Here is a 72,089-nt window from a genome sequence, read left to right on the forward strand (position 1 = left end):
TCGTTCTTTAACTCACTTAGCCACCTCAGTTCAGACCCAGTAAGTAAGTAATATGTTTATTGTGCAGTTAATTAAAACCATTACAAAAGTTGGCCATCTCTTATAAACAACAAAACATCGACTTAAAAGGCTGATAGCCACAGTTAAAAACACACATTAAGATTGCAGAAAAGATCCCCTCCCCCGGCCTTAGTGACCCATAGTCCTGTTTCTTCATTTTTTGTTCATAGATTAGCAGCAGTTCATGAGATAGAATGACCCCCCTTGTCAGAGTCTTGCCTACAAAGTGAGGGCAGGCTAATAGGTGCAAGTTTAAAGTGCATAGTGCCGCATCAACATGCATTGATTTGTGCAAAAATATCCTATGGTTAGCCTATTGATGCTTTTCCTTGAGGCTTACATGTGCAAAAATGCTTAAAATTATGGCTTAAAACGCTGTTACGGTTGTTGCGCAAAGGGTTAACAGGACATCTCCAACTCAGTTCCAGTGCAACTTCTTTGATGATCCGGCGGTATCTGTTTTAATCAGAGATCAGCTGCAGTTAAAATTTTTACCAGGCAGCAGCTTAGTTGAGTGTCTTCACCAGAGAAGCTTACAAGCACCGCTTGTCTGCACAACTGTATTTGTTTTTTGTTAAAGATAGGACTGAGTAGTAACCGGCGCTCCCGCATCAGCTCACGGCAAATGGTTATGATATGGACTATGTCCTCCTCTCCTTCCCCGCAAAGACGGCACATTGCTGGCTTCGGAGGGCGCAACCAAGGGGGCAGATGGTGTGCAGACGGTAATAAACCTAACCGGAATTTCAAAAACTTCTCTTTGGTGGTTTTGGAGAAGGTAGAGAGGAGGTAAGCTTGAGGAGTCGCTTTACTGTAGGATTGTATAGTGAGCCAGCCATGTGAGCGTTCTGTCAAGGCCGCTTTGTCTTGTAAGATAGATTCTTATTTGACAATGTTATTGACAATGTTTTTGAAGCTTGCCATGGTCAATTCAGACCCAGCTACATGCAAATCCTTCTTGACCCTGTGCCTCATGGGAACAATCCAGCCCGAGCTGCCAAGCCAGGTCTTTCCTGAACCGGAAACAAGCATCCTGGGTACGGTTTCGGGGTCACACCCCTCACAGCCAGGCTAGCTTGAATCTAATGGCAAAGTGTGCAAGGGACCCACGTCTGGGCATACCCTGCCAACTTAGGGCGAACCAAGCAAACACAAAGAGATGATGGACAGAGCGCTGAACAACATATCGTACAGCATATTCTACATTTTACCTTTCTAGCGGGACATAGTCTATCATCCGTTGTGTTTGAACACTTCTCTGCCTTCAAATCCAAGAGAATGTAGCAGTAAGAATTTCTTTCTTTCTTTCTGGATGAAAACAAGATGCACCAATAGCCCCTAAATTCATTTCAAAGGCGTCAAACCACTCCCTCCACACTTTGGGGGGAGTTTCAGGGATTTCAAGTAATGGTGGTAGTGGATTTACTTACATCAGATTGGTCGCACACTGCTACACCTACCAGTCGTGTTCCCCCAATGAAAATGGTCCCTGAAGGTCAGCGTCGGCGGATACACCTATGCTCAAGAGTGCGTGCAAGTATGCGTGGCGTGTGCCATCCCTGGACACGAGTTTCGAGGTAGTTGCCTCTCGTCAGCAGGGAGTAGGAAAATGAGAGTGGGGTTGTTGTGTAAGCTGCTAAAAACATAATCAGGTCTAGTACCTCTCTTAGCGCGCAGGTGCGTCACCATGAGTCCGTCGACTCCACCGGCTCAAGGGAGCCTGAATATAAAGTTACATCAGATTGGTCGCACACTGCTACACCTACCAGTCGTGTTCCCCCAATGAAAATGGTCCCTGAAGGTCAGCGTCGGCGGATACACCTATGCTCAAGAGTGCGTGCAAGTATGCGTGGCGTGTGCCATCCCTGGACACGTGTTTCGAGGTAGTTGCCTCTCGTCAGCAGGGAGTAGGAAAATGAGAGTGGGGTTGTTGTGTAAGCTGCTAAAAACATAATCAGGTCTAGTACCTCTCTTAGCGCGCAGGTGCGTAACCATGAGTCCGTCGACTCCACCGGCTCAAGGGAGCCTGAATATAAAGTTACATCAGATTGGTCGCACACTGCTACACCTACCAGTCGTGTTCCCCCAATGAAAATGGTCCCTGAAGGTCAGCGTCGGCGGATACACCTATGCTCAAGAGTGCGTGCAAGTATGCGTGGCGTGTGCCATCCCTGGACACGTGTTTCGAGGTAGTTGCCTCTCGTCAGCAGGGAGTAGGAAAATGAGAGTGGGGTTGTTGTGTAAGCTGCTAAAAACATAATCAGGTCTAGTACCTCTCTTAGCGCGCAGGTGCGTAACCATGAGTCCGTCGACTCCACCGGCTCAAGGGAGCCTGAATATAAAGTTACATCAGATTGGTCGCACACTGCTACACCTACCAGTCGTGTTCCCCCAATGAAAATGGTCCCTGAAGGTCAGCGTCGGCGGATACACCTATGCTCAAGAGTGCGTGCAAGTATGCGTGTCGTGTGCCATCCCTGGACACGTGTTTCGAGGTAGTTGCCTCTCGTCAGCAGGGAGTAGGAAAATGAGAGTGGGGTTGTTGTGTAAGCTGCTAAAAACATAATCAGGTCTAGTACCTCTCTTAGCGCGCAGGTGCGTAACCATGAGTCCGTCGACTCCACCGGCTCAAGGGAGCCTGAATATAAAGTTACATCAGATTGGTCGCACACTGCTACACCTACCAGTCGTGTTCCCCCAATGAAAATGGTCCCTGAAGGTCAGCGTCGGCGGATACACCTATGCTCAAGAGTGCGTGCAAGTATGCGTGGCGTGTGCCATCCCTGGACACGTGTTTCGAGGTAGTTGCCTCTCGTCAGCAGGGAGTAGGAAAATGAGAGTGGGGTTGTTGTGTAAGCTGCTAAAAACATAATCAGGTCTAGTACCTCTCTTAGCGCGCAGGTGCGTAACCATGAGTCCGTCGACTCCACCGGCTCAAGGGAGCCTGAATATAAAGTTACATCAGATTGGTCGCACACTGCTACACCTACCAGTCGTGCTCCCCCAATGAAAATGGTCCCTGAAGGTCAGCGTCGGCGGATACACCTATGCTCAAGAGTGCGTGCAAGTATGCGTGGCGTGTGCCATCCCTGGACACGTGTTTCGAGGTAGTTGCCTCTCGTCAGCAGGGAGTAGGAAAATGAGAGTGGGGTTGTTGTGTAAGCTGCTAAAAACATAATCAGGTCTAGTACCTCTCTTAGCGCGCAGGTGCGTAACCATGAGTCCGTTGACTCCACCGGCTCAAGGGAGCCTGAATATAAAGTTACATCAGATTGGTCGCACACTGCTACACCTACCAGTCGTGTTCCCCCAATGAAAATGGTCCCTGAAGGTCAGCGTCGGCGGATACACCTATGCTCAAGAGTGCGTGCAAGTATGCGTGGCGTGTGCCATCCCTGGACACGTGTTTCGAGGTAGTTGCCTCTCGTCAGCAGGGAGTAGGAAAATGAGAGTGGGGTTGTTGTGTAAGCTGCTAAAAACATAATCAGGTCTAGTACCTCTCTTAGCGCGCAGGTGCGTAACCATGAGTCCGTCGACTCCACCGGCTCAAGGGAGCCTGAATATAAAGTTACATCAGATTGGTCGCACACTGCTACACCTACCAGTCGTGTTCCCCCAATGAAAATGGTCCCTGAAGGTCAGCGTCGGCGGATACACCTATGCTCAAGAGTGCGTGCAAGTATGCGTGGCGTGTGCCATCCCTGGACACGTGTTTCGAGGTAGTTGCCTCTCGTCAGCAGGGAGTAGGAAAATGAGAGTGGGGTTGTTGTGTAAGCTGCTAAAAACATAATCAGGTCTAGTACCTCTCTTAGCGCGCAGGTGCGTCACCATGAGTCCGTCGACTCCACCGGCTCAAGGGAGCCTGAATATAAAGTTACATCAGATTGGTCGCACACTGCTACACCTACCAGTCGTGTTCCCCCAATGAAAATGGTCCCTGAAGGTCAGCGTCGGCGGATACACCTATGCTCAAGAGTGCGTGCAAGTATGCGTGGCGTGTGCCATCCCTGGACACGTGTTTCAAGGTAGTTGCCTCTCGTCAGCAGGGAGTAGGAAAATGAGAGTGGGGTTGTTGTGTAAGCTGCTAAAAACATAATCAGGTCTAGTACCTCTCTTAGCGCGCAGGTGCGTAACCATGAGTCCGTCGACTCCACCGGCTCAAGGGAGCCTGAATATAAAGATACATCAGATTGGTCGCACACTGCTACACCTACCAGTCGTGTTCCCCCAATGAAAATGGTCCCTGAAGGTCAGCGTCGGCGGATACACCTATGCTCAAGAGTGCGTGCAAGTATGCGTGGCGTGTGCCATCCCTGGACACGTGTTTCGAGGTAGTTGCCTCTCGTCAGCAGGGAGTAGGAAAATGAGAGTGGGGTTGTTGTGTAAGCTGCTAAAAACATAATCAGGTCTAGTACCTCTCTTAGCGCGCAGGTGCGTAACCATGAGTCCGTCGACTCCACCGGCTCAAGGGAGCCTGAATATAAAGTTACATCAGATTGGTCGCACACTGCTACACCTACCAGTCGTGTTCCCCCAATGAAAATGGTCCCTGAAGGTCAGCGTCGGCGGATACACCTATGCTCAAGAGTGCGTGCAAGTATGCGTGGCGTGTGCCATCCCTGGACACGTGTTTCGAGGTAGTTGCCTCTCGTCAGCAGGGAGTAGGAAAATGAGAGTGGGGTTGTTGTGTAAGCTGCTAAAAACATAATCAGGTCTAGTACCTCTCTTAGCGCGCAGGTGCGTAACCATGAGTCCGTCGACTCCACCGGCTCAAGGGAGCCTGAATATAAAGTTACATCAGATTGGTCGCACACTGCTACACCTACCAGTCGTGTTCCCCCAATGAAAATGGTCCCTGAAGGTCAGCGTCGGCGGATACACCTATGCTCAAGAGTGCGTGCAAGTATGCGTGGCGTGTGCCATCCCTGGACACGTGTTTCGAGGTAGTTGCCTCTCGTCAGCAGGGAGTAGGAAAATGAGAGTGGGGTTGTTGTGTAAGCTGCTAAAAACATAATCAGGTCTAGTACCTCTCTTAGCGCGCAGGTGCGTAACCATGAGTCCGTCGACTCCACCGGCTCAAGGGAGCCTGAATATAAAGTTACATCAGATTGGTCGCACACTGCTACACCTACCAGTCGTGTTCCCCCAATGAAAATGGTCCCTGAAGGTCAGCGTCGGCGGATACACCTATGCTCAAGAGTGCGTGCAAGTATGCGTGGCGTGTGCCATCCCTGGACACGTGTTTCGAGGTAGTTGCCTCTCGTCAGCAGGGAGTAGGAAAATGAGAGTGGGGTTGTTGTGTAAGCTGCTAAAAACATAATCAGGTCTAGTACCTCTCTTAGCGCGCAGGTGCGTAACCATGAGTCCGTTGACTCCACCGGCTCAAGGGAGCCTGAATATAAAGTTACATCAGATTGGTCGCACACTGCTACACCTACCAGTCGTGTTCCCCCAATGAAAATGGTCCCTGAAGGTCAGCGTCGGCGGATACACCTATGCTCAAGAGTGCGTGCAAGTATGCGTGGCGTGTGCCATCCCTGGACACGTGTTTCGAGGTAGTTGCCTCTCGTCAGCAGGGAGTAGGAAAATGAGAGTGGGGTTGTTGTGTAAGCTGCTAAAAACATAATCAGGTCTAGTACCTCTCTTAGCGCGCAGGTGCGTAACCATGAGTCCGTCGACTCCACCGGCTCAAGGGAGCCTGAATATAAAGTTACATCAGATTGGTCGCACACTGCTACACCTACCAGTCGTGTTCCCCCAATGAAAATGGTCCCTGAAGGTCAGCGTCGGCGGATACACCTATGCTCAAGAGTGCGTGCAAGTATGCGTGGCGTGTGCCATCCCTGGACACGTGTTTTGAGGTAGTTGCCTCTCGTCAGCAGGGAGTAGGAAAATGAGAGTGGGGTTGTTGTGTAAGCTGCTAAAAACATAATCAGGTCTAGTACCTCTCTTAGCGCGCAGGTGCGTAACCATGAGTCCGTCGACTCCACCGGCTCAAGGGAGCCTGAATATAAAGTTACATCAGATTGGTCGCACACTGCTACACCTACCAGTCGTGTTCCCCCAATGAAAATGGTCCCTGAAGGTCAGCGTCGGCGGATACACCTATGCTCAAGAGTGCGTGCAAGTATGCGTGGCGTGTGCCATCCCTGGACACGTGTTTCGAGGTAGTTGCCTCTCGTCAGCAGGGAGTAGGAAAATGAGAGTGGGGTTGTTGTGTAAGCTGCTAAAAACATAATCAGGTCTAGTACCTCTCTTAGCGCGCAGGTGCGTAACCATGAGTCCGTCGACTCCACCGGCTCAAGGGAGCCTGAATATAAAGTTACATCAGATTGGTCGCACACTGCTACACCTACCAGTCGTGTTCCCCCAATGAAAATGGTCCCTGAAGGTCAGCGTCGGCGGATACACCTATGCTCAAGAGTGCGTGCAAGTATGCGTGGCGTGTGCCATCCCTGGACACGTGTTTTGAGGTAGTTGCCTCTCGTCAGCAGGGAGTAGGAAAATGAGAGTGGGGTTGTTGTGTAAGCTGCTAAAAACATAATCAGGTCTAGTACCTCTCTTAGCGCGCAGGTGCGTAACCATGAGTCCGTCGCCTCCACCGGCTCAAGGGAGCCTGAATATAAAGTTACATCAGATTGGTCGCACACTGCTACACCTACCAGTCGTGTTCCCCCAATGAAAATGGTCCCTGAAGGTCAGCGTCGGCGGATACACCTATGCTCAAGAGTGCGTGCAAGTATGCGTGGCGTGTGCCATCCCTGGACACGTGTTTCGAGGTAGTTGCCTCTCGTCAGCAGGGAGTAGGAAAATGAGAGTGGGGTTGTTGTGTAAGCTGCTAAAAACATAATCAGGTCTAGTACCTCTCTTAGCGCGCAGGTGCGTAACCATGAGTCCGTCGACTCCACCGGCTCAAGGGAGCCTGAATATAAAGTTACATCAGATTGGTCGCACACTGCTACACCTACCAGTCGTGTTCCCCCAATGAAAATGGTCCCTGAAGGTCAGCGTCGGCGGATACACCTATGCTCAAGAGTGCGTGCAAGTATGCGTGGCGTGTGCCATCCCTGGACACGTGTTTCGAGGTAGTTGCCTCTCGTCAGCAGGGAGTAGGAAAATGAGAGTGGGGTTGTTGTGTAAGCTGCTAAAAACATAATCAGGTCTAGTACCTCTCTTAGCGCGCAGGTGCGTAACCATGAGTCCGTCGACTCCACCGGCTCAAGGGAGCCTAATTATAAAGTTACATCAGATTGGTCGCACACTGCTACACCTACCAGTCGTGTTCCCCCAATGAAAATGGTCCCTGAAGGTCAGCGTCGGCGGATACACCTATGCTCAAGAGTGCGTGCAAGTATGTGTGGCGTGTGCCATCCCTGGACACGTGTTTCGAGGTAGTTGCCTCTCGTCAGCAGGGAGTAGGAAAATGAGAGTGGGGTTGTTGTGTAAGCTGCTAAAAACATAATCAGGTCTATTACCTCTCTTAGCGCGCAGGTGCGTAACCATGAGTCCGTCGACTCCACCGGCTCAAGGGAGCCTGAATATAAAGTTACATCAGATTGGTCGCACACTGCTACACCTACCAGTCGTGTTCCCCCAATGAAAATGGTCCCTGAAGGTCAGCATCGGCGGATACACCTATGCTCAAGAGTGCGTGCAAGTATGCGTGGCGTGTGCCATCCCTGGACACGTGTTTCGAGGTAGTTGCCTCTCGTCAGCAGGGAGTAGGAAAATGAGAGTGGGGTTGATGCGTAAGCTGCTAAAAACATAATCAGGTCTAGTACCTCTCTTAGCGCGCAGGTGCGTAACCATGAGTCCGTCGACTCCACCGGCTCAAGGGAGCCTGAATATAAAGTTACATCAGATTGGTCGCACACTGCTACACCTACCAGTCGTGTTCCCCCAATGAAAATGGTCCCTGAAGGTCAGCGTTGGCGGATACACCTATGCTCAAGAGTGCGTGCAAGTATGCGTGGCGTGTGCCATCCCTGGACACGTGTTTCGAGGTAGTTGCCTCTCGTCAGCAGGGAGTAGGAAAATGAGAGTGGGGTTGTTGTGTAAGCTGCTAAAAACATAATCAGGTCTAGTACCTCTCTTAGCGCGCAGGTGCGTAACCATGAGTCCGTCGACTCCACCGGCTCAAGGGAGCCTGAATATAAAGTTACATCAGATTGGTCGCACACTGCTACACCTACCAGTCGTGTTCCCCCAATGAAAATGGTCCCTGAAGGTCAGCGTCGGCGGATACACCTATGCTCAAGAGTGCGTGCAAGTATGCGTGGCGTGTGCCATCCCTGGACACGTGTTTCGAGGTAGTTGCCTCTCGTCAGCAGGGAGTAGGAAAATGAGAGTGGGGTTGTTGTGTAAGCTGCTAAAAACATAATCAGGTCTAGTACCTCTCTTAGCGCGCAGGTGCGTAACCATGAGTCCGTCGACTCCACCGGCTCAAGGGAGCCTAATTATAAAGTTACATCAGATTGGTCGCACACTGCTACACCTACCAGTCGTGTTCCCCCAATGAAAATGGTCCCTGAAGGTCAGCGTCGGCGGATACACCTATGCTCAAGAGTGCGTGCAAGTATGTGTGGCGTGTGCCATCCCTGGACACGTGTTTCGAGGTAGTTGCCTCTCGTCAGCAGGGAGTAGGAAAATGAGAGTGGGGTTGTTGTGTAAGCTGCTAAAAACATAATCAGGTCTAGTACCTCTCTTAGCGCGCAGGTGCGTAACCATGAGTCCGTCGACTCCACCGGCTCAAGGGAGCCTGAATATAAAGTTACATCAGATTGGTCGCACACTGCTACACCTACCAGTCGTGTTCCCCCAATGAAAATGGTCCCTGAAGGTCAGCGTCGGCGGATACACCTATGCTCAAGAGTGCGTGCAAGTATGCGTGGCGTGTGCCATCCCTGGACACGTGTTTCGAGGTAGTTGCCTCTCGTCAGCAGGGAGTAGGAAAATGAGAGTGGGGTTGATGCGTAAGCTGCTAAAAACATAATCAGGTCTAGTACCTCTCTTAGCGCGCAGGTGCGTAACCATGAGTCCGTCGACTCCACCGGCTCAAGGGAGCCTGAATATAAAGTTACATCAGATTGGTCGCACACTGCTACACCTACCAGTCGTGTTCCCCCAATGAAAATGGTCCCTGAAGGTCAGCGTCGGCGGATACACCTATGCTCAAGAGTGCGTGCAAGTATGCGTGGCGTGTGCCATCCCTGGACACGTGTTTCGAGGTAGTTGCCTCTCGTCAGCAGGGAGTAGGAAAATGAGAGTGGGGTTGTTGTGTAAGCTGCTAAAAACATAATCAGGTCTAGTACCTCTCTTAGCGCGCAGGTGCGTAACCATGAGTCCGTCGACTCCACCGGCTCAAGGGAGCCTGAATATAAAGTTACATCAGATTGGTCGCACACTGCTACACCTACCAGTCGTGTTCCCCCAATGAAAATGGTCCCTGAAGGTCAGCGTCGGCGGATACACCTATGCTCAAGAGTGCGTGCAAGTATGCGTGGCGTGTGCCATCCCTGGACACGTGTTTCGAGGTAGTTGCCTCTCGTCAGCAGGGAGTAGGAAAATGAGAGTGGGGTTGTTGTGTAAGCTGCTAAAAACATAATCAGGTCTAGTACCTCTCTTAGCGCGCAGGTGCGTAACCATGAGTCCGTCGACTCCACCGGCTCAAGGGAGCCTGAATATAAAGTTACATCAGATTGGTCGCACACTGCTACACCTACCAGTCGTGTTCCCCCAATGAAAATGGTCCCTGAAGGTCAGCGTCGGCAGATACACCTATGCTCAAGAGTGCGTGCAAGTATGCGTGGCGTGTGCCATCCCTGGACACGTGTTTCGAGGTAGTTGCCTCTCGTCAGCAGGGAGTAGGAAAATGAGAGTGGGGTTGTTGTGTAAGCTGCTAAAAACATAATCAGGTCTAGTACCTCTCTTAGCGCGCAGGTGCGTAACCATGAGTCCGTCGACTCCACCGGCTCAAGGGAGCCTGAATATAAAGTTACATCAGATTGGTCGCACACTGCTACACCTACCAGTCGTGTTCCCCCAATGAAAATGGTCCCTGAAGGTCAGCGTCGGCGGATACACCTATGCTCAAGAGTGCGTGCAAGTATGCGTGGCGTGTGCCATCCCTGGACACGTGTTTCGAGGTAGTTGCCTCTCGTCAGCAGGGAGTAGGAAAATGAGAGTGGGGTTGTTGTGTAAGCTGCTAAAAACATAATCAGGTCTAGTACCTCTCTTAGCGCGCAGGTGCGTAACCATGAGTCCGTCGACTCCACCGGCTCAAGGGAGCCTGAATATAAAGTTACATCAGATTGGTCGCACACTGCTACACCTACCAGTCGTGTTCCCCCAATGAAAATGGTCCCTGAAGGTCAGCGTCGGCGGATACACCTATGCTCAAGAGTGCGTGCAAGTATGCGTGGCGTGTGCCATCCCTGGACACGTGTTTCGAGGTAGTTGCCTCTCGTCAGCAGGGAGTAGGAAAATGAGAGTGGGGTTGTTGTGTAAGCTGCTAAAAACATAATCAGGTCTAGTACCTCTCTTAGCGCGCAGGTGCGTAACCATGAGTCCGTCGACTCCACCGGCTCAAGGGAGCCTGAATATAAAGTTACATCAGATTGGTCGCACACTCCTACACCTACCAGTCGTGTTCCCCCAATGAAAATGGTCCCTGAAGGTCAGCGTCGGCGGATACACCTATGCTCAAGAGTGCGTGCAAGTATGTGTGGCGTGTGCCATCCCTGGACACGTGTTTCGAGGTAGTTGCCTCTCGTCAGCAGGGAGTAGGAAAATGAGAGTGGGGTTGTTGTGTAAGCTGCTAAAAACATAATCAGGTCTAGTACCTCTCTTAGCGCGCAGGTGCGTAACCATGAGTCCGTCGACTCCACCGGCTCAAGGGAGCCTGAATATAAAGTTACATCAGATTGGTCGCACACTGCTACACCTACCAGTCGTGTTCCCCCAATGAAAATGGTCCCTGAAGGTCAGCGTCGGCGGATACACCTATGCTCAAGAGTGCGTGCAAGTATGCGTGGCGTGTGCCATCCCTGGACACGTGTTTCGAGGTAGTTGCCTCTCGTCAGCAGGGAGTAGGAAAATGAGAGTGGGGTTGATGCGTAAGCTGCTAAAAACATAATCAGGTCTAGTACCTCTCTTAGCGCGCAGGTGCGTAACCATGAGTCCGTCGACTCCACCGGCTCAAGGGAGCCTGAATATAAAGTTACATCAGATTGGTCGCACACTGCTACACCTACCAGTCGTGTTCCCCCAATGAAAATGGTCCCTGAAGGTCAGCGTCGGCGGATACACCTATGCTCAAGAGTGCGTGCAAGTATGCGTGGCGTGTGCCATCCCTGGACACGTGTTTCGAGGTAGTTGCCTCTCGTCAGCAGGGAGTAGGAAAATGAGAGTGGGGTTGTTGTGTAAGCTGCTAAAAACATAATCAGGTCTAGTACCTCTCTTAGCGCGCAGGTGCGTAACCATGAGTCCGTCGACTCCACCGGCTCAAGGGAGCCTGAATATAAAGTTACATCAGATTGGTCGCACACTGCTACACCTACCAGTCGTGTTCCCCCAATGAAAATGGTCCCTGAAGGTCAGCGTCGGCGGATACACCTATGCTCAAGAGTGCGTGCAAGTATGCGTGGCGTGTGCCATCCCTGGACACGTGTTTCGAGGTAGTTGCCTCTCGTCAGCAGGGAGTAGGAAAATGAGAGTGGGGTTGTTGTGTAAGCTGCTAAAAACATAATCAGGTCTAGTACCTCTCTTAGCGCGCAGGTGCGTAACCATGAGTCCGTCGACTCCACCGGCTCAAGGGAGCCTGAATATAAAGTTACATCAGATTGGTCGCACACTGCTACACCTACCAGTCGTGTTCCCCCAATGAAAATGGTCCCTGAAGGTCAGCGTCGGCAGATACACCTATGCTCAAGAGTGCGTGCAAGTATGCGTGGCGTGTGCCATCCCTGGACACGTGTTTCGAGGTAGTTGCCTCTCGTCAGCAGGGAGTAGGAAAATGAGAGTGGGGTTGTTGTGTAAGCTGCTAAAAACATAATCAGGTCTAGTACCTCTCTTAGCGCGCAGGTGCGTAACCATGAGTCCGTCGACTCCACCGGCTCAAGGGAGCCTGAATATAAAGTTACATCAGATTGGTCGCACACTGCTACACCTACCAGTCGTGTTCCCCCAATGAAAATGGTCCCTGAAGGTCAGCGTCGGCGGATACACCTATGCTCAAGAGTGCGTGCAAGTATGCGTGGCGTGTGCCATCCCTGGACACGTGTTTCGAGGTAGTTGCCTCTCGTCAGCAGGGAGTAGGAAAATGAGAGTGGGGTTGTTGTGTAAGCTGCTAAAAACATAATCAGGTCTAGTACCTCTCTTAGCGCGCAGGTGCGTAACCATGAGTCCGTCGACTCCACCGGCTCAAGGGAGCCTGAATATAAAGTTACATCAGATTGGTCGCACACTGCTACACCTACCAGTCGTGTTCCCCCAATGAAAATGGTCCCTGAAGGTCAGCGTCGGCGGATACACCTATGCTCAAGAGTGCGTGCAAGTATGCGTGGCGTGTGCCATCCCTGGACACGTGTTTCGAGGTAGTTGCCTCTCGTCAGCAGGGAGTAGGAAAATGAGAGTGGGGTTGTTGTGTAAGCTGCTAAAAACATAATCAGGTCTAGTACCTCTCTTAGCGCGCAGGTGCGTAACCATGAGTCCGTCGACTCCACCGGCTCAAGGGAGCCTGAATATAAAGTTACATCAGATTGGTCGCACACTCCTACACCTACCAGTCGTGTTCCCCCAATGAAAATGGTCCCTGAAGGTCAGCGTCGGCGGATACACCTATGCTCAAGAGTGCGTGCAAGTATTGTCAGGTTGGAGCTCCTCAGGGTCCGGTTGATGTTAAGTATGTCCACCTCCCGATATCCCCGGACTCCAACCAAAGGTTACGGAGCCCAGAGGCGATCAGGCGAGGGAAGGAAAGGGTAAGGGTCAGCAGGGAAATGGTTCTGAAATGACAAAAGCAAATGAATACAAACCAAACACAATACAGTCTACTCTCAGTAGGTCTCACTAACGATAGGGGTTTACTATGTCCCACACCTTCAAAATAAACAACCAAGAAATCAGCCTAACCAGGCCATAACAACCACAGTGAGTTTTAACGCCCTATCCATGTCTCAATCTAAAGCACACTTCAGCTAGCGGAGTATAGGCAATACCGGCTTCCACGGTGAAAGCACCGACGCCAAGGAGTCCGGCGTTGTAGCGCTCCTTCACACAGTGACTATCAACACGCTAAGGTTCTACTCATCACACCTAGCGTTAATACCCACGTAAGTCCCAAAGTCTCGCTATTACTTATGGTAATCAGGTCTAGTACCTCTCTTAGCGCGCAGGTGCGTAACCATGAGTCCGTCGACTCCACCGGCTCAAGGGAGCCTGAATATAAAGTTACATCAGATTGGTCGCACACTGCTACACCTACCAGTCGTGTTCCCCCAATGAAAATGGTCCCTGAAGGTCAGCGTCGGCGGATACACCTATGCTCAAGAGTGCGTGCAAGTATGCATGGCGTGTGCCATCCCTGGACACGTAGTGGATTTACTGACTGCATGTTGTGAATGTGGATAACGAAGTGACCAACCTGTTCAGATTCTTAATGAACTAAAAATAGTACTACCTTACTGATCAAAGTGTACATAACCTTCAAAGTTTCTCCTTGAAATTGTTTTGGTGTGCCTGTCACTGCAAGCACAATTGAATGTGAGTTTGCTGGGTAACTTTGTCTCCAAGCAAATTATGTAAATTAGTAACTGACAACTCACTTGAGAGAAGGTGTTCTTCTCACCACAAGCAACAACGATTGTGAATATGCACGATCACTTTACTTCCAAAAATAGTGAATGACAAATTACCCAATCTCATAAAAGGGCTGCCATAGTGCCATGACCCTTATTCTTGAAGGAAGATAGAACTTGTTTTGCTGCTAATATGGCCAATGTGATCCCAAACAGAGAATGTGAAAATTGCTAAGCGAATGGGCTCTCGGGGTGGGCCAACCACCAGTAGTCATCCACCTCAGCTATGCCACCTCCTAATCTCTGAGCTGAGGAGGCGTGGCCTTGAAGTTGTGCAATTCCTCTGGGCCTATGATAGATAGGCTCGCAGAGGAGGAGCATGTCCACAAACTGCAACCAGGGAGCCTGTGCAGAGAGCATTGTCGGACGGCTGTACAGTGCTGTTGGATAGCTGCACAGAATTCTTCACTCTGTTGATGAGGGAAGAGGGCTCGTCTTCGGTTTACGATGCATGTGTGGACAGGGCAGTCAGGTTCCCTCGTCATAATCTTCGGTGGAGGAACTTGAAACTGTCGCACTTGAACGGCACAGAATTCTTCAAGAAGGTGAGTTTATTCAGGAGTTATATTCACACAGTCACAGCCAGACAGGATACACACCTCTGCCTTCAGCCCTCTGCTCAACCGCCGTCCAGTGGATTGTTACCCTTGGCAACAAAACCTTCATCTCTAAACACTCCATGAACATCACGGCTTAACAGGAGGTCTCTAAATCCTTACAGTGAGGGGTACATCAGGGGTGCCTTTTTTGTTCCCTCTTGTTTGTTCTGTACATTAATAATTTGAATTGTTCCTTGAAAACGGCTTGCATTGCTGTCCCTATGATTAATATTGTTCCTATCCCTGGGTTACTATATGCTGATGACGCTTTATTGACTGCCTATACCACTTGCATTTTGCGTTGCCTTGTAAGTCATTTTGAACAGTTCATGGCAATGAACTTTGCCAAATCACATACAATGATTTGAGGTCCTTAACTAACTAATATTTACACATTAAATACCTTCCCATAGCCAGGACTTAAATTTGCTTCCTCTGAGAGCTGGTTGACTAATATTCTAAATCGGCAACAGAAGCTTTGCCAGTGTATGTGTACTCTTTTTAATTTGCCATGCCCAGTGGAGGCAAACCTATCTTATCTATTCTAGAGATTTATAAAAGTCAAAGCCTTCCAGTGGCTTTATAGGTGCTGGAGTGTGGAGATATGCACATTTTTCAGCTCAACAGGCGGAGGAAAACTGTTTTTGTAGACACTTACTGTCAGTTCCTCCTTCCTGGTCTCACTTTATGAGTCATGAGGAGTTAGGGCTCTCCTATTTAGTAGATTTTGCAGAATGGATCTCAATCTCGCTTGGAATATCAATATGGCAGAATACAGAAGCTATCCTAAATCATTCTGATGGAGCAAGGATTCAACAAAAAACGTAACTTGCTCAGAGACATCCTCCATTAACTTTCACTAATGTTTAAAACTGTTGATGAGATGAAACTTATACACACCAGACACCGACACAGGGCAGAAAAGCCTTACGCATGCTTAATTAATGAGGAATAAAATGCAATGCGATTAAAACCCGCTTTAATTCGCAAAAACGCTTTGCGAATGTGCAACCGTGAATTACGTAGAGATCACGTGACTAACTCGCTTTGAGAGGGAAAAACCTCCCGCATGCGCAAGAAGAACTAACATGCAGTCCTGAGGTATCGCATTCCCGGCATCTGCTTGCTTGAACTTAAAAGAAAGCTGTTGTTATTAATGCTTTTGCCCAGAGAGATAACAAAAACATGGGATAGAGAAGAAGTGGGTGGTGAACAGTGAGAATTATATGTTTAACAAAATAACATCTGTTTATGATTCTTTTATTAATAGTGTGCATTCGGGCCTGGTAAGCCTATAACAGAAAAAGAAAATGTCGATGGAGAACAGAAATCGCGCATGCTCAGTGAATTCATAATGTGACCCGATGACCGAAAAAGCTGAATGACTGCCAGACACGAAGGACAGAATTCATGGGAAAAAGAAGACGTGTATCACTCGTCTATGTAACCTGTATTGAATGAATTATTACAATGGCAACAATATATGCATGGGAAGAGGAAAAACATAAATGAGCTAAAGGGGAAGGGTTTGCAAGACAATAAGTACCTTAATAAAAATGAATATGTCAGCATGGTGTGATGAAAACTCCCCTAGGCCCGTCCAATTATATTCCGTATTTCACCAATATTTGCAACTATTGAGAGTGGGACATGTAGAAATAAAGACTATAACTAGAGTGACTTTAAGTTAGAAACTAGTCGAGTATGCTGCATCGAGACAGAGCATCAAGATCATCATCAAGAGTGAGAGAGAGAGAGAGAGAGAGAGGCGAGATCAGACTGGGAAGATTCAGATCCAAATGACAGCCTGATTAGGTTCGAAGATTGCGGGAGAATATCGAGGAGGGAGATAGTGTAAGAGAGGGAATCGCCCTGGTGCATCGCTTTTATAGAGAAGTCTAGTAAGTATTGGTCCTGTCCTGATCCTCTCCTATAGTCTTTATCTCCTGATCCAAATTCAGGGGACCCCTGGGTGGTTTTCAGTCATTCTATTAGGTTTATATCAGTCTGTCTCAAAATTTGCATATTTCTTTGCAAATGTATTTTATTATATGCCTTTTGTCTCTACATCTATCCACTCTTTTTTGCATTTGATTTGTTGAATGAATTTATGTCAATGAATGTATTTGCTAAATACATTTTTTCTCTCCCATGTAAAGAATGATGGAGTTTGCACTGTGAATGTGTATTAATGAGCGTTCAAATTTATGACTGAACCCTTAGATAAAGCTTATGAATCTTACCCAGAGTCTGTGGTTATTTTACTGATATCTGTGAATTAGTTAAATAATTGTTAATATCACCATCAACTAACTCAACTAAGAGTCCATCGACCAGAGGAAAGAGTGTTGATTTGTGAAGATTAGTTAGGCATTGAGTTTATTTCAAACTGATTTGTGGTTACAGGGAATTAACTAATCAGAACTTTGGCGAATTATAAAACTTGACCCCCCAGCAGTTTGGCCAGGGAGTGTGAATGAAAACTTGGGTAAATGTGTATAGGCCCCATTGAAATACTTGGTTTTGTGAAATGTTCAACCTTGGCCTTCTGCTAGATCCGTTTTTCTGGTAGCAGAGTTATGGTTATTATTGATTAGTTTGGTGATTATTGGTTATTAATAATTAATTTTTAACTATATGTCTAACACTAAGAGTTTGTGTCGCGTTTTATGTTGTCTGGAAGTATAGGTACGGAGATACCTGTGAATCCCGGGAATGGAATTTAGAAGAGTGTGGTAAGGAAATCACACTGCAGAAGGTTACTCGTCTGTGGTCATAATACCTAAAAGCTACGGAGGGCTGTAGGTGTTATATTAGGGACTATATCATATAAGAGTAGAGTGTGAGTGATAGCGAAGTGTTCACCTGTGAAACTTTGGCCTTACCCAAAAGAGGAGTATCCCTAGAGGAGTAATAGGTCCTCCCCGAGCTTAAGTGAAGGGTAAACAGTGGTTTTTACTCGTAGTGAAAAGAAGTACTTTCTTTTTGAAGCAAGTGAAGAAAGCTATCTTTGGCTTAGCGGAGTACACAGAGTAGCTCTGTTTTTACGTTGTTACTAACAGAAATTTATAAAGAAAAAACATTGTCGTATTACCTTGTGAAGGGAGGGTCAGTAACAGGAGTCTTACTGACGTCACATAGAGCAGCGCTGGTATTGGTTCAGACAGTGGGTGTGTAACAAGTGCAGATTGTAAAGAGAGGGTCAGTAGTAGGAGTAATACTGACGTCACAAAGAGCCGTGCTGGCATTGATCAGACAAGTGGGTAAGTTGTATGCTCTGATTGGCCAGCAGACGAGAACCGCACTGGTATTGGTTGTGGAGAAAGAATACGTAGTGAGCCCTGTTTGGACTGTTGGTGTGAGTCGTGCTGGTATAGGACGAGTGTTAGCAAATAGGATATGTGAAAATACGGAAGAATTCTTAAGTTTTGCTTACTGAAATAGTTAGCCACAGGAGTCTGAAGAATGAAGTTGATTAATAAAATCCAAAATTTCTTTAAGAAGGACAAGTGTATAGTAACTAGGGAGGGAATTCTTATGCCACCTCCTAACACGCCTGCTTCCTTTATGATGATGGAACGAGGATATCATACGTGTGTTGGTTAGAATATACGAAAGATGATGGTGTTCTAGCTTTTCCAGAACACAGTACGTTTAATGTAAGGATTTTGCAGAATTTGAGAAATTGAATTAATACTTTAGAAGCAAACCCTAGGTTGACACAGTATGAGGCTTTGAAGGAATGGGAAGTTGAGGTATTTGAGCGAGAGAAATACATAGGAGGTAGAAGAATTAATAGAAGTTTTTTACCCAGATACCCATTTAATACTCGAGGGGATCAGATGAAAAGATGGAGAAGAACTGTAGTAACGGAGGGTTTGTATCCAGTGTTGATGGCTCAGGATCAAGTAGGAAAGAAGTGTAAAGAAAAAACGAAACACATAGGTATGACAGGAACAGGGTTTGATGAATCTGATGATGAGTTATTAGAGGACATTTTAGTTAAAATACCTCCACCTTATCTAGAAAATGCTAGAGATACAACTCCAAGTGCCCCAATGATGGGAACTTGATTAGTTTCAGAGGTTCTATATGATCCAACAGTCACCCGAGTATTACAAGAACAAGAAAGGAATGCATTGAATAAGACGAAAGAAGAAATAATTCAGAAAATAAATCAGTTAGGTTTGAATGCTGAAGCATTGATAGTACCAGTAACAATTGGTCCTGTTATTCCATTGTATGGTGATAAATGAGATACCCCGAAATTACAAACAGTGACAGTCCCACAGAATAGTGCTAGAAAAGAGGCTGTGATGTTAGAAGATCAAACTAGTGAGAGTGATTCGAATGTCTCGTTACTAGATCTCCTAATCTTGAGACAGTGACTGAAACCCCGAAGAGAATTTCACCAGTAAATACAAGGAGAAATTAACCGACTGTCCTTCCAGTAGCAGGAAATTCTAAAGGGTTTTCACCAGAAAACCTAGAGGAGTGGGCAAAAGGATTAGAAAAGAAACAAGCATTGGCATAGCCAATTGGTCTCGCCTTTGGGACCTTATAAGTGTTTAGCCATGCAACAGTTGATGTTGTTGCACCAAGGATATTGTGCTGGATAACTAAACACTTATAAGGTCAGAAAGACAAGACCCATTAGCTATGCTAATGATTGTTTTGAATATGCTCTTGAGATGGGATGGTATCTGTGAGCGATGCCTTAGTTAGCATCCTCTGAACCTTCCATGAGTGCACGTGGTCACTGTGGGTGGACTCTCTGTGTCCCCAACAGTGTAGCGCTGGTGACACATAGCAACAGGGATGGGGGGCGGGTAGGCAATAAAATACAGGTAAAAGCTGAGGGAGCGAGTGTTCTTATATGTGAGGATCAACTGTTCTGGCGAGTTTGAAAAACAAACCAAATGGTAGCATGTGTTTTATCTACATGTCCTATTAATGGTGACTGCCTGCCTTTACTTGCCTAGCAATGCATAAGGCCTCCTGAGTTCCAGCTTTTCACCAGCTTCACGATGATTGCCAGAAAGTGGGCTTGGGCCAGAGATCCGCACAAATAGCAGCAGCGCTGACAGCTACAGTACATTATGCAGTGGAAGGATTCTCTCAGAAGGTGAATGAAACCTCTGGAGATGACAGATCCATCCATTCCAATTATAGCAGCACCCTGTGGAGCTCTGGAGAGTGCTGCGCACGTGGACTCGGTAAATCCTTCCGCTACGTGACCCTTCTCTCACGCATTTCCTTCCCAGCACCCCACTTCAATGAAGCCAGATGCGACACTGGTGGATCTGTGCAAACACAATTCAAATCTAACCGTCTCCTGTTACCTATTTCAAAACAGCCTACAGCGAGAAATGCATATGTAAAATTAGAATAAAAACATTCTTAATAAAACATGACTTTGCAATTCGATCTTTTAAAATCTCAAGCTCTTGTCAGGGTGGACGCACAGCCTAGAAGGAGACCGTGCTAGCAGAAATATTGATTCTCGACACATGATTCCGGTAAAGCGCAGAGAATCCGAAAAGAAACATGATTTCAATTGCTTGTCCTTAAGTTAATACAAACACTTCTCAAGACAATCGGATACGGGGGAAGAGTGGCCCAATTAAATGTGCACGCTCCTCTGCAAAACCTGCATAGCTAACTCTGAAGTACTGCCGGTGTGAACACGCATCTGGTTTGTGCAGGAAAACGCGCAGAGATTCCATACCCTTCTTAGAAAAGTATAAACTGAACATACTCTTTTGATGTGTTTTTGCTGGATACATTAAACAAGCATTATATACACACAGTCATTCCTATATAAAAAATAATAGTAATTCACACCATGCAAAGGCGTTAGAGAAGCTTTTGTAAACATGCACAAATGCACAGCTCAAAGTCACAGTCATATTTTACACATAGTAGCACTACTACGGAGCTATATACCAAGTACAAAGGCGCACACAATCTACACAAACACACAGGCATGCACAAAGGCACAAGCACAACATTCGCACAGCACACACACGCCATCAAATGTGATACACACATCATTGTACACATTTATTGCACAAGCAAACACGTACGAGCGTTTACATACACAATGACTCATGCACAAGCTCACAAGTAACGTGCAGTGGGGTACACACAGAAAAACATGCTCCTCTATGCAAGCACACATATAGAATACAGGACCAAACTGACGAGAAGATGGACAGGCCCTCCGAGGTGCGAACCGAAGCCTTCAACCCGCCCTGTTTGTTTGCTTTTCTCGGCGGAGGCAGCTGGCCCAGAGCGGCAGCCGCTACCCAGGGATCAGGGTGGCGAGGGCGCTGCCAATGACAGAAGTCACCACCAATTGTCCCAGGGAGGTAAAAATGCCAGGAGACTCCATGTTTTTCCAGGCCCGGCTTTCTTATTTACCTTGCGATAACTGGCCGAAAAGTGGCTCGTACGTTGGAAATAACGCAGTGCCCTCTGTTGCGGGGCTGATAAGCCGACCTAGCGCGGCATCGCCGGGAGGCATGAATGGGCCTTCATCCTGCCGCTGAATGGGAGAGCCTGGCACGCTTCCTGCAGCCGCAAAGGGTGCAGTGGCGGGAGGGGCATGGGAAAGCATCTGCAGAGGACTGTACGGGTGCCGCAAGCTCTAATGTAAGGAATGAAACCGCCCAGCACAAGCGCGCGCGCACATGCCTTGTGCGGCAGCAGTGGGAGGGGAGAGAGGAGGGGGCCTGCGCGATTCCCTTGCGGGAGCAAGCAGCAAGGCGCAATAATTGATAACATATGGTGCCAGCTGCTCGCTCCCGCAAGTGAATCGCCAGACGTGCATGCGTTGCCATTGGAAGCAATACAACGCGTGCACGTTTTTGCCGGGAAAGTTGTGCCGATTGCTAAAGGTCTCTTTCCTATGCAATGCATGAGTGCTGCGTAGGCGAGACCTAAAAAACACACAATATAGATATAGCAAGTTGAGAGTGGATTTGGAAGAAATTATTATTGGTACCATAAGTTCAGACAGATTAGGTTTGTATGGAGATGAGGAATTGTTGTTTTTGTGTAAATGTATAACCTGGAGAGCAAAGAACCTTCATGAGAAGATAGTAGAAGTGGCTTCAGCATTTAGAATAGATGTAGAAAAGTAAAAAAAATTACAAAACCATATAGATCAGAATTTACTGAAAAGGATTTGGAGAGTTTAAATGAGTCAGGAAGGAGATTACAGATAAAAGAATTGATGTATATTTTGAAGAAATGGGGAGATGCAGACCGATGGAGAGGTAGATGGACAAGAAAAAGGGATGAAGCAGCTATGAAGGAAACATCTGCATTTCCATTAAGGGAAACAGAACAAGCCGAAAGAATGTGTCCAATGAGAGAAGTTCCTGGTGGTGGATATGTTCATGTTCCTTGGACTAGACAGGATATTTCTCGTTTACGAATGATTTTCCTAGATTTTGAGAGAAACCAGTTGAATGGTACAAGCAGGTAGAGAGGTTTGTGAAAGTCTCAAAGGTTTTGTTAAAAGATTTGGATGGTCTCTTTGACATAGTGGTACCAACTGATTTGTGGACAGAATGTAAAATTACTGTTGATTGGCCAGCTGATGTGTATGCCAGAGACTCAAGGACAGGTGCGCCTTCAGAGGAAGTGATGAAAAAGTATCAACAGGTGATTACTTTCTTGAAAGGCAACATTTCTCCAAAGGAAACAGATTGGGGTAAAACAACTCAAGAACCAAAAGAGTCAGTGCATGCGTATTACGAAAGATTATTACAGGTGTTCAAGCAGTATAGTGGATTTGAAAATTTTGGTGATAAGGATATGGGACATTTCGTGTATAGGTTTGTGTATGGATTGAGATCAGAAATTAGTCAGATGATTCAACAACATATGCTTTGCTGGCAAAGCAAGCCCGTAGCTAATATCTTAAAGTATGCGAAGTATTGTAGTGATTATATTGATGCAAAACATAAGAAGCTGAAAGAGAAAATGATATGGGCACAAGTGAAGTTGGCAGAACACCAAGAGGCAAATTCTGGTTCTCAAAATGATAACCAGTTGAACGATCAGAATCAGAGTAGTCAAGGATCGAATGGAAATAAAGGAAAAGGACGAATGAGTAAAGAAGAAGCGAGAAAGAAATATCCTTGTCATGCGTGCGGAAAGCATGGACATTGGAAGAATGAGTGTAGAAATGTTCAACAAAGTAATGGGGTAAATCATATTTTAAGCCACAGATGCAGAATGAGGTGGTTGTGAACCAGCAGCAACAGCAACAGGTAGTTACTCCTCAATTACAGGTGTCACAAGCCCCTATGCCAAATCATGCGAACGCTCAGGTGCAGAGATACAGTGTGAACACCGGATTTCATGGCGAGAGTGTAAGAATACACAAACGGTTCAACAATATTGGATGCAAAGTAATGAGAGTGATTCAGACGCGTCTCAATGACGGTGCCTGAGGGGGGAGGAAGAATGCGGGCTTGGCGCATCCTTGGTGGTAGATCAGTCAGGTCCATTTGTTGATGGAAAAGTTGACAGTAGTGACATCACTTTCCTAGTGGATACTGGTGCTACCCATTCTACTGTGAGAGCAGCAGAAATTTCAAACCTACCCATCTCGGGAGAAACTATCCAAGTTGTAGGAGTCTCAAATAAGGAAATAGAAACCCCAGTAACCAAACCAATAGAAGTGAATATTGGAAATTTCAAAGACATGCATTGGTTTGTGGTATGTGATTCGAATCCAGTAAACCTGCTAGGGAAAGTTTTATTGTGCACAATGAACTGTACCATTTATTGTACACCTTGATGGTATTGCTTTCCAAACACCTGATGAAGATGTTGCTTATAAAATGATGTTAGCGGAACAAGGAACAGAAGTGGATGAGATGTTTTCACTTCTTACTGAAAATAATTTACTTGATGAATTGAAAAATACAGTGATATCAGATGTGTGGGGTTTTTCAGAAAAGGAAATTGGTCTGATGGCAAATGTAGACCCAATTAAAATCATGGTGAAAGAAGTTGCCATTTATCCGAACACACCCCAGTACAAAATGAGTCCTGAGGTAAAAGCAGGAATTGCTCCAGTAATTGATCAAATGATTGAACAAGGTATTTTGAAAGAGATAATGGGCAGTACTTGTAATTAGCCAATCATGGGGCTTAAAAAGCCTAGTGGCAAGTATCAAACAGTGCAAGATTTGAGGAAAATTAATGTCCAGTTGTACCAAATCCAGCAGTGTTCCTTTATGGTTGGTACACTGTAATTGATTTGTGCCAAGCATTCTTTTCGATTCTTTTACATCCGGCTAGCCAATATCTTTTTGCATTCCGGTTCGGAGACCGTGTTTTGGCATGGTGCCGAGTTCCTCAAGGGTACACAGAGAGCCCTTGGATTTTCAATCAGATCCTGAAAAAGTGTTTGGAATCATTGGCTATGCCAGGAAATTAGGTTCTGGTTAGGTACATTGATGACCTACTGGTGGCATCAAAGACACGAGAGGCCTGTGTCACTGACACAATTGCCTTACTGAACCATTTGGCAGAAGGTGGACACAAGGTGTCACCAGAAAAATTACAGTTTTGCCAACAAGAAGTCCAGTATTTGGGACACAAAATAGAAAGGGTAGTTAGAAAAGTGACACCAGAGAGAATAAAAGTGATTCAACAAATGAGTCTGCCTAATACTAATAAAGAAGTACGACTGTTTTGGGGAGCGAATCGATACTGTCGTCAGTGGATTTTCACTGCTTGCAAAGCCTTTACTAAGTTTGACATGAAAGGATGTGACAGATCCGATTGAATAGGATGATGAAAGTGAGGAAGCATTCATAAAACTGAGAGATTGTTTGTGTCAAGCACCAGCATTGGGAATGCCAGACTATTCAAAATAATTTGCTTTGTTCTGTTGTGAAAGGGAAGGATGTGCATTTTCAGTGTTAACCCAGAGACATGGATTGTCACGACGTCCAGTGGAATATTTTTCTGCCACTCTGGATTCAGTGGCTGCGGCATTGCCTGGCTGCTTAAAAGCAGTAGCTGCTACTTGTGTGAGTCTGGAGTGAATCGATTGTAAGGTGACATCCCCTGAAGGTATATGTGCCACATTCAGTCAAGATCCTTTTAACAAGAACCCATACTCAGCACTTGACCCCTAGATGGCTGACTAAGTATGAGAGTGATTCTGGGTGCTGAAAATGTAAGTGTGATAAGATGCACTACAGTAAATCCAGTAACCTTGCTGCCGGATCCATACTGTGAAGAAATAAAAGAGGAGGTTGATCATGATTGTTTGGATGTGACAGAAATGTGTTCAAAGCCCAGACCTGACATCCGTGATGTCCCACTGGAAGAATCAGACTATGTATTGTTTGTTGATGGATCATGTTTAGCAGAAACAAAATGGAGAATTGAGTTCTGCCAATGCTGTATGTACCGTATCTGCTATTCTGGAAGCATCCTGTCTAAGAGGAGTCAAGTCTGCACAAATAGCCGAATTGATAGCTTTGACAAAAGCATGCAAAATTGGGAAGAAATTGAGAGTAACCATATTCACAGATAGTCAATATGCTTTTGGAGTTGTACATGACTTTGGCCAATTATGGATGCAAAGGGGATTTCTGACTTCTTCAGGTTCTCCTATCAGGAATAGTAAAAATGTCAAAGAAATATTGGAAGGCCTACAATTGCCAAAGGAAATTGCAGTGGTCAAACATAAATGGTTATATGACACAGGGCAACAGAAATGCTGACCAAGTTGCACAATTTTGTGCTCGAAATACAATGTCTTTGAATAGAGGGTTGGAAAAAGAAGTTACCAATTGCCAACTAATGTTTTTGTCTGCTTTTGAAACATGGGATGAAGTTAGGCAGTTGCAGGATGAGGCAGATGCAAAAGAAAATAAACTCTGGATTAAATCAGGTTGCACAAGGAGAGCAGATGATGAAGTATGGATGTGTCCAGATGGTAGACCAATAATGCCAGATAGTTTACTGTCACAAATAGCAAGAGTATATCATGGAGCTACACACATCGGGAGAGATGCCATGATTAGGCATTTCAGGCAGACATGGCACAATCCCAAGTTTAGGCTAATTGCAGAGAGTCTCTGCCAGCGATGTTTGACATGTCAAAAGCAAAACCTAGGTAGAAAAACGGTTGTTAGTTGGGGAAAAATTGGAAAGGCAGGGGAACCATTTACAAGAATGCAACTTGACTTTATAGAGTTGCCACCGTGCAATGGTTTGAAGTATGTCCTTGTCATCATGTGTCTGTTTTCTCGATGGGTAGAAGCCTATCCCACGAGAAGGAATGACAGTCTCACAGTTGCCAAGTTACTGGTGAGATAACTCATTCCTAGGTTTGGAATTCCAGTCACTTTGGAATCAGATAGAGGACCTCATTCAATTAATTTGTACAGCTTTCAAAGTTTAGTAGAAACTACATTGTGCCTATCGACCAGAAGCCTCTGGAGTGGTTGATCAGCTCAATGGCTCAATAAAATCCAGGTTAGGGAAGGTGTGTGCATCCACTTCACTGAAATGGCCTGACGCTTTGCCCCTTGTATGGATCAGTCTTAGGAGCATTCCTGACAGAAGGACGGGATTGAGTCCTCATGAAATTCTCATGGGAAGAGCAATGAGACAATCATTTGTACCTGGAAACAAACTGATGAATATAACTGATGATCTAATGTTGGACAATTGTAAAGTACTAGCTGATCTGGTACATTCTGTGTTTCACCAGGTTGGAGAAGATCCAACCACAGCACAGCCAAATCAAGCTCATGATTTGTGCCCAGGAGACTGGGCTGTGGTAAAGAAGCAAACAAGGAAATCATGTTTCGAACCCAGGGGGAAAGGACCTCATCGAGTTATATTGGGCACGAAAACAGCAGTGAAGTGTGCTGGCTTGCCAAACTGGGTCCATGCCAGTCATTCACAAAGAGTCCCAAGTCCACCTGAACGACAAGAGCAGCAACTGGTAGAACAAAGAGAAGAACCAGAAGCTGAAAATTGTGAAGTCAAAGAAATCAGAGAAACAGACTCTCAAGAATGCATCGATGATGAGCAACCAAGTACAAGTCAAGTAGGGTGGGCACCAGTTAAGGGGGTCTCAAGAGACTGCTGTAGAGGCTGAGGAAGAGCAAGAATTTGAAATACCAGAACAAATTGAGCAAAGAAAAGAAGAACTTACTACAGAAAATCCAGATCAGGTTCAGTCAGAAGAAAAAGAAAGATTGAAAGGTCCAGAACAAATTTAAGCAACAGATAAAGAAAGATCAGAAGATTCATAACAAGTTCAGCTAAAAGAAAGAGAAAATAAAAGAACACTAGAAATAGGTGAAAAGGCAGTACAAATAAAGAGGGTCAGAAAAGGTGATTACTGGCTGAGTGGAGTAAAAAGACTGAGATACTTTCTAAGAAGGAAAACAGGGAAGGAACAAGAACAAGTAAATGAGGTGTCAAGTCAAGTTGAGCTAGAACAATCAAGAAGAAAATCTTTATGAAAATCAAGAAGAGTGAGAATTCCAAGCAGAAAATATAAGGTTCCTAAATGGATATATACCATCCTCGAGGATTTTGAGACTCTTGATCTGAATGAAGAATTAGAAAGTGTCACTATTGAAGGAACTGATGAAAGCAAATTGAGACCACCTTAAAAAGAAAAGACTTTGACACAAAGGGTGGAAATTGACAAACAATTAAAGAAGAGAATAAAAGAAACCAAAGAAGAAAATAAAATAAAGGAAAAGAGGGCAAAGACGAAAAGCTCTTGAAGTGTTGGATCACACAAAGATTTTTTTAGAATAGAAATGTTAGATTTTAGTTTTTCCTGATCTTTATTTAAAAAAATAAATAATTTTAGACATTCATTAATTTTAGAATACTAAAAATGACAGAAACAGAACTGACTGAATGGCCAGAATCTAGTCCAAAACAAAGATGTATTAAATATTGTTTGTGCAGTGTTTTAACACTAATGTCCTTGTGGTTATTGCTAACTGTTGTGATACCTGTTCTAATGGTAACTAATAACAGAAATAACACTAATACAAGTGATTGAGTGAATGCAGTTACTAAAGGAGCCACTACTACTAATTTAAAGCAAATGGATGAGAGCATGTATCATCATGACAAATCAAATAGTGATTCATCATTAAATGTATTTACTAAACTTCTTTATGAATACGTAAATACAATGGATGTGAGTGATTGTTATGTTTGCATGAAATTACCTTAGTCTGTTTCGGAGGGGTTGACATATCACCATCTTCCTTTTACATATGGTGTGTCATGTAGTGTTGTGTCCAGTTTATTCTATGTAACACGTAAGTTGCAGTATTATTGTTTGAATATGGATTTAGTATTTTCAGAAATCCCTATTAGAAGAAACATGAACCCAGTGCTTAGTAGTAAAGATGCAGAATTCATGGCCAAGTTCTTGTTAACAACAAACCCGATAGACATAATATTTGCTCATAAGAATAATCTAACCTGTATTTTGCGTGATGAAGAGAAAGACTTTCTAAATTTAGTAGAGGAGAGAAGGCAGGATTTCCAAAAGAAGGCTGTTGAACAGAAATCTCATGTCAATGGGCTAATAAGGAAGGGAACTATAAGAAAGGCGAAACTCATGCTGCAATGTCCCTAGACTTGTCAAAATTGTGGAAATTCTGTCTGCATAGACTAAAAACCGACTATAACAACATTTTCATTGGTTCTAGTGAATGTGAACATACCTTCTTGATAATGGGGGGATGGGGACTAAAAGGTGGAACTTATCCTGTTCTCCTTGGAATTTATTACGTGTGTGGTAAAAATGCCTATTATAGGTTGGGTATACGATGGTATGGTAGTTGTTATTTTGGAATAGTATTTCCGAAGGTATATCACATAACAAAGAACAATGAAATCGATGTAGTAAGTCAAGAACTAAAACAAAAGTAAGAGAGCAAGTTTTTCCGATATAGTAGGTGATATATTTGGTGCACTGTCAGTTGGAATCGTACTAAACTCACATAAGATACGTAAATTGTCAACGTCTATCAAGAGATACTGCTGGAGGACTTTTGATGATTAATACTAAAATGGTTGCGATTAGATCTATGGTTTTGCAAAATTGACTTGCCCTTGATGTATTATTGGCAAAAGAGGGTGGAGTCTGTGGCATGTTGAAAATTCAACACTGCTGTACATATATCCCAGACAAAAGTAAGGGTATTGAGGGATATATTAAGAATATTGCACAAGATTCATGAAGATTTGACCCAACTGGAGGCTGACGGTGTCTGGGACAAACTAAGTAAAAGTATTTCCGCTATAGGTAGTTGGTTTTCCACTTTTGGGAGTAGTCTATTTGGAAAAATTCTAATACCTATAATTTCAGTAGCAATAATAGCTCTGATGAGAGTGATGACATATAATTGTTGCAAGGGTAAAACAAGAACAAGAATGGTGGCTAAAATAAAGAATAGGAGAACGGGGAGAAAAAGGGAAGAGACTGAGTTAGAGGAAATGAAGGGAAGTCTATATGATAGGATGAAAGAATTAGACATGAAAGAGAAAAATGAAGAATTTGTAGAAAGAGAGGAAGACACTAAAATTAGATAAATAAAGTGGCACTTGGAAATGATGGGTATTTTATGATCGCTCAAAAATGCCATCAGAGGGGGGATTGATGGAGCAAGGATTCAAAGAATACGAAACTTGCTTGGAGAAATCCTCCATTAACTTTCACTAACGGTTAAAACTGTAGATGAGACAAAACTAATACACACCAGACACCATACATGGGAGAAAAGCTTTAAGCATGCTTAATTAATGAGGAATAAAATGAAATGTGACTAAAACCCGCTTTAACCCGCAAAAACGCTTTGTGCCTGTGCAAACCTGAATTACGTAGCGATAACGTGACTAACTCGCTTTGAGAAGGAAAAACATCACGCATGCGCAATAAGAACTAACATGTGGTCTTGAGGTACCGCATGCCCGGCATCTGCTTGCTTGAACTTAAAAGAAAGTGGCTGTTGTTAATGCTTTTGCCCAGAGAGACAATAATAACATGGGATAGAGTAGAAGTGGGTGGTGAACAGTGAGAATTATATGTTTAAGAAAATATCATCTGTTTTTGATTCTTTTATTAATAGTGTGCATTCGGGCCTGGTAAGCCTATAACAGAAGGAGAAAATGGTGATGGCTGAACAGAAATTGGGCATGCTCAGTGAATTCATAATGTGACCCGATGACCAAAAAAGCTGAATGACTGCCAGACACCAAGGACAGAATTCATGGGAAAAAGAAGACGTGTATCACTCGTCTATGTAGCTTGTATTGAATGAATTATTACAATGGCAAAAATATATGCATGGGAAGAGGAAAAACATGAATGAGCTAAAGAAGAAGGGTTTGCAAGACAATAAGTACATTAATAAAAACGAATTTGTCAGCATGGTGTGATGAAAACTCCCCTAGCCCCGTCCAATCATATTCCGAATTTCACCAATATTTGCAACTATTGAGAGGGGGACGTGTAGAAATAAAGACTATAACTAGAGTGACTTTAAGTTAGCAATGAGTCGAGCCAAGTATGCTGCATCGAGAGAGAGCATCAAGATCATCATCCAGAGAGCGAGAGAGAGGTGAGAGCAGACTGGGAAGATTCAGATCCAAATGACAGCCTGATTAGATTAGAAGATTGCGGAAGAATATCGAGGAAGGAGAGAGTGTTAGAGAGGGAATCGCCCTGGTGCGTCGGGTTTATAGAGATGTCTAGTAAGTATTGGTCCTGTCCTGATCCTGTCCTATAGTCTTTGCCTCCTGAGCCTAATGCAGGGGACCCGCACCAATCCTTTGGCCAGAGGGGTGGTTTTCAGTCATTCTATTAGGCAAATAATATTCTGTCTCAAAACTTGCATATTTCTTTGCAAATGTATTTTATTATGTGCCTTTTGTCTCTACATCTATCCACTCATTTTTGCATTTGATTTGTTGAATGAATTTGTGTCAATGAATGTATTTGCTAAATGAATTTTTTCTCTCCCATGTTAAGAATGATGGAGTTTGCACATGAATCTGTATTAATGAGCGTTCAAATTTATGACTGAAATCTTACATAAAGCCTATGAATCTTACCCAGAGTCTGTGGTTATTTCACTGAGATCTGTGAATTAGTTAAATAATTGTAAAATCACCATCAACTAACTCAACTAATAGTCCATTGACCAGAGGAAAGAGTGTTGATTTGTGAAAATTAGTTAGGCATTGAGTTTTATTTCAAACTGATTTGTCGTTACAGGGAATTAACTAATCAGAACTTATCAAGAATTATAAAACTTGACCCCCCCAGCAGTGAATGAACACTTGGGTAAATGTGTATGGGCCCCTGTTGGACTTGGCCCTTTTTAGCAGATTCACCCCTAAACTTTTTGCCTTGTCTCTGACCTGGTGTTGGTGGTTTTAGGCCTCTGGGCACTTTAGCAATGTAGTCCAGTGTAAAGTGTGTGCACTCACTGTGTGCCTTTGGTAAGGTTGGCCTGCCCTCCCATAGCAATGCATTGGGGATTCCCTGATAAAGTGTGTCAGGGATAATTCCTGGGATGAGAGGAGCAGCGTGGTTGAGTTTAGTATGTATGAAATTGTAAGAATAAATGCTGCGCAATGGTGTGCGCAGATGTATGATGACTGGTTGAGAAATGCCACTTTTAGAAGTTGGCATTTCTGTGTGCTATGTGACTGCCTGCCTGATGTGAATTGCATGTCTGGCTTTTAAGTGACAGGGGCTGAGAGGTGTGTGTGGCTCCAGGAGGGGCAGGGTGAGTCAGCACTAGGCTAAATGGGACAGCTGCGTTGGGAGTTGTGGGAGGAGTAATCCCCTGACTAGGACCGTGCCCAGCCTGTACAATGCTGGCTCCGCCCCCTGTGGTGTGTTTGATCACCTAGCCCCCACCTGCCAAAGGGAAGAGGAGCTTGGAAAACAAAGTGCTCCAAATCCCCCCTGAACCAGTTGTATCTGGTTTCCCCTAACCCTACACTGGCAAAGGAATGCTTAGTATAAATATAGGGGCTGTAACCCCATGAAATTGTTCTGTTCTGTGCTTTGGTGCTTTCCTGACTTGGGGGGCGTGCTGCTGCTGGGGCCCAGGAGGAACTGCCATGGGGGCTTCCCTCCCCGCTGGAGGGCCCTGTGTGCTGGCCTCCCTGGGCCCAAATATGCCCCATGGACCTGGAGGAACTTAGGCTTGGATTCATTCCTTTTAAACACAGGACTCCTGCTTCTAGCGCCTCGTGAGTGCTTTCTTTTTATTGCCCTAAGAAGGAGGACAGCGGGGGCTGCACAGCGCTGAGCTGAGCTGCAGTCCCTTTGAGAGGGAATCCCCATCAAAAGGATTCCCCCGTGATGCCTGAGCCACCCCGTATTTTTCTTTATCTTCATGGCTGCCCATCCCGCTTATTTGATATTTGAATATGCGGGTGCCCACCCGCTTATGCTTTTATGTAGAGCAGGTGCCCACCCCGCACTTTGGCCGAGAAGAAAGCCGCCGGCCCTACCAGGAAGCCAGGAGGCCTTGCCTAACTGCGGGCGGGGCCGGCGACAGGTCCCGGAGCCTCATGGGCTCCATTTCTGCCCTCCCCCATAGCTGAAGAGAGGGGGAAGGCCACCAGGAAGCTGACTAAAGCCAGCACGTGCGGAGCAGGGCTCCCGTGAACTGAGGGAAGCCCCGCTTGGAGGAGAAAAGCTGGTGCTGGCCCACGGGGCTCTCGTAGAGAAGAGAGAGCCCCGCACATTGAAGCCAGTCCAGAAGAAGGACTGGCGAGAGAGGAGACTTCACCCCAACCGCCCGATGAGTAGGGCTTCATGCTGTGGGGGGAGTTCCTTAGCGGTCCCACCAGAGAGCGGGCCGCTCCAATGATGGCGGGCAATTTGATTTAGAAAGGCCCAGTGGGGCTGAAGAGGCACAGAGGTGACAGGACCCCTTTTTACTTTGTTGATTCCCAGCTGCGCCACCACAGCGGGCAGCTGCAACGTGGGCACCTTCGTTTCTAAGGCCCCAGTGGGGTCCAGAGGGCACCGAGGTGCCCGTGCCTGCTGGTTATTTGCTCCCAGCTGCCCCGCCTGCTAGAGGGCAGCTGCAACGGTTGGCACATTGGTTTGGAGGGCACAGTTGTGCCAGGGCCCCTTTACCTGATTCTCAGCTGCGCCACACTAGCGCGGGCAGCTGCAACGTTTTTTCATATTAGTCCAAAGGGCACAGTGAGTGCCCAGGCCCACGTTTTGCATCACAGCTGCACGGCACTTAGCGGCAGCTGCAACGTTTAGGCCAGCATTTTTGGGGGGGGCACTTTTGAATGAGAACGGAGTGAGATACACTCCTCTGCCCCAGCGCAATTCTGCTGCATTGGCAGCCGCCCTGACATTTGGACATAGGGCATTTGAGCCCTCTTAGAAGGCCAGTTGGCCAGGGGGACTGTGGGGTTGATAGGGCGCCAAGCCCTAATGTGATTTAGGTGGTGTGCAGGAAATGTGATTCATGTACTGTATTTTATGCACCGTGATTTATGCCTCTACTGTGGTTTATGTTATGAGGTTTTGCATATTGTGGTTTATACTTGTGAGGTTATCCTCTTCTGTGAGTTATGCCCCTAAGGGGAGTTATGCTTAAGAGGTTATGGTCTAATATGTTTAGGCTTATGAGGTTGGCGCATAATGTATTTTATGCCTGAGGTGATACTGTGCATAATATGGTTTGTGTTACAGGATGATGCTGAGTACAGTGTTTGCCAGTAATTACTGGTTGTGTTCTATGCTTATTATATGTTCTACATTTACTACGTTCACTTTGTGATGGTTCTGACAGTGGTCCATGTGGCCCTGTCATGTGTATAAAGTGCCCTGTAAATATTGCCTAGTGCCAGTTGGCACAGTGTATATTGTGTGATTACTATTCTAATGTGTTTTATGATAATAAAAAGGCAATTTTTGATATAACCTTGTGTGGAGTTCCTTTTGTGGTGTGCCTAGTGTGTTGTTGCTGTGGGTGTGTTGCGCAAACACTTTACACATTGCCTCCGGGATAAGCCTGACTGCTCGTGCCAAGCTACCAAGGGGGTGAGCAGGGGTTATCTTTGGCATGTAACTTCCTTGCCCTGACTAGAGTGGTAGTTTCTGCCTGGCTTTGGCGCAAGCCTTAGCCAACCAGAAATCCCATTTCTAACAGCCCCATTGAAATACTTAGTTTTGTGAAATGTTCAACCTCGGCCTTCCGCTGGATCAATTCCATCTTTGAAGATTGTTTCTTATGTGACTCTGCACATAAAATACCATGCCTCGCTTATATTAGACACAGCATTGTTGAGTTGTGGCGCCTGTCCCTTTTTGATAATGCACCATCTGTTTGTACTGAAGACAGAAACAATTGTAAAACGGTTATTGTGGGATAGATGATATCTCAGGAAGGAAAATAAAGAATTATGTAAGTCCACTGTTAAGATTTATTCCTGCTCACAACATGTTTTAGCCTTTGAGTTATATTTCATTAAAGTGTCCGGGCAATGGGATAGGTCCCTATTGTTTCGTTTTAGAGCCAAAACTATGAATTAATTTCTCAAGGGCACACATGCCTGTTTGATGAAGTATTGGACCAATCTCAACTACACTCTACTTTTTTCTGCAAGTTTTATATAAATTTTAATAAGCAATTCCTATTACTCATTCTGAAGAAACATACAGTTAATGTTGAGTTACCTACCATTTTTTTGTTTACAGATATTAAATGATGAAGACGTTTGTTCCAAGGTAGAAAATGTCCTTACATTTTTAGTTTTTAGTCCCAACACAATGCTTTAAAAAAAAAAAATCTCCCTTTTTCTCAACTAATCATGCATACATAATTATATTTTTTTATTGTATGTGCATTTATGTATGTTGCTGATATGCAACTAAATTTGATAAACGAACAAATGAACGGGGTAGCCATAGTAAAAGTGTTTTTTACTACTGTGGTTGTATTGCCTTATGGAATCTAAAACTAGTGGGTTTATTGCCTTATTGAATCCATCCATAACTGAACTTTTATTAGTTCTTAATAGTTCACAAGGCCTTGACCTACTTGACTGGCCTCATGAAATGGGTACGTCTTATATCATCATAATCAGTACGGATGTTGGGAATAATTATCAACTCAGACCTGTCTCTGAAAGAACTAGTAGCTAGTGTGGCCAGGCTTGCTTTTGGCAATTAAAATCTTAAAATGATGGCACACCCTCCCTTGCTTAATTGCACGGAATCTAACCCCTTTAAATTTGGGAAGCAATGGAAAACTTTTGTTTTCTAAGTAGCCTGTCTCAAAATTCAATGTGCTATTAAATATGATGCAGCAAGATCCAAGATACTGCAAAGGTAGTAGCGCTATGTAAAAACATAATCAAGTATCATACCCACAAGTATGATGAAAAAAAGACAAAGGGTAGGTATAATTGTATAGTACCACAAACTTGAGGAGCTCACCGAGCATAGGAAGAAGAGGTTAATACTAGGTATAAGAAATGGGTGGGCAAGGAGGCCTTACCTAAATATAACATACCAATTAAGAAACAGTAAACATCGAGTTGCTCTGAGTTTGTAGTATACAAGTCCAGGAATTTTCCCCATGTTGTCTCAAAAATGGGCATCTAGTGCTGTCATTACAGATGAGTCTTTCAAACAATGCAATGCAAGAAAGTTTGGATAAATACATCAAACTGGGGATGTACAAATTGCAAATAATGAAGTGACTAAACCTCCTTAAAGACATTGTTATGTTGCTCAGATTCTATGTATGATTAAGAAAGAATTTGATATTTTGCCTCATTACTTTGCGATTTTGCTGTTAAGATTGTATTTTATTCGATTTATATTTTATATTGTCACCTTTTTCCTATCTTAATTTTTACCTGGTTTTCTTTCTATTCCCAAACTCCTTAATTTTCACCTTTCTACGATTGTTTTCTTTTATGTATCTTCATATTTTTTAGGCAATCCTTTCATTGTTATGTTATGATTTTACATTTCATACCATTTTTCTACTCATGTTAGTTTTTCTTGTCTTCTAATGGATCGCCATAAAATGTATGCTTTTTTTGTTGTATTACTTGTCCTCAATAAAAATAAAGTTTATCAAACAATCAAACGGTTACAGTGAGCACATTGACGTTTAAAGCAAATTTCCCTGGACTCTGGAATCGGATTCAAAGCTGTTACTTTTATGTTAAAAATTAAAAGCTAGTGAAATATGTTTGCTAGAAAGCATTTATCTGGTACTTTACAAACATAAAAAGAATCCAAAGCCACTCACAGCCAGAGATGAGCATAGAAATATTGAAGACTTTGTAGCTCTTAAAATTGCAATGCAGATCATTTGGCAAGAGTGTGCCCAATGTGTTGATGTTTGTTTAGCTAAAATTGCTATATCTAATAAACTTTGATTTAGCTTGAAAAATACGCAATTCCCATGCACCCTAAAGCAAAAAGCAGCTTTACCTTTGGCTGGTGCCTTGACAGGGGGACGGCATTAACCACATGGGCTAAGTCACGCCTAACCTAACACCTGATTGTCAGTAAGGTTGTCAATAAGGTGCTGCCTCAGCTACACTGGAAACTTCTCCCAGATTTAAAGTCAATTGCCTTCCTCCCTTACAACGAAATATCAAAACATGCTTATGTTCAAAAGAGACTGTTAATTTAATCTAAATAGTGTTTGCGAGTCACCACAAACTGTCACCAATGCATCCATCAAACTTCATTCTCTCACATTCATCCAACTAGCGAATAGACTGGTTCCCACATTGGAAAGTTGGCTCAGTAGAGCCACCTTCTTCTCTTAAGTATTCAAATCCTGCACACCACCTGGAAGGTATGAGCCATGCCAATACATCTGCACCATGGTGTAGTTGCAGATTTGTCTTTAGGATCGTGTGGGCAACAGGAGTTATTAGAGTTACCTGCATTTGGAGCTGCAGTGGGTACAGAACTAATCCTAGCTGCCTCTAAATCTTATTTTCTCAAATTACAGGGCCTTTTAACTTTAAACACCTCTGTTCCATAAACAGTGGTTTACACTGCATATCCTGTTGCTTGATTTTAAGCTTTTGCATCCACTCGCTTTTGGCTCAAGGGTGGCCATCTGTACCCTTTTTAGGTCGAGCCTACAGAGCATGCGCTGTCTGCAAGACCTTTTGTAATTACTTACACTATGTTTATGCCTGCCTGCTGCATGCCATATGTTCCCTCCAACGGCCCTCTTAATTGCTGTATACTGACTCGTTCTGGGTGCCGATAGCTCACTTCCGTTCAAGACAGAGGAGCACCAGCCGATTACAGTCTCCTTGCAGTTTCACTCTTTATCTGTTTATTTTTAGAATTCATTTCTTTATTCACTGCAGACACAGTGCGGTGCAGCCTTGTCCCAGTGCTTCCTCATTCTCGTGTGTTCAGTGTATAAGTAAGGGGTAATTTATGCTATGGCACTTTTCTTTAAAAATAAAGCACGGGCAGTTAATCATGGGAAATATCCGCAAGTTTCCTGTTTAGAAGCATAATTGCTTCTCTTCAGATGGGGAAAATACCTGTAAAATTTGACTATTTTCATCATTAGCCATTTTGACAATTTCGGAAAACAAGCATTAGAAATGCAATAGGTCTCAGCTACCAGACAGAAATTGCTACTTTGAAGGTGCCGAACAGATCATTGCTCTGTGAAACGGCCTGAAAGCCTAAAACGATGTTGATAGCCTACAAAATAAACAAGCATTGGCATAGCCAATAGGTCTCGCTTTTGGGACCTTATAAGTATTTAGTTATGCAGCACAATATCCTTGGGGCAACAACATTAACTGTTGCATGGTTAAACACTTATAATGTCCCAAAGGCGAGACCTATTGGCTATGCCAATGCTTGTTGCTTAGGTATTTAAGCCAGGTAAAATGTTCCTTAGGTAAAAGGATGGACAGATGTAAATGTCTTAATTATGATACTTTATATGCAGAAGATACAGTCAGAAATGGAGACGGCTATTACTTTACACCAACTTCCTGAGGCGTCTTTTCATCTCATGCCAGATGCATTTTTATTGAAGTTCTTTTTTATTGTTATTACAATATTGCAATTAAAATGTAACTTTAAATTGTTTGCTTTTTCTAGTATAGCTTCTTATAGCAGTATAGAAATGTTGAAATATTGAAATGTCTGATAGCACTAAAGATCCTTGCTAGCTGTAAAAGTGCTCTTCACAAACACTTATGCGCTCTTATACCTGCTTTGTTTTATATTTTCTTTTCTTAAACCTTCACTTCTTAACCCTTCACAACACAGAATTGCTTTTGGCAACAAGGCAATTTATAAATGCTTTGGTCTGAGCTGATTTATCCTGTCGAAATAATTACACTGCATTCAGGCACGCTGCTCTTGTATTTTTTACTAAATGTTTGTATTTTATTACAATGTGTTTTATTAAAATGATCTTTGAATGATGGCGCATAGGTGAAGCATGAGAAGGAAACAGCAGGAGATCCCTTGTGCATAATGATCCGACAGATGTGCCCCGAGTCTAATCCCCATAAGCCTGGAAATCCCTCTGATAGGGGATGTTCAAAGAGACCAGATGGGAACAGCCTGCTGCTCTTTTATCGCGCATTCCCTTCAAAGCCTGCCTGCGCCTCCTTCTATTTCTTAACTTTGCTAAGAACATTACATCTAAATGCACGCTAGAGTAGCACCCACCGTAGCAAGTCTGAAAGGAAGGCGGAAAGAAGCCACAGAAAAAGAGGCAACTGTGCGAATGGAAACACAAGGGCCATAATGCTGCACCTTTAAAACTGGGAGCAATGAACATAAGCTGCAGGCTGCATAGTGCATTGAGACCTTCAGTCCGACATGCTTTTCAAAAGGAACAAGCATTGGCCGTAATTTTGCAAGACGCGCGTCCGCGAGTCGGCGATTTCGCATGACGCGTGACCGCGAGACGCGCTTTGTGGAGGGGGAGGGGCGAGCAAGACAGAGAGGCAGAGTGAGGCGCGCGGGAGAGCGAGATGAAAGCCATATGGCGCCTCTGCTCGTAAGCGCGCCCCTGCGCACATGCACGCAAGCTGTAGGCCGTCCATTGTAGCATTTTTTGAAGCCCATACTAAAAGTCTTGCCAGATCAGCGCATGCGCTGGGTCAGTCGAGACCTAAAAAGGGGGGAAGAATCTTTTATTTGGGAACCCACCAACTCTTTGTTAAGACCCCCTATCCCATTGGAAACCAATGTAACTACAGACACGAGCATTAAAGTAAAGAATACCCTAATACAGGAAATGAGCGGACATATGTCAATGTCGTTAGCATGTTTGAAGGGCCTATGCAGTATAGGGTAAGGAGAAGTAGTAAGGAAAAGAAGAATCCTCCCCTCCCGAACTTACTTGTTCGATATAAGAACCGCTCCCGCCACATAGCCGCGATCGTAACATTTTGTAAACACCAAATGCGTTGTCTAAATAGCCGGCTAGGTAAAACACCTGTAGCCAATTTCGAAACTGACCTGACTCGAAAGATCATTTACGCATCCGCCATCTTAACGTGGATTTGAAACTATTTCTAGACTGGGCAATGTACATTAAAGGTATAAATCAAAGAGGGTCAATGCTTGTTAGCGAGTGGTCATATCGCGGTTCTGTTAACAATTTTTTATAAACGTCTGTGAATTTTTTAATTAACCTAAAATCCCAATTACCAAAATATTCTCCATTTTTGCAGCCGCTGTTTTGCACAATCCGTTTTTTCACAGGAACCATGTGGTTGTTCAAAGCAACGGTATAAGTACAACTTGTGCAATGATCTCAAATTAAAAGATCCCTGCTAAAAATATATTCCTTGGTCCATTTACAGTGGTATCGCACGATCCGAATCTCAAATAATAGACCACAATTTACTGAAAGCATTCTTCGTGAATGTCTTTTGTGCACAATTTTTATGTAAAAGTCACCAAAGTTTGTGTACTATCTGTTTCCTAAAATTCACAGAGGCAGGATATATATGTTGGCGTATACATCCAAAATTTGGAAACAAAAAAGAGGTAGAAAAAGGACTATGTGACCGCCATTTTGAACTGGTTTAACCCTATGTGAAAGAGTATAGCATACCAATGGAATTTGACACTCAGTGCGCCCCACCATAAATATGGTTAGTTTCTACCGTTGTCATCCCTAAACATAAGGATATACAAAACATTTTTTTTCTTCTTTTGTGCTCCTTTATGGTGGTGGAATTGCAGACAAAAAGAGTTTAAAGAAAAGCATATGTTCACCAAATAAGGTGATAACTCTACAGAAACAACTTTTAAGATGTTTGGTTAAAAATGCGGAGTAGGGCGAGCGAGTCCCATATTCAAATACCTGATTCAGTGTCTAAAGGTGTATGTATTTTTAGACAACTGCATACCTCAAAAAAGGCTGTATCAAATTTGGTACAGACAAGCCTGATTCAACAATACAACATTCTCCCCCAAAAGCTAGCAAGGGCACAGTATAAGTTGTTTCTCAAAGATATGGGGGGCAACCTGGTTCTATAAGTCATTGCAGAGTCACATTGACATTTCACATTTTGTTCTATCCAAAGTAGTTTTGAGACCATACTCAGTGAAAGATTGCAGGGTACTCCAACTGCCTGTCTATAAAAATGATACATTATACTGCATAATTCAGTTTTGCCAACTCTATGACTCTTCTAGAGATTGGAGTATTAATTTAAGGGGCAGTATGTATGGAATGAAATCCTCAAAATAACTCCATGAGTCACTGACCACACTATGTACCTGTTTCGCTTACCCGACGCTCACCTTAGCTGCCACCCCAGCCTGCAAAGCCCCACTCCTACGCTGCTGGGATTAATGAGATGAAGTCAGGAATCTGCAGGGTGGGAGAAAAAATGAAATGATCCTCATCCTGTTTGGTATCTGTGAAATCACGATGCAAAGTTTGCCTGACATGATGTTACCGTCTTTGACCAGTGACTTGAGATGGTATGTTTTGTATCCACAATACACTGCGGCCTATACTCCACAAGTCTCTTGCATTTGACAGCAGTCTGTGATGGGCCTGCTAGTCGGTCTACAACACTGTTTCTTGTGTAGATCGGGTAACGCCAGGCAGCGCTGGAGAATCACGACGGCCTGTTTGCTATAGTCCAATGCACCCTCGGCTTTCCTTTGCGGCCAAGCTCAGATAACTTTACAATAAATGTCGCCCTGGAGCAATTTTCTAATGCAAGCGGGAAGATGCATGGTTCCTCTTTGTACTAAAATGTACGGGACGTCATTCCCAGTTAGGTTTGCCACCTGTCCGGTTTTCTACCGGCACCACCGGTATTTTAATGCTCTAGTCGGTACAAAAATACGAAATATAACCTAAAGCCGGTATTTTGATCCCTGTAACTCCGGTCTGCGGCTGCAGTTTACCATGCTACTGCAGTTTTCAAGAAGGTGCTTTCACTGTGTGCTGATGATATGTATGTTCCAGAGGCGCAACTAGAGCCAAATTTCGGGGAGGGGGCCAGGGGAGGCCAAGAAAAAATTTCGGTGGTGGGGCTGAATCTTTTAAGTAATAGGCAGAGTGGAGCTGCAGGGGCTCTTAGAAGGGGTGAAACAACAGCGAGGCCTCATTAATATGCAAATGGTCTTTTAAAGACCTGTGAAGTGCTCGGGTGCGGCTGTGTGCGCGCCCGGGAGGCTGTCTCATCCCGGGCGCCACACACGACGGAGGGGGGGGGGGGGGGGCTTGGCGGGGGCTGGAGCCCTTTGAGTCCAATGAGTGTTGCGCGCCTGGTATGTTCAAACCTGCCTCATTTTTCACATCTTAAGGCTGAATTTGTGGAGTGTGGTGGAGTGGAATGCTTTCGTTTTCCACACTAAAGCCCAGGATGGGAAATGCAATCATCTGGCGTTCTCATCTTTTATTTAATATAGTTTTTCAAAGCTGCTGTGATTTACAGTCGCTTGATACTTTGTCCTTTTGTCTGTAAAGCGCTCTAATGCCTTCGGGCTACGTTCGCGCTGTATTCATTTGCATAATTACGTTTTTGCAAAAAATAACCACAACCCAAGAAACTAGTGGGGTGTTTCTGTCATCCCTCTCTGAACTGATGTGACACTTTATGGGCTATTTGCTAATCTTCCTTTTGTATTTTGGTAAGGGAAGTCAAAGGACAGACACGGGAAAGAGTCACAGCGTCCCGAAACACACACAAGTTGCACAACCCTGCCCTTTAAGCACTGCCAATGCTAGTGACGTGGCCATTCGCGGTAAAGTGCATTGTGAGCTTTGGACCCGGTCAGATGTCTTTTCCTGTGCTCGTTGGCAGGTCCAGTCAATGACAATGTTCTTTGTGGTAGAGAAGACATAGCCGGTGCGCAGTGGGAATTCGGCCTCGTGACCCGTGCTCTAGAGTGAAAAATTCCTCTGCCTGGGTTGGCAGTGATCTGACTGGCACTCTCGCTTCTTCTTGGGCGTGACACTAGCGGCGGACGTGAGCGGAGGGAGTGGCGTGCAGGCTGCCAGGCTGAGCTTGGGATCCCTTCACGGCGAGCTGCAACACCGTGGCCCTTTTAGCAGTATGTTGGCTTGCATCGGACTGGGAGGATTTGTAGCAGGGCGGAAATAAAAGTAAATTGCAAACTACCCATTTATTTAGGGTACAGAGGAGAGCATCTACTTCCTAAATTGGGAAAGGTGGGGTGTATACATGACTTGAACATATTTAAGGAGGCACGGCTGTTCATTGAGACCTTCAGGCCGACATGCTTTTCTGAAAGGAACAAGCATTGGCCGCGATTTCGCAAGACGCGCGGCCGCGAGATGCCGGGAAGGAGGCGGGGGGGGGGGGGGACAGGGGTGAGCAAGACAGAGGCAGAGCGAGGCACGCACGGGAGAGCGAGGAGAAAGCCATATGGCGCATCTGCTCGTAAGCGCGTGCCCACGCACATGCACTGTAGCTCTAGGCTGGCCTGGTAGCACTTTTGAAAACTCACTTACAAGCGAGACCTAAAAGGCAGATCAGGATGACGAGGAGGAACCGGAGACTTATTGGGATGGCCAACGCAAGAAAACAGTGAGTGAAATTGCCTGGGCGTGACCCCAGCACGCAATGGCGGGAGAATCAGACCCAATGCACAAATAAAAACCCTGTATTTCTAAATAGCACAACAACGAACAAATGTTAATTCATGGGCATGCCAAGAGCCTATAGAGGAGACAACAACAGGTCTTGCAGACAGCGCATGCACGCTGCCTATGCTAGACCTAAAAAGGTAAAACCAAAGGGTAGTGAGGCTTTTAAAGACAGCTCTGGGATGTTATTGTTGCAGTGGTAACCAATGATACGTCCTATGTGTTCTTGTGATAGACTGAGCACGCACCTGCAATTGAAATTCTAACCTGTTTATTTAGCTGCTGTATCTGTGCATGGGTGACTCCTCAGAATTTGGACATTTCAAATTGCCTCTTATTTCTTCCATATTCGTGCTGCAGTCTATTTCTCTTGTTGCAGGTCTTTTTAATGGCAGCAAGTGATAGTTGTATTTTTGCTGTGTAGTCAGCACTTGCACTACCATATCGACTGATGTCGGTATGGCGAGCCCACAAACACTAGTCTTGATGAATCTGCTGAAGTTATTAATGCAGTGAAGCATGTGACTGAATTTATGGAGGCAACAGCCTGTTTTAGTGAGTTTATTTATGTGGCGATTCACTTCTAAAAAAGTGTTTTAGTGACTCCCTTACACTTTTTGTAGCTGACTTTAGAGTTGTGTAGTTTAGTGGAGTTGGACTTGTAGCTGCACCTCATTTAGCATAGGGACTGCATAGTGATTTTGAACCGTACAAGGCAGCAGCATTACAGTTCACGGTTGAGACTGGGATAGAGATAGGAGTCTGCTCTAAGGATGAAATGGATCACAATAGTAGGCCTTTCGTCCCTTTGTTTGTTCCCTGTGGGACACACCAATATAGTGAAGTCTGGGAGACTGTTATTACAGTCCTCATTCTGGTACTCCCATGAAATCTTCTGACTTTTTATGGTAGGTGTCTCCTTTTTGGTGATCGTGTTACAGCATAGAAGATTGAATAAAAAGACAGAATCTGTTGTATTGTCTATCCTGGTATCTTGGTAAATTCTCATGTATTCATTTCTTCATATGGAAGCAAGCCTGTTTACTGAGTTGCCTGTCTCCATAGGCTGCGCCATCTTTGAGCAGGGCTTCAGCCAATTTTAGCAGTTTTGATTGGTTTATGCTTTTCTTACTCCCCACTTAATTTGGATTTTAACATTAGTTTACCAGTTGTCCTCTGGTGCAGGGAAGCCTGTGCCAGAGGTTGCTGGACCTCGGGTTGGTTTTAGTTTTCCCTCACCTGTTTTCATTCACGAAGCGCACAGCGAGTGATGCTTGCCACACCTCAGGCCATGCCCCTCTTATGACGGGCTTTTAAAGTCTTCCGGCACCACGTCCGTGCAGCGGGCGCGTTGTTGGTGCGTCAAAGGCAAGCCCATCTGCGCTTGTCTGCACCTGGACCGTGCCCAGGGCCCGCCCCCCTGATCTGATGTGCTGGAGCGGGTAGTACAAAATTTTGTATACCCCCCCCTATTTGCATGTTTACATTAATCTGAATAATCAACTAATAGTAATCCTATTAATTTGTTTGAAGTGGAGACTTACCAATTATATTAACAAAGAATTACACGTGGGAATTGCACTTTGCATGGCTAAACTAATTGTATACTAACACATGTACGCATACTAATAGTTGAAAATTAGAATATTGCATGATATATGTTGCTTTGTGATGTAATTGTAAGTTGCGCATCACTGAGTGAGCATAAACGCTTTGAATGTTGCTATTCTGCTAGATAATTACTTACACATAAGGAAATTAGGGAGGGTTTAACATTTTATTAGCCATTTCCATGTTTTAATTACGTTTTGTGTTTGTTTTGCTTAAGTTGACCATTTCGGCCTATTTCAAGATGGCTGAACGAGACGTGTAGCGTGACTGCTGCTGACACACGAGGTTCTTGGTGAAGTGCGCATGCGTCACTGCCAGCAACAATAGCCTAGTCCTGACCCCAGGAGATGATGTTCTTACCAAGGACACTCTGGGAGCTTCGCCAATGATAATACAATGGATTGTCTTTAAAACCGGAACCAGCGAGTGCGATGACTTAATCCTGTGGACTATGTGAGAACTTTACCGCTTGACCCCATATCCACCAATGAGGACAGTCTAAAACCCCAATCTTGATACATTTTGACATTAATTTCATTATAAAAGTAGGTAGGGAAGTGAACTAAAAAAACTCTCTCTTCTTTGACGAATTCGATTTCCTGACGTTATGCTGACGGAGAGGCCGGTGACACTGCTGGACAGCTGTTATCCTGAATCTTTGAGAGACTGAATTGCGGCCTGACTTTGATGAATTTAAAGGTTTTTCCACGACTTGACTGACTTAGAGGACGAATATTAGCCAGATTAGGTAAATATGATGTTCTGCGGTTTGGATGATGATTTCTAACAATTTGAAATTTTATTAGATCAACGATATTTGATTAATTGATAAATGTGTTGTGTCGATTATTTGAAGAAGAAAACTAGGATAAGAGAAGAGTATAGATAAATGAATTGGATCACTAAACCATAAAAACAACTACATTGATTCATCACCCAATGAGGGGAATATCACAAGGTTGGAGTTAATAAAGTATTCAATGCATTTAGGGTTTAGTTAAAGATATTCCTTTCATGTCAGCGTTTGGAAACTTATTCCTCTAGGGAAACAGATCAATGAAGTATGAGTGTTGGTGTTATGGGCCCCACCAATGAATGTTTTGAGTGAATTTGCTATTGCGGAATTTGGTCTGTGACAAAGGGGGAATTTGATGTTCCACGCTGCAACAAATGCAACCAGTTCAAACGCAGAGGATCAGTTACACAAGAGAAAACCTCTTCAATCTTGGCCCTGAAGGTAAGCGTCCACAATGCACTACATTTTGCCCTGCACTATTATCCGATTACAACGACACGGTATATCATGGTTGTAAATCGACTGCTCTTTTATCCGAGCTGCTACAGTGCTTCCAAAATAGTACGGACTCAAGAATCAAATATAAAACAGAGTTAAAGAACCTCCCAACCTGTAGTAGCATAACATGTATGTTACTCAATACTAGGTCCTTAGTTAAGCATAACATTGAATTCCAGGATTTTGTGGTGACACATCAGGGCGACCTGATTTTTATAACCGAAACTTGGGCAGGCTCTAACTCTGGGTGGTAAATAGCTGCTGCTACTCCCCCAGGCTACAACTTGTTTCGCCTAGATAGAAATAAGGGGAAGAAAGGAGGAAGGCTGGCGGGGCTTTACCACAATCACTTTCAGGCAGTTTTCATACCAGCTCTGGAGGAGGGCCTCAAAGCATTATTTTTCTCCATTGAAATTTGGAAATGTCAGTCTTTCAATGGTCTTTAGGTTTATTAGCCTCCTGAACCGAGAACCAGTTTCGGAGATAGACTATGTGCCTTACTGGAATCATCAATGTCGAGCACTGACTTTACAGTGTTGGGGGATATACATTTCCAGAGGGAGTCCAGCACAGATAGGGACTCTATTAGATTATTAGAGTTCATGAATGGTTTGGGACTCCGGCTGAAAACTAAAGCCTCCACCCACCAGGAAGGACAAATGTTGGATGCAATTTTTTCCCACAATCAATACATTAACGACCCAGTCAACTTTCCGGTAACCTGGACAGATCACTTTGCAGTTAAATGGCAGCTATCAGTGCAGGTCATGGTTTCACAAGCTCCTAGGAACTCCTTGTACTCAAGTAGAGCATGGCATAAAACTCAAGCACACAAATTAGTCCGACAGCTCTCAAACTTGGCTCCTAAAGCCTCTGATAATATTGATCAAATGGCGAAGAATTTCTCCCCTTGGATACATGAGACTATGAATATCTGTCAAGGCTGTCAGACTGTCAGTAGCTCACACAGGCACGCACCACTGACCTGCTGTCTTGATCTCAGCAGGGACGATGATTGTAGATAAGATCCCCAAATCCCCCGAAGTGCAACCCCGGCAGGAGAACGGAACTCGACTACCGAGGGCTGGACCCAGGGGGAAAGGAAAACACACAGGACCGGGAGGAGGAGGATCCCTTCAGAGACGTGGCAGGACGGTAGGGAGACTCTCCGGGGCTACGGACAACCTGCAGGGATGAGAAAGCGAGAGTCAATGCTGCAGGGATGAACTGTACACAGACGGACTCCGCTTCACGTTTCCTGGTAAAGTACCCACCTGTTACGACACAGGAGGCGTGGAAGTAGCACAAAGTATCTCCAATACTGGGAATTCCTCGAGGGAAGGAGTAAGTTCTAGGTAGCGTCTCTGGGGAAAACAGGAATGTCTGCCACCACTGGTCCTGTAGGTAACGAAACAATACCCTAGCACTGCTCGCAATGTTTCGATCGTGCTCCGGGAAGGAGTGTTACTTCACACTCGTAAATTAATACCAGGGGACACAACGTACACGCACAGCGTGCGTCCGTAGTCTCGATCGTGCTCCGGGAAGGAGTGTTACTTCACACTCGTAAATTAACACCAGGGGACACAACGTACACGCACAGCGTGCGTCCGTAGTCTCCTAACGGGGTGGAACCAGCACACGAGTGCGGGTCTCGGAGTAACCACAGTTAAGTAGGAAGCGGACTTGGGAAATGGAGCTCCCGGGCGTCTCTCCCGGGTTACCTGATCTGGTCCGCTGGTTCCGGGTCTAGTAGCGTCTCCACTCGGCGCCACCCTCTAGGTGGAACGGGGCTGTCCTCTGCTCGAAGCGCTGAAAAGTCTTCTAGCTGAAATCCGGCGGGGAATACCCTCCGCCACAGGTCTCCACTGAAAACAGTTGACAAGCACCTTCCGCTTCCCGCGGAAGTGCTTAAGTAGCCCTTTCCGGGACTTGCGCCCCGGGGCATGCTGGGAAACGTAGTTTCTTTCGCGCGTTCTTCGCTGTTGGTCCAATGTCGGCGCTCTTGCGCTGGTGATCGCTACAATATCTTAGTGCCTGTAAATCACAAACATAGGTTAGAGAAAAAATCCAAGCCATGGTATGGTAAGGCATTAAGAAAATCGAGACAAGATTGCCGTAAATTGGAGCCAAAATGGCAAAAAAATGATGATGAAAAAGAGAGGAAGCAGTATAAAGTCAAACTAGTAGAGCGTAAGCAGCTTATTCTGACCTCTAAATCAGGCTAATGTGCTGAGCAAATTAGAGCAGCTTGTGACGCAAATTAAACTCTCTTTCAGGTAATAAAAAAACTCACCGTACCAGACAGTCTTAATGTAGCAACCAATAACCAATAATTTTGTGATTCTGTTGCCTACTTCTTTCAAGAGAAGGTTGTGAATATCTTTAACCAGCTCATGACATCTAATAACATCACTACAGTTAAATTACAGTGTCCCAACCGGGAGCCAGAGAGCTTGAAGTTTAATAATTTCGATCCACCTGCAGCAGAGCAGATAAAAAATCTGATCCCCATCATTAAATCTGGTTCCCCTAATGATTCATATCCACCTAAAATATTCCATATGGCACCAGAACCTTTCGCACTTCGACTACTTGATATGGCAGAAATGTGCAATCAGAGAGTCTTTCCCAATGACTGCAAGTCAGCGTCAGTTCTTCCACTGTTAAAAAAAAACTATCTTGATACTAAAGAGTTAAGTAACTATAGGCCAATATCTAGGCTACCCTACGTGGCAAACTTGCAGAAAAAGTACTTAATCAGCAACTAACAGCCTATATTGATAAACACCTGCTATATGAAACCCAGTTTGGTTTTAGAACACATCATATCACCAAATCTGCACTGGTGGCAGCAACGGACGAAATACGAGCTACTTTTGTTAAAGGAGGGAAGGCTACTTTGGTGCTGTTGCTTCTCTCCGCAGCTTTTGACACAGTAAACCACCTGGTGTTGGTTGACCACCTGCGGCGTATAGGAATAGGGGGCACAGCACTCAGTCTTCGTCAATTTTTTCTGACAAATAGGCAGCACAGAGACTTGGCGGGTGATTTTTACCTCCCAATGCTATAACCTGCCGTGTGGGGTTCCGCAGGGTTTGTCCCTGAACCCCACATTGTTCAATCTTTGTCACTCCACTTGCTAAACTCACTGAGTCCTTCTCATTGTCCTTGGCATCTTACGCAGATGACACACAGATCATAGTGTCACTCGCCAAAAACACTACTGGGGACTCCTTTAGAGAACGTGTACTGTAAGTAAACAAATGGATGGGCAATAATTCTCTGAAATTGAACTCTTCAAAACTGAGGTTATTTTGTTTGGAAATAACCCCTCATTTTGGACACACTCTTGGTGGCCCTCGGAACTGGGAGCACTTCCTGCCCCGGTCCCAAAGGCACAGAATCTGGGGATATTGATTGACAAAGATCTGAAGCTGCAGGGCCACATCTCCAACATTACCTCGGCTTCTTACCACTCTCTGAAACAGATTAAAAAAATTAAGAAATATCTGCCCTTCGAACTTTTGAAAACCATGGTCATTTCATTAGTTCTGGCAAGGCTTGGCTATTGTAATAGTCTTATCTTAATATATCAGCCAGACCCCTAAAATAGCTACAAACCCCTGCAGAACGCATCAGCATGCTTTCTCCTAAAGGTGTCTAACTTTGAACCATCTAAGGGAGCTATTAGGGCACTTCACTGGCTTCTGGTTAAACAACTGATTAAGTTTAAAGCTCTATGTACAGCTTTCAGGACCCTACATAGGAATGGACCGGTGTATTTCAGAGAGCATCTTAGATGGTACACTCTGAGCAGGTCTCTTCGCTCTAGCACGGCAAACAATCTTGTAGTTGTTCCTTTCAGGAAAGCTGCATGGGGTGGAAAAAGTTTCTTCAGATCAACTGCCTTGCTTTGGAATTCTTTGCCAGGGGAACTTAAAACTTCCACCTGTTTACAAAATTTTGGGAAATCTCTTAAAACCTGGCTCTTTGGGCTCTTTGTGCCTAACTAGGAAACTTTCTAGGTTTCATCATCTGTCTGGTCCCTACAGAGCCTAGATGCCTCCGGGTATTAGATTGTGCTTAATAAATACTTTTCATTCCTTCATTCATTGATCAGAGCTCCAGATAAGATAGATGAATTAGCATACCTATTAATTTGTTTTGCCTGTAACAACTTGGAATTACCGTAACATTTCAACATTCTTAATCTACTGTACTATTCTGAGACAGATTTCCTATAGTTGTCCTCAAGAATTTCGAGGTGTCATTATTTGGGAGCATCAAACTAACATTTTCAGTCTTACCGCATCTAAGTTAGCCATTTCATTGTCATCAAGGTTCTGATTGTACCAACTCATGTCCTCACTCTTGCCCCGGTTGATTTTTGTCCTCTTAGCCTCAATAGGTTTTGTGCACAATGAGTTTTGCAGTTATAAAGAAAGGTAACCAAGGGCTAAAGGCTCCCAAAGGCTGAACTTAGAACCAACATTCTCTTAGTAAGAGTCAAAATCCAGAGATGACTCTACATGTAATCAGGAGTGAATATGAAGTGTATGGGGAAGTTGGACTGCATCCGTTTTGAACAAGTTGCACTAGATCAGTCCCCCTCCTTATCTCTCACTTCTGGAAATGATCAACAAGCATAGCGTGATCAGTGATGTAGAATGTTTAGACGGTTCTAACATTATTGTTGCGCCAGCACCAATTTATTACCAAATGATTCTTCCCCGAGATACCTGACATGGCTCATTCTTAAGATCTAAAGCTATTGCATTGCTCATTTCATCTTGCTCAAGGCCCTGTCCTGGATTTATCTGAGGAACTGGTGTACAGTGGACAAATACACTGACTACCACAGTAGTGAATTTGCATTGCGTTTCTTATGTTTTATGCACTTGAAGGACACGGATGCAATAGTCGAATCGCATTGGTGATCGATTTTCTTTTTTCATAAATACAATATCCGAAGAGAGCACATGGTAGGCAGCCTGAGTTCAAGCCTCAGGTTCAACATCAAGGGGGTAACTGATCCAGTACGTAGTTAATTTTTCATTAAAATAGTGGAAGTCTTGTGATGGGATGTCAATCATTTGACTAAAAATTATTTCTCGTTCTTGGCATAAGATTGCCCCAACACTGTCCAACCTGTTATTAAAATCCGACTCTGGTGTGCTCGAACACCCATATGCTGGGAGCGCAAGGCGACTGCTTTATGGAGGAATACTAGTATGCAGACAAAGCCTGAATAGCTTTGAACAACTTCCTAAATTAACTGAAATACAGCACAGGATGTATTATGTATTGTATGTACCGCTTTTGGGGGATATCCTGTTACACCTTCTAGTGACTTTTATCTTCAGCAGAAGGTATGAATGTGACTACTTTTACCCCAGCTGAACAAGGACGGTTTGCATTATGAATTTTGTTTTGGGGATTTGACCAAAGGTACGTTGTAACTTTGAAATGTTGCAGATTACCAGACTGCTGATATAATTATGCTTCGCCTCACGCTCCAAACCCCCACATCCTAATATAGATTAAATCCATACACTCATGCCTGCGTCTTCCTGAGGGGTCAGTAATCACACTAGTGATGGTTTTGTACAGTCAGCTGCTGAAAATGACTAAATTAATGATTTAACATTATTTATTAAGCGCCTGATACCGAACAGTCCACCCTGTCACTAATCAGGCAGTCTACAATGGACAGAATATCAGTAAATATCAACGTGAAATATTAACATGGCCTTCTGTGATAGTTGTCTGGATGACTCCTTATTTTGAGAACCTGGAAGCTGCACTAAAGTAAGTTCCAATGATATTTTTCAGTTAACGTGGGCCTTTCTTTCAGCTGTACTCTCGCACCGTAGCGAATCACGCCATCAACATTTCCAAATCAGTTTTTCAGCTTCTTCTGTCACCCGCGTTTCCCAAGGAAACAGCCACGCTCCGGATTCCCACAGTATCCCTGTATGCTGCTCGTGCCCTCGAAGCCATGCCAGGCGGGGTTGCCCTCCCTCCTTCCGGCCAGTGATGGGGCCCCGACTCGGGCCCTGGGAGCAGGGGAATAAGGTCACGCTGCGCGGGAACGCTTAATCAATGGAGCCCACGCCAGTGCTCGGGTTGAAGACCGCACCCTGAGCGGGCGGCTCCCTTTATTTACACCTCGCAGGCCACGCCTGGCCCGCAGATGACGTGGAGCGGTCTGTGCACAACTAGACCGTAAGATGTTACATCCCTATCCAAATCGGTCAACAAAACAATTCACAAACTAAAACAGTTTAGACAGTTCAAACCACAGAGGTGGTGGGACATGCGTGGACTCCGTCTGCCACCTCCGGATGTTCTCAGCAGGCAAAGTCCTTCAGCCTCTGGCTGGGGCGAGGGTTGGGCCTCAGGCTATACCTTTGCGGAGAGCCTCGCAGTCGCGGACTGGTGGGGAGTGCGCCCTCTGGAGCTGAACTGGCCGTGGGTGCGGTGATAGTCTCTGTGGTCTCTGGTGCAGGTGTAGGTGTGCTCCCTGGCGGCCCCTCCATGGGTCTCTCGGGGTGACTTGGGGGCACTTCTTTGAACCAAAACACATTGCGGGACACCTCTTCTCCTCCTCTTTGTGCGGTGACCATGGTCCCATGATTTGCGGTGACTGTCCAGGGCCCTGGTTCATAGTTCGTTTTAAATTTCCCTCCGGGACGGCGGTCCTTAAAGAGGACGATGGCCCCTGCGCAGAGTGTCCTTTCCGTGGCCCGGCGATGGCGGCTTACTCGTTGATTTCGGCGGGCCTTCCGGTCTTGTACGTACTCGGCCTCCAAAGGGGATGGCGCCAAACCTGGGCAGGTCGTGAGTAGATCTCTCCATGGGCCATGAAGCATCAGGGCCCACGGGCTCCTCTGGGTGGTGCAGTGTGGTGAGCTTCGGTATTCCCGCAGGAATTCGTGGAGTCGTCTTTCCGGATCTGCTTGTTCTACGCCCGCGATGCGGAATACCTTGTTTAGCGTGCACATGAAGCGTTTTACATCGCCGTTGGCCTGTGGCCACTGGGGGGTTATCCGCCGGTGATGTATTCCTCTCTGTCTTAGGAATGTGGCAAACTCGGCTCCTTGGAAAGGTGGTCCGTTGTCGATACGGATTTCCTGTGGGAGTCCGAACATGGCAAACACTCTCTCCAGGACGGGTTCTAGGTGGGCGAATGCCGTGGACGCTACCAGTTCTACTATGGGATACTTCGAGAACGCATCCACCAGCACCAGTGTGTGTTTCCCTCCGGGGAAACTCCCAAAGTCTATGCTTACCCGTGACCACGGGACAGTGCAAGCGTCTTCAGTGATCACCGGCGCGAGTCTTTCCAGACTGCCGGTCAGCTGGCACAGCAGGCATCGCCAGACGTACTCTTCCATCATACTCTTCAGCTCCGGGAACCAGACTTTCTCTCTCATTCTGGCCTTCATTTTTGTGACTCCCTGATGCCCTCCGTGGGCCAATTGTGTCGCCTTGTGTCTCAACGCCTGTGGTATCACCAGTCTGGGCCCTCTGAGCAGGATCCCGTCGCTTGTGGCGCTGAGTTCGTTCCTTATGTGCCACATTTTCGCTGTGTGCTCTCGCTCTTCCGGGCCCCAGGAGTTGGCTTGCCGCAGATAGTTTGTCCATGACCCCTCCTGTACTGCTTTCAGTGTTTTGTTGTAGACTGCGTCTGTGGTAGCCGCCTCCTTGATGTCCTCCAGGGTCATGTTCAGTGGGCAGGCCGTTTTGAACACTAAGTGTACATAATGTTCGACCTCTTCCGTGTCCTCCTGGGTTTCGGCCGGATCCGGATGTCTGTACAGAAAATCTGCCGGATTCTTGGCTCCTGGCCGGTACACTACCTCCATTTCATAGGGTTGCAGCTGAACTGCCCATCTCTCAATGCGCGGCGGTGGGTGAGGCGCCGTCCCTTTGAAGAGTGGTACGAGCGGTTGGTGGTCCGTGACCATCGTGAACGGTTGTCCTTTTAGGTACAGGTGGAAATGGTTGCAGGCCCATTTGATAGCCAGCGCTTCTCGTTCGATTTGGGCATATCTTGTTTCAGTGGGTGTGAGGGACTTGCTGGCGAACGACAGGGCTGCCCATCGACCCGGTTCATGTTCCTCAGCCAGCACGGCGCCGAGTCCCACGGGGCAGGCATCCACAAGGACTTCTGTTTGTGTCGTTGGGTCAAAGTACGCAAGCGTGGCTTCTCCTAGGAGGGCATCCTTGATGCCTTGGAATGCCTCTTCCTCTTTCTGTCCCCATTGCCACTTTGCGTCCGATTTCGTGAGGGCTCATAGGGGTTCCGCTCGCGTGGCTAGTCCGGGGATGAATCTCCCGCAGTATGTTGCCATTCCTAGAAAACTGCGCACCTCCGTCGGTGTTGTTGGTGCGGGTGTGTCTTTGATGGATTGTGACTTTCTTGGGTCTACCTGAATGCCTTCCTGGTTGAACACATACCCAAAGAACTCAAGGGAAGGTTGGAAGAACTGGCATTTGTCCCTGTGTAGGGTTGCCCCGTGTTCTTTGAGGCATGTCAGTGTGTTGCGGAGGTGTTTGTAGTGGTCCGCAGCCGTCGCTGAGTGGATTAGAATATCATTGCTTACGTTTAGCACACCTGGTAAGCCCGACAGCATTTCTCGTATCATGTTCTGGAATACTTCCCCCGCTGACGATATTCCAAAACTGAGTCGTTTGTACCTTCTGAGTCCCAGATGGGTGCTGAAAGTGGTAATGTAGCGGCTTTCCTTAGATAACGGGAGCTGGTGGTATCCTGCATTTAAGTCGATCTTTGAGAACCACTTTGACCCATTTACGTCTGCGATGATATCGTCCATTGTCGGTGTGATGTGGCGCTCCCTTCGTATGGCTTTGTTTGGTAGCCTCATGTCGATACATGGTCGTATCGCTCCTGGCTGCTTAGGCTTTTCTGCGATGACCATTGGGGACACCCAGGGCGTTGGCCCTGACAACTTTTCAATGACGCCTAGCCTTTCCAGGTTCTCTAGCTCCTTTTCAACCAGCGGCCGCAGGTGGAAGGGGACTCTCCTGTGTCGCAAGGTGACTGGGATGACTGTTTTGTCAATGTGTAGTTTGGCCGGGTCACATCTGATGCGTCCAAGGCCTTGGAACAGCACAGGGAACTGGTTGAGCAGCTCTTCTACTTGATGGGTCTGTATCCTCCTTGCGAAAGAAATCAGACCCAGGTCTTCTGCGGTGTGGCTGCTTATTAGGGTGTCTGCTTCTCTATCGATGACGTGGATTGTCATCATTACTTCCATGTCGTCTGCCTTGACGGGGACTGTGATTTTCCCTTTCAACGGAAGAGGGGTGTCCGCTCCATATGCATAGTTTTTAGTTTTGGATGGCTTCACAGGAGGGCAGGGCCTTAGGCGTCGATAGTGTTGAAGGCCCATAACATTCACTGTGGCGCCCGTGTCGATGACTGCTTGCACTTCCGTTCCTGCCACGTGTACTACACACGTTGGTTGAGGCCTGCGGCGTAACTTGAGTTCCCGCGCGAACAAAATCAGGTACACCGCCTCTTCGTCATCGTCCGATGATTCTTCACTCGTCTCCTGGTATCTCCTCCCTTTCCTCTTCAGATCTTCTGGGGGCCTCCCCTCTGTTACCGACAGTTGCCGTACTGCCTTTGTCGGGGGCCTTTGGTTTCGGAACTCGCGGCCTCTAGTGTGCCTTCGGCATACGGATGCAAAATGGTTGGGTATTCTGCAGTTGGTGCATGTTTTTCTTTGCGCAGGGCAGTCTTTTGCGGCATGTGGCTCGTGCCCACAATACCCACACCTTTGTTTTGTCCCTTCCGGTTTTGAATTTCTAGATGAGTCTCCTCTTGGTTTGACTCGGAGAGCGTCTGCACGTTCTGTTTTAATGTTCTCGGACCGTCCTGGAGGTTTGATGAGCGCTTGGTCCATCTCATTCACTCTGGCTGCTGACAGGTCATGTGACCTTGCTAGTACTAGCATGTCCTCGAGTGCGATTTTCGGTTGGCGAAGAATGAGCCCTCTTAGCGTCTTATCTCGGCATCCCTGTATTAGTTGTGCGCAAATTTCTTTTGGCTGGTTGTCTTCTGTGCATGTGCTGGCGAGCTCACGCAGCCGGGCATAGAATACGTCAATTGATTCCCCTTCTCTTTGCCGGGCTTGGCGCAACTTAAACCGTTCGAAATCTGGGTTCAACCGTGGATCAAAATGGGCATCGAGGGCGGCTACCGCCGCATTGTAATCGGCGGCTGCTCCTGTGTTGGGCAAATGCTTGAATAGTTTGAATATTTCGTCCCCTGCGTAGTGCAGGAGCAGGGACCTTTTTACTGCGTCGTCCGTCTCCCTGGTCGTGATGAAATAGTTGTTGAGCCGTTCTATCACTTTCTTCCATCGGGGAGACGCTGTCGCGGGGTCTTCTAGTTCGCTGAACGGGGGTAGGACTCCCGATGCCGCGTGTTGGAACGGAACGTGAGCTGGCGCTGCTGCTTGGCCTGGTGAGGCCCCTGGGCCTGGTGCGGCCCCTTGGTCGTTGTCGCTCACCGCACTTACTGTTGGTGGCTGCCTTGTCTTTGTGGGGCAGGTGGCATGTCCCTCCCCTGCTGGCTTGCTGTGTCAGGTGTAGCGCCTCAGTGTGAGCAGAGAGGCCTCATTCCCCGCCACTCTAGGGTATCGAGGAGCTGTTGCAGTTCAGTGGCAGTGGGTCTATACCAGGGGTGTGCTGTGGGCTTGTGTTCCTTCACAGTGCAGGTTCCCTTTCCCCTTTTGTCTTCCTTTTGTTTTCCTTTTGGATTGTTATATATATATATATATTTTTTTTTCTCTCCCACTGCTGTTCTTGGGGCCCATTTCGGAGTTGGCCTGCTTCTATTGGGGTGATATGGGCCTCGTGGTCACTAGCAGCACCCACATTTACTTGGCTGGCGGTTGTGCAGGGTGAATCTGTGGGACAACACTCACCCTGTGGCTGTACCTGACCTCCGTGGTGCCACGTGGTCTTGGGCCCTCGCCTAGGCCCAGCGCACGTGCGCATGTGTTAATCCCCGGCGCTCTGATATTCGTGCACAGACTTCTGTGTGCGGCGGCGCTCGGCCGCCGGTGCACGGGTCGTTGTCCGCCCCTCCCTCGTCGCCAGTGTGATGGGGCCCCGACTCGGGCCCTGGGAGCAGGGGAATAAGGTCGCGCTGCGCGGGGACACTTAATCAATGGAGCCCACACCAGTGCTCGGGTTGAAGACCCCGCCCCCGAGCGGGCGGCTCCCTTTATTTACACCCCGCAGGCCACGCCTGGCCAGCGGATGACGTGGAGCGGTCTGTGCACAACTAGACCGTAAGATGTTACACGGCCCACATGTGCGTGCTGAGCGCGAATCCGCTCGACACTTCATGAATCATGTTTGGAAACCCAAGGCAATGTCAGGGAAAGGGAGTGTTGTTGCGATGAATAAATGCTGTGCTTAAATGACTTCTCTACACGTGAGGTGGGGGAAGAAGGGAGATGTAAGCGGTAAAGAGACAAGCATTGGCAATGCAATAGGACTTACTTTTAAGTGAGACCTATTGCATTAAAAACGGGAGTATAGGCAGGGGCGGGAAGGCCCGAGCACGACCGGGAGTGCGTGGGAGGGGAGCGTGGGGCCACAAGAAGTCACAGACTGCGTGAGGGGGTGGTAGTGAGGGACGGGAAGAAAGTAGTCTATGCAGTGAAGGGTCCAGTAGCCATGGAAGGATACAAATGACTGACATGGCTGTCATGGGGAGGGACTAAAAAGGAAGGCAGCATTTATAACCTAAGCCAATGAAGAAGATGAGCCAGAGAGTTGGAAGAGCTTCCAAAAAGCATCCACACTATAGTGTATACTTCATGCCTCACAAAGCGATGGCAGTGCATTCGCGCTGCAACGCTAGTCGAGAATTAAAAATGATTTGGGATTGTAATCTGCTGACACGTTGAGGAGGAAGCCACTTGTGTGACTAAGTTTGTGCTGAATCAAGGCCTCTAGAATCACTGAACGCGGGGGTCATTTGCATACATTTTGGGGCACAGCGGGGCAGTCTCTGTGCCCTGCAGGCAGCATATGGCTGCTGACTCACAGCCTTTTACAGATAACTATGTTATTTGATTTATAATACTGAAAGTGCTCTGGTGAAATGCATGTTTTTCTTGTGCCTCGAGATAGACATTAACTGTCCATTGTCTGCCCTGAGCTGCTATTCAGAGGCGATGGTATTCGGTTTGTGGACAGGTATCCCCAGGGACTTGAGTGGCCAGGTCCTGCCAGTGCTAAGCACCGGCAGTTCTTAAAAGTGGGGGATGAAACAGGTCCCTATCGGGCTGCCCATTTTTGCCCTCACCCTCTGTGTGAAAAAAAGACAACTTACCACCCTTCAATGCTTTTTATGTGACTTAAAAGAGACTCGTTTTTCCACTTTTATATAGCACAAACTCGGCCGAAGATATTGGTGCACTTTACCTAAGCACCAGTTACATTACACAATGACATTTATTTTTTTAATCACAGGCTGTTGAGCCCATGTCAGGCTCAAACCTGCCCTCTCAGCTTAAAAGTCGGCAGCTTTAGCCTTACACCACAACCTTCACCCACAAGAGCTGAAGCATTTTCAATATCATATACAACAAAGTCATTGCTGTTGCTTATTTCTGCTATGCAATTTACAACCATTGACAAAGGCAATAGTCCTGGCTTCTTGTAGGTGTAATCTTACTTGTTGCATCATATATCTGGCTATATGGACAGAAGCTAAAAAATGCCAGTGGGGCGGTGCACACTATGCTAAGTACAGATTTTTAGCTTAAGTGTTTTGAGCCACGCACTTAATTACTTTAGCCAGGCCTCTATAAGAGACCTCTAGTTTTTTCATCTCACTTAAAGTCCTGGGTCTCCCGCAGGAATGTGTGAAATTAGAGCCCCTTTCAGGGGGTTGAGACTGGGGGCGAGGTGAGCTGCGCCGCTTTTCTGATCACACCCAAAATCTACTGTGCTGCGACCATGCATGAGATGAGGGGCAAATCCACCGCATATTGTCTGTAAAAGGTAAGTTTGAGCTATTGGCATTGTAAACTACAATGCCTTTTATTTATATGTTTTGAAAACCTGCAAGAGGTGCATAAACACACACTTTGTACTTATAGTCATTGCTTATGAGAAGCGAGGCTGGCAGTAACTGTGCCTCTTTTACTGCCAGGCTTGCTACTCATAAGCAACAACTATAAGTACAAAATGTGTGTTTACACACACACTTGCAGGTTTTCAAAACACATAAATAAAAGGCAGTGTCATTTACAATGCCAATAGCTCAAACTCTCGCAAATGCAAGACATATTGCATTGCAAATGCTTGTTAGGTTTAGGGCCGTCATTACCAGTGGCCTGTGACTTCTGATTGGGCTGGTAAGAGGTGTTACCAGCCACGTCAAATTATAGGATCTGTAGGGACACCATGGATCCAGTGCCTCTCATCGAAAGATTTCAGCTTCTTAAAGTAGCTGACATCTAACTCTAGGGACCTCAGAAGGCACTAGATTGCTAACAGAGAGGTACCAATTGGGACCACAGGCCATCAGGGTTGGAGCACCACCATAGGAGTGAAGCTAAGAGAAGGGACAAATTAGCGATCTTTCTTTGGGGAAACTGGACTAACACTTGACTGTTTCTCCTCTGATCTGCTGTCGCCAACAGCTCTCCATGCTGCTAAGCATCAGCAAAAAAAAAATACAAAACAAGGTGCAATGTTGCAATTGCTGTTGCCATCATTTGATAGCATGTGCATGCTGCTTTACCACACATGGGGCACCTACCGATCCAAGATCGCGGATGTTGTTTGGATCAGTAAATGAAACAAACAAAAAAAAGCATAAAAACACAAATATATAAATAAATAAAAGAACAGTGTTGCTGGTGTGGAAAGTGACTATGGGGAGGAGGGGAAAAGTAGCATACAAGTGAGAAAGCAACACAAGAGCTGGGGAGAGAAACACACGAGGAAATGAGCAACATCAAGTGTGGGGGTGAGGGTCAGGGGGAAGATGTACACAAGAGACAGTGAGCAAGCACATCAGGGAGAAAGCAACATAGAGCTTGGGGAAGCAGCAGATAGGGGAAAGAGCGGTACAACACATGCACTCTCATAGAGTGTTTAACCAAATGGAAAAAATGTAGTTTGCTAAAAGTGAACAGTAGAAGACTAAAAGTCAGCTAATCAAATGCATGGTAAAAAGGCTAAGCTCCAAGAGAGGGACAAATACAAGAAGAGGAAGGCAAGCCATTGAATTAGGAGCAAGAAACTGAGAGTGAAAATAAAGCCAACCACTAGTAATAAATAGGTGGGCTGAAAGCCCAATATAAATCCTTGGTAATCCTAAAATAGTTTTTCACAGCCAATCAGCTTGTGCTGTCTAATAGGTGAGACCTAAAAACAGCTTAAAGTGTGGAGTGTGCTATGCTTGGAGTATCCCATCCATCACTTTGTTGTTTTTTGCATTTGACACCCTAAGTGCGCGGGGTATGCCAAGACGTGGCTACCGAGCTCACTGTAAAAGACACACAATTAATGGACGGAATGCAGAACAAATCAAAACATTCACCCCCCAGTCAAGAGATCTGGGTTAAATCCATCATTCTTTTGCTCACCATGCCACCCCAGTTTAGACCTGGCTATATGCAAATCAGTCGTGACCCTGTGCCTCATGGGAACAGTCCAGCCCGAACTGCCAATCCAGGTCCTCTCTGGACCGGAAACAAGCATCCTAGGACCGGTTTCGGGCTTTCACCCCTCTTCAGCCAGGATAGCTTGATTCCAGTGGCACAGTGAGCCCAGGACTCACGTCTGAGCATACCTGGCGCACTTAGGGCAAGAAAGCAAAAGTCACACAATTGATAGATGGAATGCAGAACAAATCAAAACATTCACCCCCAGTCAAGAGATCTGGGTTAAATCCATCATTCTTTTGCTCACCATGCCACCCCAGTTTAGACCTGGCTATATGCAAATCAGTCATGACCCTGTGCCTCATGCGAACAGTCCAGCCTGAACTGCCAAGCCAGGTCCTCTCTGGACCGGAAACAAGCATCCTAGGACCGGTTTCGGGGTTTCACCCCTCTTCAGCCAGGATAGCTTGATTCCAGTGGCACAGTGAGCCCAGGACTCACGTCTGAGCATACCTGGCGCACGTAGGGCGAGAAAGCAAAAGACACACAATTGATGGACAGAATGCAGAACAAATCAAAACATTCACCCTCAGTCAAGAGATCTGGGTTAAATCCATCATGCTTTTCTCTCCATGCCACCCCAGTTTAGACCTGGCTATATGCAAATCAGTCATGACCCTGTGCCTCATGGGAACAGTCCAGCCCGAACTGCCAAGCCAGGTCCTCTCTGGACCGGAAACAAGCATCCTAGGACCGGTTTCGGGGTTTCACCCCTTTTCAGCCAGGATAGCTTGATACCGAGCTCACTGTGCCATTGGAAACCAAGCTATATCTGGCTGATGGATAAGGGTGAAACTGATCCTGGGTTTCTGGTGTTCCGATTCAGGCAGGACCTGGCCTGGCAGGTTAGGCTGCACTGTTTCCATGAGGATCAGGGTCAAGACTGATTTGGATATGGCTGGGTCCAAACTGAGGTGGCATGGTGGGCGAAAAAAGATGGATTGGGATGCTACTTGAGGAATTGCCAGTGGCTGAGATTTATTCAAACATTCCATCCATCACCTTTTTGTTTTTGCAGTCAATTTGGCTACGTTTAGGGTCAAATTTAGAAAAAGTAATATTTACCAAAACAAATCCAGAATCACCAAGCTACTGTCAAAACATAGTATTTAATCACTCCTGGAATGAAAAAATCACATGAAGCAAACGTCTGCTTGATACAACTGTACTTTGATCAATACGCATAAAAAATGTGAATTGCACAATATACACATTTAATTGACCCACTTCCCCCCAAAAACCATCATCCTCTAAGGGACAAATTCTGAGTTTAGCAGTCCGAGGACCGCCAGATCCGTGGTGGAGCGGCAGTGGCGGTCCATCCACCACCGTACCGGTGGTCCAACCGCCCCATTATGACTAGGGCGGTTGGACCATACTGGGAGCACCGACACTAGTGGCACAGCAGTCAGGGGTCGCAATATACTTGGAGGGACTGCTGCGGTCTCGCCAAGCAATGAGTGACTTGGAGGTTTCTACTCCATGTCAACCCTGGCGGAGAGGAAACCAAAGGGTCCCTGGAGGGCCCAGTGTGCCTCCTCCGCTTGTGCATGCACACAGTGGGGCAAAACATGGGCCCCCTGTGTGTATGCACAAGAGTTCCTGCATGGCATGGACTTTTCACTACATGCCGTGCACGAACCTCGTGAGGCATTCCCAATAAAAGAAGGTATTCAAAGCAAATTGCATACGAAATGTGGTGCGAGAAATGATTGAACGTGCCAAACAATTGAATGCTTAAATCAATTGAGCAGGAGGCAAAAAGGCACAACCTGCAAACAGCATAAAAGCACAGAAGCACGTTTTTGTCAACTTCAACAAAATACCAATATGAATGTTGTCAACCAGCCTAGGAGGCAAGCTTGGCAGAAAAGTAGGCTCATTCACGGAGAATACTCCTTGACAACAGAGACCCAAAACAGCAGCAATTATTCAGACTGGCCAGAGGCACCACCAGCAACCTTATATGCCTCATAACTGCCTACACCATGCACCTAAACATCACGCTGGCCTTCTATTTAACTGAGACAAGACTGCTAGGTTGCTATGTGCACCTCAACACCATGCCAGTCATACTCTTAAAGGAGTCACGAGAGGCACAATTGTAGTATTATAAATATTTGTCTGTATGGCACTGGCAACTCTCAAAGGCCCCTCATCCACATGTGACATGGCATTTCACCTTATGGCAGACACCATTGCAAATACAACAAGCACAAGGGTATTTCTACGGTATCACTAGCTTTCCCATCTACAATAAGGTAATTGATTATCAAAATCCTCTCAGATGCCCCTTCGTCTGGCACAGTTTCCAGGTTCCTGGCACAGTTCTGTCACACTGAATGCCACACATCCACCTATGACGCTAGGGCCCCCATACCCCAACTTTTCGTGACACCACTTGTCCACCAAAGACGATAAAATCTACAGCAAGAACACAGCTGATGACAACCTACCACAACCCACCTACCAGGAAACACGTGTCCAGACACAATGCACCATTAAGCGAGCTATTGGTGTGCTCCAAGATCACCTGCATCAAGGAATATGTCACTGCAAAACCTGGCCACTGAAAGCATGGTGCATCACCAACAAACTACCAGTCTTTAAAGTTCAAAAGGAATCCCAGCCCGAGCTAATGCCTCAACCACTCAGGCATAGGCCATTAGACTGTAAAGCTGGGGTCTACCTATTTAGAGTTTGAAGTACATGAAATGCTTTGCAGAGAAACACATATTTTTGTGCCCAGGGACAAAGTTAGATCTGCCCACTCCATGGTACAAAACAAGGCTACTTGACGACAACAACATTAAGACGAAGTAATGAGCACATTCATCACGAGACTACGTCGACTGTCCCGGTATTGTGAATTCGACGCGTTCTCAACGGATGATGCCATCAGGTCACAAATAATCGATGGCTGCCAGTCCGAGACACTGAGAAGGAGACTCCTAAGGAAGAGTCACAACTTGGAGGAGATTGAGGAAATGACCCGAGTTTATGATCAGGCGGAGGAGCAAGCTAAGAGCATGGAGACTGGGCGCTCTGAGCGACGGGAGCAGGTATGCCGAGTGCAAACCAGTCGCAGTCGCAGATATTTGAAGGACCGACGGCACCCATCCCGACCGTCCTCTCGCCAGCAATGCACAGAGCATAGAAGACATGAGTCAGGCAGGAGAGACAAGAGACACGACAGCGGACGGAAATGTTATCGGTGCGGGTATTATTTCCCACACAGAGAGGCCTGTCCAGCCATGGGCCAACAATGTCGCAAATGTGGATGAACAAATCATTTTGAAGCAATGTGTGGAGACTATCGCAAGGAGAGAAAGAATGAAGGAACAAGGGCAACACGCTCTGACACTAGACGACATCATGTGAAAGCTGTACAAGATCGACCACACTCATCATCTAGTTCCTCACACTCTAGCAGAGAGTCAAGGAGGTCTCAATGGTCGAGGAGGTCGCCATCCCGGGACTCTCGATCAGAGTCAAGTGGATCGGCATACTCTATTGAATATGCAAGTATGGTCGCAGATCCGGACCAACTCAAAAAGTACCCGAGACTGAACATAAGTGTAGGAAATCACGCCACAAAGTTTGTTCTGGACAGTGGAGCATCACTGAATTACATCCCGGTAACCGAGTACAAAAAAGCCCCAGCCGTCTTTGAGTCCAGCGTACGTCAAGGTATTTACGTGGATGTCCAAGAAGCCTCTTCCCTGTCTAGGAAAATTCTCAACAACTCTTCGACACCGGAACATGTCTGTGGCGGCAGTCATACATGTGATTGATGGCCCGGAAGCTGATTGCCTTCTCAGCTTACCAACAGCGGAGCGCCTTCGTTTGGTCGAGATTCTATACAGGGTTAGTGATGACCAGGACATTCTTCATAAATTCCCCAAGCTGTTCACCGGGCTGGGAAAGATGAACAAACGGCAAGTTCGGCTCCACATCAATGACCAAATAAGGCCTGTAGCACAACATCCCAGGCGAGTGCCTTTCCACCTTCAACAAGCGGTGGAGGATGAACTCCAAGAACTCTTAGCAGCTGACATTATTGAGCGGACCGACGGCCCCACTCCATGGGTGTCGCCAGTGGTCATTGTACCCAAGAGAGGCACTTCTGGGAAGGTGCGTTTATGTGTTGACATGCGACTTCCCAACACGGAGATTGAAAGAGAACGTCATCCTGGGCCTCACTTGAGCGATATGATCTCTGCGTTAAATGGTGCCAGGGTATTTTCGATACTTGACCTAAACAAGGGATACCATCAGCTGGAGTTGCATGAAAAATCAAGGTATATAACAACGTTTGCAACTCACCTAGGTTTGTTTCGATACAAACGACTAAGTTTTGGTATTTCCTCGGCGGCAGAGATTTTTCAAGAGGCCATCCGTCAGACCATACATCACATACCCAACACCCTGAATTATAGCGACGATATTCTTGTGTATGGGTCGAGTGTGCAGGAACATGATAAGGCCCTAGATCGGGTGTGCCACGCCCTCCTGGAAGCTAATTTGACCCTAAACAAGGACAAGTGTGAATTCCATCAATCCACTCTCAAATTCTTCGGCCATGTGTTCTCTGGAGCGGGAATGAAACCCGACCCTGAAAAAGTGGTGGCCCTAAATGACACCAAGAGTCCCCAAGATGTTAGTGACATTCGATCATTTCTGGGTATGGCCAGTTATTGCGCCAGATACATCAAAGACTATGCCACACTTAGTCATCCCCTCAGAACGCTTACGGAGCAAGGACAACCGTTTAACTGGACCCCTCAGTTTGAGCGAGCGTTTCAAGACATCAAACGTGCCGTTGAGTCGGCCGACAACTTAGCATATTTCAACCCCAAGAGGAAGACGGAAATAACTGTGGATGCTAGCCCGGTGGGCCTGGGTGCGATTTTGGCTCAGTATGACAATGAAGGGGATCAGCGCCATATCGTAGCTTACGCGAGTCGCAGCCTGTCGGACACGGAGAAGGCCTATTCTCAACCAGAGAAAGAGAGTCTGGCGGTTGTGTGGGCCTGCGAGCACTTCCATGTTTTCATCTATGGCAAACATTTTACGATGGTGACTGATCATCAAGCGCTTGTTACCATTTTCAGTAATCCCAGATCGAAGATGCCGCCTCGGATTGAGCGATGGGGTTTGCGTCTACAGGAGTATACATACACAATACTGCACAAGCCGGGAAAATCAGCAAATCCGTCTGACTATATGTCCCGACACCCTCAATCATCAATGGCAGCAGGATCGTCGATGGCCGAAGAATACATCCACTTTGTAGTGGGTCATGCTCAACCACCAGCGGTTCCCCTGGAAGCCATTCAAGAGGCTACTGCGCAAGATGCCGTTCTGCAAAAAGTACTCCGCCGACTGCAGACCAATAGGTGGAGGCACGACTGTGAGGAAGAAGGGAATGATCCTGCAGTAAGACAAGAAATGCAAGCCTTCAGGCATGTAAGTGAAGAGCTCTCTGCCACCTCGGAAGGTCTGTTGCTGAGGGACCAAAGGATTGTCATTCCGACACAACTACGACAGGGCATCATCAACCTCGCTCATGAAGGTCATCGAGGAGTGGTTGCAACTAAGAGAGCTCTTAGGGAGCGGGTGTGGTTCCCGCTGTTGGATCAGATGGTGGAACTCACTCTCAAAGACTGTCCCCAATGTCAACTGGTTAGTCAAGGAGCCTCCCCAGCTCCTCTGCAAATGACAAGATTGCCCAGTGGCGTGTGGCAAGAACTGGTCATGGACTTTTATGGACCTCTCTCATCAGGAAAGTATGTCCTGGCAATTATGGATGAATATTCAAGGTTTCCACTCGCCCAATTTGTATCATCCACCAGTGCCTTGAGCACCATCGCGGTGTTAGATGAAGTGTTTGCGGCGTGGGGCATCCCCAAAGAACTTAAGACAGACAATGGCCCTCCGTTTAATGGACATGAGTTTGGTGAATTCGCTAGGCATCTGAATATCAAGCATCGGAAAGTCACGCCCTTATGGCCGCAGGCTAATGGGACAATTGAAAGGTTCATGGCCACTCTTAAAAAGACTTTTCAACAGGCGACAGTTGAAAGAAAGGATCTTCAAGTGGCTCTTAACGAAGTCCTGAGGGCCTATCGAACAACACCACATGCCACCACAGGAAAGTGCCCTGCCACGTTGATGCTAGGTCGGCCAATCAGGACCCGGATACCCACCTGGGAAGGCGCTCTGAGAGTGGTCTCACCTGCTCGTATTCATCAAGAAGTCATATCAGCAGACCGTAGTGGGAAGGACAAAATAAAGTCATATGCAGACGCCCGAAGGAGAGCAAGATCACCATCCATTCATGAAGGGGACTGCGTAATAGTCAAGCAGGAACAGCACAGGAAAACGGACTGCAACTTTAGAGCGGAGCCTCTGACAATTACTCAGAAAAAGGGTGCCATGGTGACTGCTGAATCCGACAGCCGGAGGGTCACTAGGAACGTATCACATTTTCAAAAGTGCACTCCAGTCATGAGAGAGTCGCTCCAGAGGATGTTGGGGCAACCTGGAAGTGAAGGGAGAGAACAACAGGCAGCGGCGAGCGAGGGTCAACATCCTGATACTCTGGGAGAATCGGAGTCTGGAGCAGGGACCATGTCTCTCCGACCTCGACGGGATCTGCACAGACCGAAAAGACTAATTGAAGAACTATAAACAAGGCAGTCATTTAATTTTGTTAAAAAAGGGGAAGATGTAGAATATGAGCGGTGTAGTTGTTCTGGGGGCGGAGTCAGGGGGACAGGAAGAGGAGGAGAGACACGAGGAAAGGGCAGTTAGAGTAGGGACGGGGACCGGGCATGAAAGTATAATCTTCGGCTCAACTGAAATTAAGCCAGGATTGTATTATGATTTGTGGATTTTCTATTGATCTCTTAAATTACCTAGATCTGAAACATTACTGCAATGCATATTTTCAATAGTTTGTACCGATGTTGTATTTCTAATTGTTATCTGTTTTGGAGAAAAACAAATTAATACAGCTTTCACATGGTAATCCTAGATTCATTTAGGTATTGAACTTGTTCTGTGTAGTATTGTAAAAATATTTTTTTAAATGTGTACTTTTGGTGATAAAAATGATAAAAGTCGGTTTTCTGGGATGCTAATGACTCTTTTCAGATTTAAAAAAGCAACATGCTGATAGCATGCCCTGTCTCTTTTGAGGAGTATAATGTGTGATACTGGACGTGCTCTGGTCATGTACGAAGGTGTTGAGACATTGAGGATATGCTTTATGCTCCAGATGAAAAATGTTTTCCACATTAGAGCCATGGTTCTGGTCATCCCAAGCGAATAGCTAGAACATTTAAATACTCCCCACTCTGAACCAAAGCTCTGATGACATCAAGCGAGTGAAGAAAGTGAACCTGACTCTACCTAGAAAAGCTACCTTGTTCCATCCAAGCATCTATTCTTTCATCTTTTCACCCATGCATCCACCCGCTGACATCCGCCATTTAAATTTTTCAACCTTATATCTATCTATTCACACATCCACCTGTAGTGTAGTTCCTATATCCCTGAAAGGCTCTGCGCATTGGAATAACCTACACTATAGATTTGACATAGGACTAAGGTCAGTATGTCTCTATCGAGTATATTAAACTAAATAACTTGTGCGTGCCAGCTAACTCAGAGGTCACTAGAAACTTCTTGAATATACAAGAAGGGATTAATCTCTGACAACCCCATAAACATGACAACTTTTTTTCCTTTTAGAATCGGAACAGTCTCAGAATCGTGGAAACAATAGATAACAGTTTCACTCAGTCAATTGTGCATTCTTCGTTTCTACAGAGTTGCACAGAAATAGAGAGACAGGCGTTTCAATAAAAGGATTTATTGAACAGTCTTATTTCTCATGCAAGAAATATGAATTGCTACAATCGTAAGACAGACTGCAAAGTACAATATGTACGAAGTTAGCAGTAAGATACAATAATACTGCAATAGCATGGTTTGTAGCTATGACATATATTAATCAAAATGCATATATAAATAACATAAGCTAAAATGTGATACTCATCTGATGCTTCTGTTCTACCCCAGTGTACCTAACCTAAGTGCAGTACGAGGTTTGAAGTAGGTGTAATTTCTAAAGTATAGCTAGCTATATTTTAGTTTAGCCAAGAGTTGCCAAAAGTTTCTCTAAGTTCTAGTCAGCTCCATACTTTAGAATGAGAGAGGTTGGAATCTCTTTTCTGAACTCGATAGTCTAACCCCCCGCAAGGGAAGTCAGAGAGCACTGGAGCTGGATTCTCTGCGTGGAGAATGGCAGCGTCAGGTCAGTGGATCAGGCTGGAACTCGATCTCCTTCCGAACTTGCCGTGGCGAACCGGGTAGTCTAGGTTGGATCAAATCTTCCGGGAACCGCAATTTGCCAGGGCATGTGCTGGTATATATATACCTTGAAGGTGTCTAAGAATGCCAGTATTGACGTAAATGTCGGGCAGAGGAACGTCATGAATGAACCCCAAAGGAATAGATGTTCATGCATACTTAATGAGTTCTTGGAGAAATCAATATTCAAGCTGAGGGAAATTCCTAAAGGCTTAAGGGTCTGGTTTTCCAAGAATTCGTTGTGACGTGGATGGACGGATGTAGGTGGCCATGCCTGTATTTGGTTTGTACGGACAATGTCTAAATAAAGGCTGGATTTCTATGTCCAAATAAGTGCAATGTGACTTGTACCTATATAAGGGCATAAATCGGGAAACCTATATACGGAATCTAAATCTACACACAACAACCACTCCAGTTTCGTATGAACGACGTTACTAAATCCTAAACGTTCTAAACATATCTTAAAACAGAGTATCGCATGGGATTGCTAAAATAAGCTAAAAACATATCTAAAACATATGTTCTAAAAATACATTATAGAACCATTGCTACGCATAAAGTGTTGTACATATTAAAGGCAATGTTCCATTCTAAGCATAGGATCACATTGGACTGCTAAATGAATGTATGCATCAATCCATGTTTACATCCGACCATCCATTTCATCCTTTGACTTATACATTTATTTTTAAAGCATTTCATCCATCAACTGGTCGTTTTTCCCATCCATCCATGCACTTAGATTTCCATGCTCTGTCATTCTTTTATCCGTCCATCCATCACCCTCTCATTCTTCTTACCTTTTTTTCATCCGTCCCTATTTTCACATTGCCTTACTTTCAACATTCCATCCTTCTGTCTCTTCTCTATTAACCCATGTTTCTTTCTTCCATAAAGCATTCATTGAGAGCTTTTGTCTGCCGAGTTGCAGACGGAAGAGCTCCCTGAGGTAACTGCTAAAGGGAAGTGTTCACAATTCCCCTGCTCCATCTATGTGTTTTTTTAATTGAGCAGAATTAATAAAAAAAGCAGGACATCATCATAAAATCACAATAAATATAGCTGTTTATAACTCTTAAAATTGAATACTTCTTATATTACACCAGAGCTCAACCATTTCTTAACATTTCAATGGCAGGAAACTACCGCCTATCCAAAGTGCAGATAATAAAGTGCAGTTCATAGCAGCTTTTACATGATCAGACTATTAATTTCAGCCTTATACATAAAAGTCCAGTTCATAACGTTTTGTTTCTCCTATTTCTTAATAATCCATATATTCTTTCCTCTTATCCAATGGCAATAGACATTATGTAGGAGCCGAAGCTTACCATCCCGCTTACTTTCTACTTTGTCCATATATTTCCACACTGCTGTAAATCTTTTAATAGTGCCTACCCTTTTAGCATAATCTTCCTCAAATGTTTTGGTAGGTAACATTTTTTTATGCCAGTTTAAATAGACTGGGACTTTAGTTGTCCTCCAATTCTGAAGGATCAGGGACCGTGCCATTAAAGAGGATATTGCTATAAATGCTTCCTCTCCTTTGGAGATTGTAATGTTTTGGATCTGCCTCACAACCCCAAACAGTGCTATCTCAGCCTCTGGTTTTAATTTTCTCTGAAAGGCCCATGTTGCGGGCGGAGAACACTTCCCACCAAAACTAGGTTAAGAGCAGACAAGTAAAAATAATATGGAGCTAACACCCTGTCCCAGTTGCTGGCAACGAATACGCCTGTCTTCTATTTCTGGATACATCTAATGTAAAGTTCTTGGTGTATAGTAAGACATCCAGCAAGATAGAAATGCCATTCTTTTAAAATTTGCCGCTCTTAATGCCTTATTGCCGTGCAGCATAATCTCCTGCCACTCAAGTTCTGAAAAAGTGCAATGTGTTTCTTGGGAAATTTTATCTAAAAAACGTATTACTATAGTGCTTTCCCTTTGGCTCCGCAAAAGTCTGTACCAGTTTCCAACTCCCCTTAGCTTTGTTCTACAAAGGGCTGTCAGTAGGGGCACTGGAGCGGAACTGAAAAGGGAGCAATATTTTTTCAAGAGTTGGATAATCTGGAGAAGGCCTAAAAAAAAAGGCTTACAGGTAGTTCCACACCTAGCCTGAATCTTGTGCCATTTTAGATGTCTCCCCCTACTATAAAATGACACCGTTCCCTAAAACCATTACTTTTGCAAAATCTTATCTGGCTATTCTGCATATACAGTTCAAACATTTTGCATCCTGTAAGCTTCAAATGCTCATATCGCGCTGTCTAAGTCTTCAGAGAATAAAATGACCGAAGTCTGACCCCAAACTCCTGTTGTGTCTTGTATCAAGTTTTCTTTGGGAGCTTAGCGGTCTTGATAAAAACTGAAATCTGAGATTATACTTCCTGCACCATTTTATCCATAAAAAACTATCCAGTAATTCCTTGATATCTAACATTCGAGCCATTATATCACAAAAAGTAGCTTCACAATAAGTTCGAACCTGGGGTAGTGCCATCCCTCCTTGACTAATGTCGAGTTGCAGTACTGGGAATCTTACTCTTGATGACTTTTTCCTCCAACTAAATTGATGAAACATTGCTACTCCATCCATGTGTTGTAGGGACATCGGATCCTTGCTCCTTAACTTCAAATAAATTGGCAGGTGTAGAACACCAGAATTTTTCAATAAAAATATTTTTGAATCGGCGTCTGACATGAGACGTCTACTAGTTGAAATGAAGTGGGTACAGTAAGGACAGGCACCATTGCATAACTGCTCAAAGGGTAGCAACAAATAGCCGTCCCAAGCATCCAAACATTTGTTGTGGGAGAAGTGTCTTCAGTGCAGCATTCACATTTATACGACAGCTATAGAAAATCGGCTCTATCTTTCATAAATTGAAAATGTTATCTCCCGACTTCAAAGTTGAATATTAAACTTGAATTGACATCTTGAGCATGTATATCTGCCATTAGAATATTGAAATGTTGAGACATTTTTTGAAGACAATGGAGCAGCTATGAGCCCATAATGCTTATAGAGATCTTCTCTTCCAACATGCCAATGTTTGTCTTTCTGATATTCCTTTTTAATTTATAACAATTTACTCACAGTGTGTGGAATGTTCTAATAGCATTATAGCTCTTCTGCTACTGGCTATAACAGATATTAAATGTCCCCACCCTTGTTATTGAGGCTCGGGCCTGTAACCCAACTTTGTGGCCTTTAACAACAGTTACAGCCCTCAGGAGTGAGCTGTAAAGAATTAATTTTTTTTTTTTAGGCCTCATGCCCCTTTTGTCTTCCAGCTGCAGACCCACAGCCCCCATGACGCCACCTTATTTGTTCATCAGTGGCCTAGGCCTACAAGCCTGGGAAGACATTA

This window comes from Triturus cristatus, chromosome 2_2 (genome assembly GCF_964204655.1).
Source record: "Triturus cristatus chromosome 2_2, aTriCri1.1, whole genome shotgun sequence".
Taxonomy (NCBI): domain Eukaryota; kingdom Metazoa; phylum Chordata; class Amphibia; order Caudata; family Salamandridae; genus Triturus; species Triturus cristatus.